This window comes from Engystomops pustulosus, chromosome 4, assembly GCF_040894005.1.
Source record: "Engystomops pustulosus chromosome 4, aEngPut4.maternal, whole genome shotgun sequence".
NCBI lineage: Eukaryota > Metazoa > Chordata > Amphibia > Anura > Leptodactylidae > Engystomops > Engystomops pustulosus.
In genome coordinates this window covers 62,230,444-62,291,391 of record NC_092414.1, presented here as the reverse complement: position 1 = coordinate 62,291,391, position 60,948 = coordinate 62,230,444, and the positions used below count along the sequence as shown (strand labels likewise).

Sequence of the window (60,948 nt, the reverse complement as noted above, 5' to 3'; positions counted from 1 at the left end):
CACTTCTTATGATGTAAAGTTACATCAGAGTGCAGCCCACCAAGTATTCTCATGGGCAGTGTAGGACTGATTTAATTGTGTTTCCGTGGAACGAGGGGTTCCCTACCCCTATTGGCTCTTCCCGATTTCGCCCATTGGCTCAAATCCTGATGTCGCTGTCCCTTGACTTAAGATGATGCGAAGACTTCAGCTCTCTGTATTATCACTGTTTACCTGCTGCAGTTGTATGCAGCAGAGACTGGCACAAGGTTATAATGCGCTACTGAGCCCCTGACTACATAACAGAAGCTGTGAATAAGTGGTTAGAACTAGTCAACCCATTAGGCAGAGAGGCCAATGTCTGGTTACAGCAATGTAACCATTTATAAAGAATTCATCCTGTTTTGTTACTTTTGTTATCTGCACTATTGATGTATGCAGTTTTTTTGAAAAGTTTATATATGTTGGCAAAAGTTTAAGGGACAAGTACCACCAAGATCAAGGATTGTAAAACCAAGCACACTGACATACAGGGGCTGACTGGGAATTTAAAGTGGCCCTAAAATTGTAAAAGTGTCTCCATTCTGATGGTGGGGTCAAAACAAGTAGGCGTGACCATGTGATGTGGGTGGGGTTCCTAAACTCCACACAAACTGTTGATAGATGGTCTAAATCAACATGTACAGCGCAGCAAAAGAGACTCATACTGCCTCCCTTGTAGATAAATAAACTTTCTTTAAAAGAAAACTTAATACTGACTTATATATACAAAATAACTCCTACCATTCCTTTAAGTAAAATATAATTCTTATATGTATAAGAATATAACTACTATAATACTGCCACCATATGTACAAGAATATAACTACTATAATACTGCCCCCATATGTAGAAGAATATAACTACTATAATACTGCCCCCTATGTACAAGAATATAACTACTATAATACTGCCCCCAATGTACAGGAATATAACTACTATAATACTGCCCCCTATGTACAAGAATATAACTACTATAATACTGTCCCCTGTGTACAAGAATATAACTACTATAATACTGCCACCATATGTACAAGAATATAACTACTATAATACTGCCCCCATATGTAGAAGAATATAACTACTATAATACTACCCCCTATGTACAAGAATATAACTAATGTAATACTGTCCCCCATGTACAAGAATATAACTGCTATAATACTGCCCCCTATGTAGAAGAATATAACTACTATAATACTGCCCCCTGTGTACAGGAATATAACTACTATAATACTGCCCCCTATGTACAAGAATATAACTACTATAATACTGCCCCCTATGTACAAGAATATAACTACTATAATACTGCCCCCATATGTACAAGAATATAACTACTGTAATACTGCCCCCTATGTACAAGAATATAACTAATGTAATACTGTCCCCCATGTACAAGAATATAACTGCTATAATACTGCCCCCTATGTACAAGAATATAACTACTATAATACTGCCCCCTATGTACAGGAATATAACTACTATAATACTGCCCCCTATGTACAAGAATATAACTACTATAATACTGCCCCCTATGTACAAGAATATAACTACTATAATACTGCCCCCTATGTACAAGAATATAACTACTATAATACTGCCCCCTATGTACAAGAATATAACTACTATAATACTGCCCCCTATGTACAAGAATATAACCACTATAATACTGCCCCATATGCACAAGAATATAACTACTATAATACTGCCTCCTTTGTAAAAGACTATTACGACTATAATACTGCCCCCTATGTACAAGAATACAAGTACTATAATACTTCACCCTTCGTACAGGAATATAACTACTATTACTACTACTACTACTATGCCATGTAACACCACCAGCCAGTCCCTTGTACATAGCCAGTCAGCCCCTGTATATAGACAGCCAGTCCCCCCTGCATAGTGTCACAGCTGCAGGGACAAGTGTATGGGAAAAGTCTCCTTGGAAAGAGTCTGTGGATGCTCTGGACCACCGCGGGAGGTGAAGGAGCTAGCCGCAACCCGGGACCGGAGTCTAAGTGGCACCTAGTCTTCGCCAGAGCCCGCCTCAAAGCGGGATGGTCTTGCTGCGGCAGGGTGCCACCAGGTTGTTCCACGGCTGCGACTAGGCCCGCGGTGGCAGCCAAGGAGGCAATGTAGGAACAATCCGAGCCTGGGGAAACAACAGGAATACAGCGCTGGAAGAAACCTTGGAACTTCGTAGCTGGGATATGGAACAGGAATGCAGGCACGGGCTGGAATACAGGCACGATGACCCACACACTGACAGGAACGCAGTAACGGACTACAGGAGCAGGACACAGGAACGTACCACAGGAGCTGGACACAGGAACTTACCACAGGAGCTGGACACAGGAACGGACCACAGGAGCTGGACCTCAGGATGGCAGCTCCACAGGGGCGACAGGGATGCCACAGGAACGCCACAGGGAACTCAGCAACACGGAGGAATGCTGGAAATGCTGGAGACATGGAGGAACCTTGGGAAGCCAGGAACACGGAGAAACACTGAAAATGTTGGAGACATGGAGGGACCTTGCGAAGCCAGGAACACGGAGGAACACTGGAAACACACAGGAGACACCAGGAGCATATGGAAACGCTGGGGACTACAGGAGGCTTTCACTTCAGGGGAAATGGTTTGAAGATCCGGCGAGGAATGCTGGGAACCGCCACATTGTAAGGTGGAGTCAGATTAGCCAGCGGCAATCAGGAGGACGCTGGCTCTTTAAATCTCTAAATCTCCATGCGCGCCCTGGTGAGCGGGGAGCCGCACAGTTTAGTCAGGCAGCAGGATCACGGCCTAAATGGGACCGGAGCAGAGCCAGAAGTCAGAAGAGGTAAGTCCAGGCTGGGGGTAACCGTGCCACAGGGAAGTGCACGTGTGTACCAGCGATCCGTACCAAGGATCGTGGGTATGGCCATGACACATAGACAGCCAGTCCCTTGTATATAGCCAGTCAGCCTCTGTATATAGCCAGCTATTCCCCCCAGTGCATAGCCAGCCAGTCCCTTGTATATAGCCAGTCAGACATGGGTAGTGGTACAAAAAAGTACTACCCTGTTTCTTTCCCCACGTCATGGTACCCTGCAATTGCACAGAGAACATCAGTTCCTTGTATCTCAATCTCCTTAGCTGAAGCATGGGCTCAACCATTTCTACCAGACAAGGGCTGATATATAATGAAGTCTGCAATATTGTGCGATTAAAACTGTTGGTTGATTGGAAAGTTACATGTAACATTAGCTGAATACAAAAATGGTATGTATAAAAAAAGTTTTTTTCAATAAAGTTTTTCTGAAAACCTTAGTTTATGACCCGCATCAAGTCCTACATTTAGCCAAAACTCTGAAGAACATAATGATTTAGATTTTCATTTTATTGATTAAAAATGTGGTAAAACTTTTAACTTTAAACTTTAACTCATTGGGAAATAACATAGACTTCCTGTCTTAATGTGGTTTTACAAGACCTATAGTATGCAGGTAATATTTACTTTGTCTCCATGAGTTGTGAATGAGCGTATTGTCTACTTCTTAGTAATTGTTATTGACACATCTTTTCAATAGTGATGTGTTCCTGGATATTGTATTCAAATGCTGGCAAAATTAAAAGTACATTATTGAGAATAATTATGTATATTTAGTCAAGGAAACAGACTTTATATAAGGAAATGTGTCTGGTTTCTAAAAAATATCTGTCTCATATCTAATATAATATAATTTTATCTGCCCGGGAATCAGAAATAACTCTGCATATTATTGTATCCTTGCCAGGTATTGAGAACTGTCCAGTGCTGAAGAGTACACAATTTAATAGAAAGTACAGGTTCTATACAGGTTGTTATCCCTGCACTGAATCAGTGGGGGGAATTCATAATTTCAATTTGTCTTTAATTTCACAAAAGTTTATTTGAACATTTTCAAACAAGAGTAACAATGTTCAGTGTTGGTTCACAACACCATAAGATTCATGATGTTTACTCATTTGTATCTTAGTATCCATTTCTTCTCCAGGTCTATCAAGTAATGTTTACAAGGTATTTACACTATTTGCGGGTGCATGTCATTATTGTTCACAGATACATATAACCTGTTGAGGTTTATTGCAACCCAGTGAGGTATGTAAGATAGGTTGGAAACCTCCAACACCACAACAAATATTTTGGCAACATAGAACACTTGTATCCACTCACACACTCAACGTATAGCCAAGGATGGATAACAGACACACTGGGGTAGACTGATCATGATCCATGTAAGTTTAGTCGTGACATAGGAAAAAGGGATAATATTCGCCTTTTAGGCTCTAGCGACACCTTGTGCAGTGTGAATAATGTATCTGTATTTTCCAGATGTTCCCTGCAACATTTTACTTATATATCACTATTATTTGCTGAGTTCTTGTTCCTTTTTGGGGTGCAAATCTGCACCTGGTCCAGAGCAGGTCCAAAGGAAGGATTTATTTTCATGGAGCCTGTTTTAACATGTAAATTGGAATTATTGCTGTCAACATGGCATTTACAAAACATGTGCATTAATGCAATGTTAAAACATACATTAACCCCTTAAGGACGCAGCCATTTTGTAGCTTAAGGCTCAGCCCGATTTTTTGGATTCTGACTTGCGTCGCTTTATATGGTTATAACTTTTGAACACTGTTACTTATCAAAACGATTCTGAGATTGTTTTTTCCCCACATGTTGTACTTCATTTTAGTGGTAAATTTTGGCTGATAAGTTTTGCGTTTACTTACAAAAAAAAAGAAAATATGATAAATTTTTTGAAAAATTTGCCATTTTCGAAATTCAAAATCATTGCGTTTTCAGGCAGATAGATTTACCACCTAAATAAGTTGCTGAATAACATTTCCCTTTTGTCTACTTTACATTTTCATAATTTCTGAAATGTTTGGATAATTTATTTTGATGTCACGCGGCTTACAAAAAGAATATCGCTTTTCCGGATTGTCAGAATTGACTATTTTGGGGATAAATACAGTTTTGAATGAAATTTTACATATTTAGCATCAAAACCCCCTATATAACCAACCCATTTTCAAATCTGCACCCCTCAAGCTATCAGAAACCGCTTTTACGAAGATTGTTAACCCCTTGAGATCTTCATAGTAATTGAATCAAAATGGAGGTGAAATTTAGAATGGTCAAATTGTTCCCTTATACGTTCATTTAGCACTAAAATTTACACATTTCCAAAATATAAAAAGAGAAAACCCACCATTCAATTTGTTCTGCAATTTCTCCTTAGTACAAAGACCCCCCACATGTGGCCATTACTTGTGTTATGGGTGCACAGCGAGACGCAGAAGGGAAGGAGAGCCCTGCAGCTGCCAGGATTTTAGTTTCCTCATTGGCCCCTTTTGAAGGCTATAAAATTTTCGCTTTTTCGTTATTTGGGCCATGTGATGCCATTTTTTTTGCGCGATGAGATGCTTTTTCCATTGTTACCATTTTGGGGTTAGTATCACCTATTGTTGAAAATTTAGGAACTTTTTTTGAGGGCAGGAGTTGAAAAGCATCAATTCTGTACTGGATTTTTTACTCTTTTTTTTTTTGGTGTTCACCGTATAGACTAATAATCCTGTTATCTTTATTCTATGGGTCGATACGATTATGGGGATACCAGACTTGAATATATTTTCTTACGTTTTACTAAATTTGTCAAATAAAACCCTAATGTGGGGAAAAATCTATCATTTATGTATTGCCGTCTTCCAAGTGGCATAACATTGTTACTTTTTTGGCTACGGAGCTGGTTGATGGCTTATTTTTTGCGGGACATGTTGTACTTTGCACCAGTATCATGTCGGAGTACACATGGTTTTTTGATCACATTTTATAGCATTTTTTGTGGGATTGAATAGCTAAAAATCATAATTTTTGGAAGATTTATAGCAGTTTTTTTTTACGGCGTTTATCGTGGGGGTTCAATAATGATTTACTTGTATTCTACGGGTTGTTACGGACGCGGTGATACTATATATGTGGGGTTTTTGTTATGATTTAGACTTTTTTGGGGTTATATGTCTCTTTATATGTTATGGGGCTTATGGGCATTTTTATTGATTTATTACTTTATTTTTTATTGAATAACATTTTTTTTTTTACTTTTTCACTTTTCCACCATGGGAAATGACCAAGCAATCATCTGATTGCTTGTTCATGATAATACTCTGCAATAATCATGTATTGCAGGGTATTATCAGTGTTAGCCTATGCACTTGCATAGGCTGGCACTATGCCAGTAAGATGACGTCACAGACGCCATCTTACTGGCAGTGCCTGCAGGCAGTGCTGGGGACCAGATCGGACCCCAGCACTTCCATAGCAGCGATCGGTGCCCCCCGAAAACGGTTCGGGGGGGCCGATCGTGGGGGAAAGACACCCCAGAGACATGTTAGATGCCGCGGTCGTGCTGACCGCGGCATTTAACAGGTTACACACCCGCGATCGGAGCCGACTCCGACCGCGGGTGTTACACTGGGGTGCCGGCTATTAGTTACAGCCGGCACCCCGTGTTTCCCGATGCCGGTTCGGCTCTGATCCAGAGCCGAGCCGGCATAAGCACCGTGGCGGATATATCCGCCACTGAGCGCTAAGTCACTGCGCTCCGTGGCAGATATATCCGCCACGGAGCGTGAAGGGGTTAACACACGCATCTTGTTAACAGATGCACTTTGCAAACACCATGTTGACAGCAATGTAATTAGGCAATTTCCTTTTCTCTGCTGTTATGCGGTGTTAACACATGCATTTTCAAATGACCGCAGCCTCATATGTTGTCATCTGCCTTAGGTTTGACTAGAATGCTTAAAAATGCAGGCCACAGCTTCAAATCCAAAATTTACAGTAGTGTCAATTCCTGTATATAACACTCCGCTTCACATGGCTTTTGTCCAGGTGGATTTGAGACATTTGCAACAAAAAGTCTCAAAAACAGACAAAAGTTGCACCAGTCAGGACAGGAAAAACTAAACATGTATTACAAGAAAAAAGACATAATAAGGGCAAAAAAGATCTGCCAAATGTCTCAATTATACACCACAGGAAAAAAACTGAGATACATGCCCCCCTATGTATGTTGTTATATATATATTTTTTTGGTTTGTTTCATATTGTTGTTTTTTATTGCGTTTGTCGCAAAATATTCTTTTTGTTTTGGTGCACATGTCCCTCTAGTCATGAATTCAGTTCAGTATTGTGAAAACTAGTCTATGCAAATAATGAATTTGGTGCATTTTAAAGTGACTTTGTGCAACCCTATGTTCATTTGGCACAATGGAAAGTCACAAAACAGCATTTGTACCACAACTGTGCAATCTAGCACATCACTTGTAGGGCACTTGGTGCTCTGTTTTTCCATAATTATGCACACCTCATGTGGTGGTTCTCCTTCTCTGGCAGCCAGTTGTGTGATGTTGCTATAGAATTTGCAGAGAGCCGCATGACTTCACCAAGTTCTTAGGAAGGCGAGGGAAGATAGAGCGCCTGGAGTGGACCCTGGTGTGAAGGCTCCATACAATAGCATCTAGTCCTACTAATATATAGAGAGAGATACATTCTGCCTGTAGAAATGTGGGCGCTTTACTTAAATTAACATATTTTTCATACCACTCTGCATTAGATAAAGGATAACATGGGCAGCTGACCATTTTTTACAGCAATGCATAAGAAGAACTGTTTGCAGTTCAGAAAAAAAGATATTGATTAGACACAGAAACCATATGGAACTGACATTTTAACATGAGAACATATTAAACAAATTAAACTTTTTGGCATAAAAGCTAAATGTTATGTATGTGCAGCATCCCTGCCAATGCATGGGCAGAGGAGTAGTTGCGAATAAGCCCCTTGTACCATCCAGTACATGTAGAGGTAATTGTGCAGCGGTAGATACTGCCTGGATAGGTAAGGGTTAATGTTATTTAATGTTATCATCCAATGATGTTCCACTATTATAACTGGAGTGTGATTGGAGAGTGAGATCACCTAACCAGGGATTAACAAAACCCTTAGCCAGGGGAGGGGTTAGAGCCCTTAGGCCCAGCTCTCACCACATGAGAAGCTCTCTTGGAATCCAGCTCTCTTACCAGAGAGACCACCTTAGAGCACCAGCTCTTGCTACAGGCCTTCTAGGACTCAGCAACTACACACTGAGTGACAAAGAACTACCAGGACAAAGCTGCAGCTTCCAGAATTGGACACAGCTACATCCCAGCCTGCCCCTGCATCCAGGCTGGTAACCCTGATCCTGAGGTTCCCTCTCCAAGATCACTCCAGTACTGCTTTTGTACAGAATCGTTTGGCCTGTTGCTAGTGTTGGTTCGAATAAAGAACTGTAAGTTACTTTTATGCACAACATTGCCTCCGTCTGGTCCTTGCTACGGCTCTACCACCATCAAGGGCGCCCCATCTATCATACAGGAACTCATACTACAGAATCTAAGGGTTGCCCCAGGGAGAACCAGTCCCACAGCCTCTCCCTCATCTAATTTCTTGCACTCACCACCCGCTGGAGAGACTTGCCAGGCTGTGGGACAGCCCTCCGGTCCCCATACCAAGCACCGCGACACAGAGTGCCTAGGCCGCAACCACCAGCCACTCCGGTATTCTGGTCCCCGGCTGCCTCCAGGCCCCAGGAAAAGGCTAGGCCCCGGTGGGGGAAGTTGCATATGGAAAAAAAAGTCTACACTGCCCATAATCCTGAACACATCATCCCCACCTTGAAGCATAGAGGTGGCAGCATCATGCTATGGAAAAGCCAAATTTCAGGGACTGAGCAGCTAGTCAAAGTTGATTGGAAGGTGGAAAGAGGTAAACACCGGGCAATTCTGGAGGACAATCTAGTAGAGGCTCAGAAAAGCCTGAGATTGGGATGTAGGTTACATTTCCAGCAGGTTTTCGAGCCTTATTGTATGTCCAAAGCTATAATGGAATAATTGAAATTGGAGCATATTCATATGTAAAAATAGCCCAGTCAAATTCCAGGCATAAATAACCTTGACATGAACACTACAATTCACCAATCTAACTGAGCTAGAGCTATTTTGCAAAGAAAAATGGTCAGAACTTCCAGCATCTAGAAGTGCAAAATTAGTAGAGACATAAAATTAGTAGAGACATACCCTGACTTAGGGTGAAGGCACACGTGGCATTTTGAGCGCGTTTTTGGGCCATTTTTAAAGTCTGTCAAAAAACGCACGAGTTAAAAAACGCATGCATTTTTTGAAAACGCATCCGTTTTTTACAGGTTTGACCAATTATCTTAATTCAAACCGGTCAAAAACGGATGCTTTTTCAAATAACGCATGCGTTTTTTGACGGACTGCTTAAAAAAGGGGCCAAAAAAAGTGTTCAAAACACCACGTGTGCCATCACATGTTAGGTGTGAGACCTAACAATGCAGTTATAGCTGTTACTACAAAGCATTAACTAACACCTTTCAGTTTAATGGGAGAAAATTAGCAAAAACATATTCTTCCAACCTCACACCAGTTCACAAAATACCTAGAATTGTTAATTATTCTTACCTTCACTCTGCAAGGGAGATGCGTGTTTCAACACACATGAGTTCTTCATTCTAGATGACTTCTTCTGGATGGGGGACTTGTTTCTTTTTTTCAGCAATTCTTTTTCCTTTTATTTTTGTGACTTTTGTCATTTCTGCATTTTTTTACTGCAACTTTTACTGTCGCCTAGTAGCTTTTATTTTACAGATGTTCCGTGTGACTTTTCACTTATGTATCACTTTTGTACCTACCTTTTGCACCTGTTCCAGGGCAGGTGCAGAGGAAGGATTTTTATTTTATTGCACCCGGTTTTACCATGTAAATTGCAATTATTTCATATGCTTTAAATGTTTAAAATTTTGCAATTAAACCTGTTGGATATTGAAAGTTTGAGCAGTTTTTTTTAATTTATAAAATTTAGCATTTATATTTTATTGAAAGTTATTGGTTACTTCTAAGAATATGGTCAAATACGTATTCAAACAGCTGAGAAGAGGAGATTTGCCTAATTACATTGCTTTCAACATGGCGTTTACAAAACACATGCATTAACACAAGCTTGTGGGTGGGGTTATAACAGACAAATTGTTGGTAGATGGCATTACTGGCAAAAGATGTTCTTGTTTTGCATTAAGTAAATTTAATGTGCAAAGAATGTGACCTGTCGATCAGTAAATGATGCAAACACACGACCCGGTAAGCCTTAAATACCTTTCCCCTGTGCCATACATGTACAATTCAGAGAAAGAATATATTGATACTGCCTCCTATGTACAGGAATAATGCTACAATAACACATTTAGAATAACACATTCAATCCTGCCTTTTATATACAAAATAAAACTACTACAATACATTCTCCCCTATACAAGCCAACTACTATAATACTGCCCCTATGTACAAGAATATAACTACTATAATACTGCCCCCTATGTACAAGAATATAACTACTATAATACTGCTCCCTATGTACAAGAATATAACTACTATAATACTGCTCCCTATGTACAAGAATATAACTACTATAATACTGCCCTCTATGTACAAGAATATAACTACTATAATACTGCCCCCTATGTACAAGAATATAACTACTATAATACTGGTCCCTATGTACAAGAATATAACTACTATAATACTGCTCCCTATGTACAAGAATATAACTACTATAATACTGCCCTCTATGTACAAGAATATAACTACTATAATACTGCCCCCTATGTACAAGAATATAACTACCATAATACTGCCCCGTATGTACAAGAATATAACTACTATAATACTGCCCCCTATGTACAAGAATAGAACTACTATAATAATGCCCCCTATGTACAAGAATAGAACTACTATAATACTGCCCTCTATGTACAAGAATATAACTACTATAATACTGCCCTCTATGTACAAGAATATAACTACTATAATACTGCCCCCTATGTACAAGAATATGACTACTATAATACTGCCCACTATGTACAAGAATATAACTATTATAATACTGCCCCCTATGTACAAGAATAGAACTACTATAATACTGCCCCCTATGTACAAGAATATAACTACTATTATACTGCCCCCTATGTACAAGAATATAACTACTATAATACTGCCCCTATGTACAAGAATATAACTACTATAATACTGCTCCCTATGTACAAGAATGTAACTACTATAATACTGCTACCTATGTACAAGAATGTAACTACTATAATACTGCCCCCTATGTACATGAATATAACTATTATAATACTGCCCCCTATGTACAAGAATAGAACTACTATAATACTGCCCCCTATGTACAAGAATATAACTACTATAATACTGCCCCCTATGTACAAGAATATAACTACTATAATACTGCCGCCTATGTACAAGAATATAACTACTATAATACTGCCCCCTATGTACAAGAATATAACTACTATAGTACTGCCCTCTATGTACAAGAATATAACTACTATAATACTGCCCCCTATGTACAAGAATATAACTACTATAATACTGCCCCCTATGTAGAAGAATATAACTACTATAATACTGCCCACTATGTACAAGAATATAACTATTATAATTCTGCCCTGTATGTACAAGAATAGAACTACTATAATACTGCCCCCTATGTACAAGAATATAACTACTATAATACTGCCCCCAATGCACTGGAATATAACTACTATAATACTGCCCCTATGTGCAAGAATATAACTACTATAATACTGCACCCTATGTACAAGAATATAACTACTATAATACTGCCCCATATGTACAAGAATATAACTACTATAATACTGCCCCCTATGTACAAGAATATAACTACTACAACTGCCCCCTATGTACAAGAATATAACTACTATAATACTACATATATACACAGAAGTGAACATGAAAAAAATCAGTATTTATCATATACAGCTACAGAAAACACATGAGATCCTCAACTATTGCATCCAGTGACATCAGGTGACGTGTCCTCGGATTGTACTCGTTCCTCATCTTCTCCATTAGTTCCACTATCACCTTGTCTCTTCCTCTTATGTTCTGTACTTTCCCATTGTCCCTTAACTGTCCCTTCTTCTGCAACCACCAATACTTTGCCCCAAATACTGGAATAGAGCCCCCTGAAATATTAGTACCACACAAATAGTGCCCCATAATGTAACATACTTTAATAGTATAGGATTTTATTTCTTCTTTCTCTCCTTTTAATGGCCCCAGCCTACCCCAGACATAGAATGATTTGCCCCAGCCTACCCCAGAAATAGAATTAATGGCCCCAGCCTGCCCCAGACATAGAATTAATGGCCCCAGCTTGCCCGAGAAATAGAATTAATGGCCCCAGTCAGCCCCAGACATATAATTAATGCCCCCTGCCTGCCCCAGAAATAGAATAATGTGCCCAGCCCGCCCCAGACATAATTAATGCCCCATGCTTGCCCCAGACATATAATTAATGCCCCCTGACAGCCCCAAATATAGAATAATGCCCCCCGCCCCAGACATATAATTAATGCCTCCTGACAGCCCCAGATATAGAATAATGCCCCAACCTACCCCAGACATATAATTAATGCCCCCTGACAGCCCCAGATATAGAATAATGCCCCCGACCTACCGCAGACATATAATTAATGCCCCCTGAAAGCCCCAGATATAGAATAATGCCCCCAACCTACCCCAGACATATAATTAATGCCCCCTGACAGCCCCAGATATAGAATAATGCGACCAGCCCAACCCAGACATATAATAAATGCCCCCTGCCAGCCCCAGACATATAATTAAATGCCCCCCCCGCGCCCCAGACATATAATTAATGCCCCCTGTCAGCCCCAGATATAGAATAATGCCCCCAGCCCACCCCCGCCATATAACTAATGCCCCCTGCCAGCCCCAGACATATAATTAATGCCCCCCGTGCCCCAGACATATAATCAATGCCCCTTGCATGCCCCAGATATAGAATAATGCCCCCCCGCCCCAGACATATAATGAATGCCCCCCCCACACCCCAGACATATAATTAATGCCCCCTGACAGCCCCAGATATAGAATAATGCCCCCAACCTACCCCAGACATATAATTAATGCCCCCTGACAGCCCCAGATATAGAATAATGCCCCCAGCCCGCCCCTTCTTATAATTAATGCCCCCTGCCAGCCCCAGACATAGAATAATGCCCCCAACCTACCCCAGACATATAATTAATGCCCCCTGCCAGCCCCAGATATAAAATAATGCCCCCAACCTACCCCAGACATATAATTAATGCCCCCTGACAGCCCCAGATATAGAATAATGACCCCAGCCTACCCCCGCCATATAATTAATGCCCCCTGCCAGCCCCAGACATAGAATAATGCCCCCAACCTAACCGAGACATATAATTAATGCCCCCTGACAGCCCCAGATATAGAATAATGCCCCCAACCTACCCGAGACATATAATTAATGCCCCCTGTCAGCCCCAGACATAGAATAATGCCCCCAACCTACCCCAGACATATAATTAATGCCCCCTGACAGCCCCAGATATAGAATAATGCCCCCAGCCCGCCCCTGCCATATAATCAATGCCCCCTGCCAGCCCCAGACATAGAATAATGCCCCCAACTTACCCCAGACATATAATTAATGCCCCCTGCCAGCCCCAGATATAGAATAATGCCCCCAACCTACCCCAGACATATAATTAATGCCCCCTGACAGCCCCAGATATAGAATAATGCATAATGCCCCCCCCATCTCAGACTTATAATTAATGCCCCCTGACAGCCCCAGTTATATAATTAATGCCCCCCCTCACGTCCCAGACATATAATTAATGCCCCCTGCCAGCACCAGATATAGAATAATGCCCCCAGCCCACCCCTGCCATATAATTAATGCCCCCTGCCAGCCCCAGACATATAATTAATGCCACCCCGTGCCCCAGACATATTATCAATGCCCCTTGCATGCCCCAGATATAGAATAATGCCCCCCTGCCCCAGACATATAATTAATGCCCCCCACCCCAGATATAGAATTAATGTCCCAATTATATAATTTAAACAAAAAAACATAATACTCACCTCTATGACGCAGGTTTCTGTCTCGTTCCCGGTCTTCAGTAGCTTGGTGTAGAGGCGCGGGATAGAGACGTCACTGCTCCGCGCCTCTACACCTAGCCGCGGAGCTACATGGAGACAGGCTGATATCTGGTAGGTGTCAGCGCTCCTCCACTGAGTGCATACACAGACGCAGAAGCAGCAGTGCTGCGCTACGTCTGTGTGCTAATTAATAGTACCTGCATCGTACAATGCAGGTACTATAAATTAGATGAAAAGTTGAAGCGAGGGAGTGCGGACCAGCCCTGGACCAGCTCCGGACCGGCCCCAGACCCGCCCAGAACCAACCGGCCCACCGGGAAAATTCCCGGTGGGTACAATGGCCAGTCCGCCCTTGTGTAGATTTAAAACATTTGCAACAAAAAGTCTTAAAAAGAAGCCAAAAGTTGCACCTGCAAGGACAAGAAAAACTAAACATGTACCACAAGAAAAAAGAAATGATCATACATAAGGTGCAAAAAAGTCTCAAAGAAAAAAAAGGGGCATGTCCCCCATTGACTTCAATAAGTACCAATTAATGCACCACTTTGAAGATTTGCTTGTATCTCTACATGTTTCAGTAAAATGGACATTGAATTGAGTAAAATGGTAAATATATTGCCTCTAATTTAACACCAGGGCTAGGAATTACTTGTATGTACACTAATTCTTAACTGGGTAAAGTTTAAAACAATTAAACTACTAATTATTCTATTCTATTCTATTATATTATATAATATAATATATATAATTTGACCAATAAGTTCCATAAATGGAGATATATAATATCAATGGTTGGGGGTTGTTCTGTCATATACTTTGATAACAAATTCTTATTATTAATAATTATGTTTTATTAGTTATTTTGATATGATTTATATCATTTTTAATACATAATCATTTTTCTCAGTCAGTGTGAACAATAAAACTTAATTTATTTAGAAAAGTCTTCACATATCATTTCAAGAAGTACAATGGGCCCATAAGTAAACATAATAAGGTTCTAATGAAGTATCTCTTTGATAAATATTGACAGGATCTACATACTCGTAAAAAAAATGGCAGGATGACAAATATATTATATTGTGCCAATGAACAAACAAGGAAAAATGACAAGAACACCCTCCAGCATTCTCCAGGATGTATATAAGAAGAGCAAAAAATCCTTACATTTCAAACCAGCTTAACCATCCTAAGAGCATCATGAAGATCGCCATCACCTTCCTTTGTCTGGTCATTGCCAGTTTCATTGGTAAGTTTTTATAATGAACACATTTTGATCTAAAATTGGATGACTTGTGATGTCCCCAGTTCTCTGTTTATATGAAAATCTGCACTTTAAGATATGGTTAATAATTTTATTTCACTTTCTCTGTTAAAAAAAAATATCTATGATACTCTTCCTTTTTATGTAGGTTGTAAAATATTATGTGACTAATTAATGAAATTTTATCTCTATAGAATAATTAATACATTTTAATTGCCATTGAACATAATATTTGAATCCATAAAAACTTTATTCCTTTTAACCCCCTCAGCATTTAGGTTGTTGAGACCATAATGGTGCTATAATTTTTTTAATTTTGCCATTTTAGCAACCGGAACTTTTCCTTTCATATGGCTGTGCAATGTCTTATTTTTTGCAGGACAAACTTTAGTTTTTATTCCCCATTTGTTTGTAAATACTGTATAAATTACAGCAGGAGTAACTTTAACAAATACTAACAAACTTTTTTGTATACTTATTCATTAAACTAAATTGTTTTATTTAAAGGAAATCTATTATCAAAGTCAAGCATGGTAAACTAGGGACACTACTCATATATCCAAGCACTGTTACTGTGTAAATTATCTTATTTTTGTTATCCATGGCTTCCTTCCTTCTAAAATAAAATTGTATAATTTTGCTAAAGAGCCTTAAAGAGCCATTACCAGAGCCGTTCATGTTCTGTCTTCACAGGCTGTTACAATCTCCCTTTTTCCCCTGTCCCCTCAGCAATTCCCCTCTCCCCCTGTTTAGTTTCAGCACACACAATGTAACAGCCTAGGAACATACAGAACATTTTGAAAGTTGATTTTAGAAGGAAGGATGCCATGGGTAACAATTCTCAGAAGATTAGCACAGTTACAGAGCCTGGATTTATGAGTAAGTGTCCCTGGTTTATCATGATGGATTTCGTTGGTAGATTTCCTTTATATGTAGCCAATATATTAAATAAAAAAAATTCTACCTCCTTACTCCTTAATCCTACATAGGTTCTCACCTGGCTCATGACAACTTAGCTAGCACTATAACATCCAGGACAGAGGAAACATTGTTTATGTAATGAGAGTGGATCCATCCCATTGCTTCTCTGCATTCTGCATGCATGCAAGCATTGAATAGTATGCAGCGACCTCCACATGTCATATCCCTATTAATCTGATATTAATGACAATATATAAATATATTTCTATCCAGTACAGGATATCAATATCCCAAAATATATACAGAGCACAAAGCACGTATGAACCTGAGAATGTTAGCATGTGTTTTCAATTTTTACAGACCCCAGCACACAAAATGGCTACCAAATCAAATTGCAAGATTTGCCGGTAAGAGCATGTGTTTTTTTTTTCTAGAACATTTTATATAATGTAGAGAATAATTGTTGTGTCACAAATAAATATTATATTAAAGAAATATTTAGAGAGATTATCTGATCTTTTTCATTGTGATAGCATGAAAACAAGGAAGGCTACAGGATCCAATTTATTTTCCTGAATGTTATAATAGTTGAGATACTGATTAAAGAAAGTAAGAATCGGGTAGTATGTATTACATGTCTACAGGTGTGTCTACACTTACCACAGCACAGTTTTCATCTTGTGAAATATATTAGCTACTCTTGTGATGCAAACAAAAGCCTTGAATTATTGTGTTTCACCATACAAAGAATGATTGGTCATAGATGACTTTCAATTACAAATCTTATATTGTATATCTTATTTGTGTCTAATTATTTAATGTCCAACAAAGAGGAAATTTAAGGGACTCTAAAAATGTGAGTTTAGAGAGAAGCTGCAGAACAGCATTTATGTAGTGAGGAGGTCAGTCATCCCTACACATGTTATCCGGATGGATGGTGATATGAATAGAGACCGCACTAAACCTCACAATGACCTAAAAGGGATCATGATAATGGACATTGTTAACCAACTTAAAAAAAATCCACTGAAAACCTCATTTACTAACCACAAAACAAATGTGCATTAGTTGTCACATTTACCTCCTACATAGAAATGCACAAAGATCCAGCTTCTTGTTCTTTTCCCACAAATCTCCTTCCCCAGTGATCATTAAAGAAAAGAGGATGAATTGCAAAGTGTTCACTCATATGAATGATCTTACTAAACTTTTTGCATTTAAATGTAACATAAAAATAACCAGTTTCCTAACTGCTAATTTTATTTCAGAAAGAGAAAGTTGACTTAGTTGTCCGTTACGCTCATGGAATGGCTTCAAAACTGGAGACTTTTAAGGTAACTTTTAACAGTAATGTTTTCATAATATTTATTAATTATCAAGTAAAGTTCTGCTGACAATATGAATATTTCTTACTACGCACAAGTCCTTAGTCTTCATTCAATTTATAAAGTGGATTCACTTTGTAAAGGCTGAACATGTTGGCTTTTACAGATATAACTAAGTTTATCTTGACATTAAATGAAATGAGAGGGTTGGCCAGAACTTTCACACTGACTGACTGTAGTATAAATCATAAAAATCTGATCAATGGATGCTGACTTCCAGCTCTTATGTTGTTCAGCTGTTTTGCTTTTGGTAGGCACGGGTCACAGAGCTGGAATCAGATGACTCTGTGACCTGCAGCCACTATGAACTCATTTCAGCTCCGGCTCCCCTTTACTTTCAATAATTGTTGTGTCTGTAGTCACTTCTGGATGCATTAAGGACATAAAGACAACTGCTTTCAGCTCCATGTTCTGTGATAACCACATGTTAAACACAGATAATTAGCAGATCAATGTAAAGGCCAGATTTCAGCCCCTAGGCTTACAGATTGATGGCCTATTCTGTGGTTAGACCGCAAATATAAATTCCTGGCCGTTCCTCTGTCAATAGTCAACAGTTGCAATTTTTAACTGGACTTTCATTTTCTATAGCTTTTTTCTGTGATATCATGCTACAATCTTTAAGTCTGCTACTTTTTTTACACCTTATTTACAGTTCATATTATAACTATTTTTCAATTGAATAAAAACTGAATAGCAGAATAACAACTAATAGGTTTTTCTCTCACTGGAACAAAGTTTTGGCATAGATAGTTTTCTCCACTGCACTGGAAGTTAATCTAGGGCTTTCAGTAATGGGGTAGTCCAGGTTTTTTTTTTGTCCCCATGCTTATTGCACAAAGGAGTTATGACCTTGAATGTTATGAAATTGTAGGATCTAATTCTGTGTTGAACAATCAGTATGAGCCGCAGGGTAATGGAAATTGTTTTACTTTTTTTCATTTTCACAGAAATGTCCTGAAAGTGAAAAGAAGGCAAGGACGAAATGTTTTCTTGAGGACTTGCTCTCTGGACTGGTAATTAAATATCACAATATGTAAAAATTTATTTTTTAAATGTTAGTGGTAAAGAAATATGCTTTTTAGGGGGAAAAAAAACTGCTCCAGTGTTACCTTGAAGGCATTTCCCTATACATCAATCCATAACATGTTGTGGGCAAAAATAACATCCTCACAGTGAATTGGTTTGGTTAGGTAAGAGGCAAGCCATGGGGGTCAAACAATAAAATAAACTTTAGCCTTTACAGAATACCTGAAAATAGGTTTTCCATGGTGGAATAAGGAAATCTATGCCTCTCTATATATGAATGGATGGCTTATAAGAAGCCTGGTGGTATTATTTTGGATGGTAGCCAAAGCAGTATGTTTTTTTTTCAAAGGGAATAGTCTCCCAAATGTATAGGAAAATCAGGCAACTGCCTGGAATAGTAGAGAAATGGTCAAAGGTATTGTCAAAGCCTATAAGTATATAGATCATATAAGATAATGTTGGAAAAGACACAAAACTATCAAGTCCAACCTATTCATGATAAACATCATATGTTTCTAGGAAATAAAGAAGTAATATGCAGTGGTATTGTACTTAAACTTAAATAAGTCATAGAGGTTGTAACATTGCAGTTATTTCAGTTCTCTGTCTTCCAAAATATCTCACATCTGCCAAGTTGCCCCAAATTTACAATTTCTGTGTGACGTTTCCAGTAAAAAGTCAAATATCCACTGCAGACATTTACACCTTATATAAATGTGCCTTATTAATCTATCATTTTATTAATCTAAGCCACTGTAATAAATCTGATGTTCAAAAGACATCCAAAGAGCTACTCAACAAAATTCTGCCAAATAAGAAATCTACCCCACACTGTGAATTATTGATGTTTTTTTGGACTATTGCAAAGGTTCACTCTTTAAATAAATATTTTCTTCTTTTCAGAGATACCTAGCCATCGATCTCGAATGTACAGTGAAGGATCTCTTAATACTTATAGTAAGGCCCTTTCTGTCAACTCAATAGTTTGTGCTCTAACTTACAGTATTTCATGTAATGTAAATTCTATAAATGTAAAGTTAGGGCTGGTGCTAGACAAAGTGGGGACACTAAACACTAAAAGTGGGGCCCCAAAATAAAATTATTTTATGACCAGTCAGTCAGCAAGAGGCTCCCTTTAGTATGGTAAAACAAACTGTAATATTGGAGAATGTTATAGGAGATAGGTGTTAGAGAGATTGATGGGCAGCACGGTGGCTCAGTGGTTAGCACTACAGCCTTACACCACTGGTCAACATCTGCAAAGAGTTTGTATGTTCTCTGTGTTTGTGTGGGTTTCCTCCTGGTCCTCTGGTTTCCTCCCACACTCCTAAAAATTACTGGTAGGTTGATTAGACTGTGAGGCCCATTGGGGACAGGGACCGATTTGGCAAGCTCTGTGCAGCGCTGCGTAATCTGTGTGCTCTATATAAATAAAGAAATTATTAATTATTACTATGATAGAAGATAAATATGAAAGATGATTTCTAGATGCAGAACTATAAAGTAGATTATAAAGTATAAGTATAAATAAAGTATAAAGTATAAATAAAGTAGATTATTTCTATATACAGTAGATAGATATGAGAGATAAATACAGTAGAAGAGAAATAGATTGATTAATTAATAGATAGAGAAAAAGCGAGTTATAAAAATGGTCAGATTATATGAGATAGATAACTACACAGATTGATATATAGACAGGAGATAAGCATCTTCACCTGGGAATACAACCAAGGGGTATAAACCGTTTCATCGCCGGGCATTTCTGTATATTTTGTTGCGTCATTGACCAGAGCAATTTTTACAATTTTGCAGTTTAAAAATAAAATCAAAATTACAGCAAAAAGAATCAAAGTAAACCCAACAAACCACATATTTTCTGAAAGCAGACACTTGCCCCATTTTCAAAATTGCATTAAAGAGTTTATAGACATAGGCGCCTTCATGCAATTTTGATTCAAACTGAAAAATTTTATAAAAAATACTTAAAATTTGACTTTGATGGCAAAAAATGTAATGAACAGAAAATATTTATCTTCACATCTCCTAAATGTAATAGATGGACATGTGTAGAGTTCACAAATGTCCCGTATTGATATGTTTACAAAAATAAATCCACATAATATCACAGAAACCTGTAATAACTAGGTACCTGCTTTTCAGCTAGAATTTTTTAAGACAGTCACAACCTGCAAAATATAGCAATAAAACAGAATAAAAAGTGAAGGCGCCGTAAAACCTATATAATTTTGAAAGCAGACAACCAGGCGGTGCATTTGGCTCCGTATAGAGCTATAGTGTGTGCAGTATACAACGTATAGGGCTATAGCGTGTGCAGTATATAACCTATAGAGCTATATAGTGTGTAAAATATAATGTATACAGCTAAAGTGTGTGCAGGATACAGCATATAGGGCTATAGTGTGTGCAGTATATAACCTATAGAGCTATAGTGTGTGCAGTATACAATGTATAGGGCTATAGCGTGTGCAGTATATAACATATAGAGCTATGGTGTGTGCAGTATATAACGTATACAGCTAAAGTGTGTGCAGGATACAGCATATAGGGCTATAGTGTGTGCAGTATATAACCTATAGAGCTATAGTGTGTGCAGTATACAATGTATAGGGCTATAGCATGTGCAGTATATAACGTATAGAGCTATGGTGTGTGCAGTATATAACGTATACAGCTATAGTATGTGCATGATACAGCATATAGGGCTATAGTGTGTGCAGTATATAACCTATAGAGCTATAGTGTGTGCAGTATACAATGTATACAGCTATAGTGTATGCAGTATATAACGTATAGAGCTATAGTGTGTGCAGGATATTAACATTCAAAATTTCTTCTAAAATATGTACAAATCCAGATACTTATATAAAGAAAATATACTTTTCTAAAACAGTAAGATGTGAGGGAATTATACAGACCCCACACCAATATATTCACCAAAATATGCAGCAAAGGGAACGTTACATCCACAAGGGACACCAAGCAACTTTTGCAGAAAATTGCACTGAGCGTCACCCAGATCTATCATTGTATGCTCCCGTACACAATGGTAACCCAGATAAATAACTATATATCCATAAACCAAGCTAATGAGATAATAAAAGTCACTTTTAGATGTGCGCCATTCTATTATCCGCACAATAACAGAACCCTCCGTGCTTCATAAGAATGAGAGTGAGAACGTCATAACATAGGTGTAAATAATGGAGGATGGTGTGAAATAAAAACTTTATTCCAGGACATGTGTGTGTTTTTGGTGTATCACAAAGCAAAAGGCAATAAGAGAGAACGTGTGTTCTTTGATAGTTCTGCATAGAGAAGGGTTAAAAACATAAATATTAAAGATATTATCACTTATCAAAATGTAGTAACATATAAAGTGAATATTTCCATTATCGATTAGGAGCAGCAGCTCCTGTGTGCAGCAAATTCTCCGTGTAGCCTGATGGCTAAGAATCTGGGGGCGGGGGGGGGGGGGGGGTAGACAAATAAGAGGGCTATATCTCTGGCTCTGTGACACATAGAACCTCACTTCTTTTTCCCTATGAAAGAAGAGAGTCTCCTCTTTTATATCATTTACATTTGTGTTTATAAGTGTCAGGAAAATGGAGATATTAACTGTTAAACTGCCATTGGGAGTGATTTTTATATATAAAAACGGCACCTGATATTCTCACTTTAAACCTGAATATCTTTGGATCCATGGCACCTAGAAACAAAATTCAAGATTTATTTGAAAGAAGAGATTCTCCCCTTCCAAGGGCCCCATGGCAATTGCCCACTTTGCCTACCCATAGCGCCGGCCCTGTGTAAAGTTCACTTCATCAGTCATCAAACTATGCATTAAAATCATAAAAATCTCTATAGGATGAAAACTCTTTGCTGTTCTACTTTCTTATGTTTCTGATTTTCAGTGAATAATGATAGACTTGTTTTGGGTTAAAAAAATCACACACAAAATAAACTGTTGCTACTTCCTAATTTACAAATAAAATCAAGGTGGGCAGCAATAATACAATGAAATATATCATTCAGCATTATTCTTTAGGTGACAGGTCCTATTTAAAGGTCTTTAAATAATTTATCTTAGGCTCAGATCTCAGCTTCGTTTGGGGTTTTTCAAAAAGTTTTTGTTCACCTTGTGTTCTCCATTGACTTCGGTCAAATGCCAAATGCAGGTGTGAACTGAACCATAGTCTGATCAGTAGAGCCACTTACCTTCAGCATCTTGCACTGATAATACTTATAATGAAAAACATTTTAGAAATAAACATGAAAAATATATTTGACTTCTTTTTAAATTGAAAAAAGAAAACAGCACGTTAGTAGTTAGACAAAATGCAACATCTGAAGCAAAATATAAACTAAATATATAAGAAAACACTGTATAAATAAGATTATTATGTGATTTACATTTATTTTTTAGAATTGTCCTCTTGACCTTATTGAAAAACTCTTGGTAAGTAACAATCTATATAAGTATAAGCATCTTTTATCAGGTCTCTCCCTATTATTGGGCTGACAATGAAACCTGTCAGTGGCAGGAGGGTGGGGACAGGAGTGAACCTGTGTGTCATCTCATATCACTTTATCATTAAGCTTAATGTTTTTCCTAAATGTAATCATCTTAAAGGTTTTTTCTGTTTTCACAGTACCATTTGTGGTGCATATAGTAAATTGTAAAATTTAATCTACTATCTACTATCTTTTTTTGTAGGGTTTAATATTGCTACAATAATATTGTAAGAAAATAAAAGGTTAAATTGATTTGATGCATCAGTAATCACTGATACAAATTGTATTTTATCACAGTCTATATTGAAAACAAGGGGAAATCAGTCAAACACAATGACAGTGTGGTTGTGCAGCATTAAAAAATGTATTTATTTTTTAAATATTTTGAAATAGCAGTACATTATTTTTACTATTAAACATAGTTTAATAGTTCTTTAGGCCTTTTCAAATTTGTTGTTTTTCTTATTTTGCCTTAAGTGTTTGAAAAGTGTCTCAAGTAATTGTAGAGCAAACAATTATGTTAATGTGGATACCAGGTTTACAGATTTATCGATTATTTTTTAAAGTAATTTTGAATGAGGTCCATACATGACCACAATAAAAAGTCATGTTGGTGTTAATCAAGTGGACACATATGACCTACAGCTCTACTACTTGTATTGACAGAGAAAATAATAACCAAATATTTTATTAAATGACTTCCTTTTCCCTGCCATGGTCTCATACTTGGCTGATGCTCAGCTTCCTTCCATTAGAGAAGAGCTGGTATCTACTGTACACCGCCTACAGGGAGGCTGAGACACCCTTCCTTATGCTGTATTCCATCTGCAGCTCTGTCTTTCCAGATTGGCTGCTGTTATGTATTACTATATATTATGTGCTCTCCTAGGAGGCCTCTAGAGTTGTTTAATAGGTCAATGTATCTTTATACCTGGTGACAGGTTCCCTTTAAAACTGACTGCAAGTTAGGAAATAACAAATAAACCTTTACATTTCAGCTTAACGATCTGGACGACATTCTTGATGCTTTAAATATTGAAGCCCTCCTGAAAAGTGTTCTGGGCATGCTGGTAAGCTACTTATGTATAGTTCATTCCAAGACATACAAGGATCTAAGAATGAGAACATTGAATAAAAAAATGGAATAACTGTAGTCGAGGCAGTCACATTAGCAGGGGCATAACTAAGAGATACAGCGCCCCATAGCAAATTTCTAAATGGAGCCCCCTTCCTGCTTAAAAATTTACATATTACACTTACATATACACACTCAATGTTAAGGGCCATGCTCGCCATCACTGCAGATAAGCCACTGCATCATATTTCTCAATAACTTTAGACTATTTAAGTGTGGTGTTGCCAAAACTGCACCTAAATCAGTTTTGCCTATAAAAAACCTTTAAAACCATTGGCATAAAGGAATATCATGATATGCTCATAACTTATAGGAAGATTAATACATACACTCACTATTTGCATTTTTCATTATATGCAGGAAGGAGTTTTGGCCAAACTTCAAATTCTACTGAAAACTGAAGTGTTGAACCTAGATAAACTTTTGGTAAGTGCTGTAGTTTTATAAAAATGTATATTATCTGTTTGCTTGGTATAAGTCGATGGAAACAGTCTATACAGTGCACAATTCTACATTTAATGGGATATGAGGAGGTCAATCCCACCCAGCAGAAAGTAGAAATCCTGAAAGCTAAGACCCTAATGCTTTTTAATTTATCTCATCGTCAAGTTATGACGACAAAACAAACCACATAAACCCTGGCTTCTATTTCTCAGAGGAAACAAAGGAAAGCATTTTACTCACTGGATGAAAAATGAAATATCGTGAAAATTGTACTATACGTAGCGTTTCTATGTTTTTATGACAGCATAAACTTAGTCGCATTACAAAATTCTGGCTGCTTGCAGGCAACGTGAGGCAGAGTTCAAGGGTTTAGATTATATGATTTCAACATTTAAGTTTCTCCTACATTTTCCTAAGTGAAACTCAAATGAGTGTGATCAATTGTATAAAAACATTTATTTGAACAAACTTATTATTTTAAGCATTTTTCTCATTAATTGGTTGTTGACTTTGCTGCTGCAACTCACCCACTGACCCCTCCCCATGATGTAGTCTAGTAACAAATATGAGTGAATTTTAGAGTCCTATAGTGGCAGAAAAAGTAAAATATACTTTGCTAGAGAGAAAATTGTTACATTTGCATATTCATCAGTAATCATCTGCACAAGACTTATTGCATCTTTCATCACAAATCTTTTCTGCTCAACTATATAAATCTATATTTTCCCCAGGGCTCAGTATTTGGAGTGCTTTCCATTGTGTCCGGCCTTCATGATACTCTTGGAGCTGTTATTAATGGCTTGACTGGTACACTTCTTGCCTCTGTGCTTGGCTTAGTCCCTGCTGTTCTAGGCCTCGTAGGTAGTATTCTCGGAGGCTTAGGCTAAACAAAGGTAATAAAACTTAAGATATTATCATAATTACAGTTTATGCAAAGGAATACATATTACAGATTATATGATTATTTAACATGTTAACTGTAGTATGCACAATCTTCTATTTTAATTTGCAGCTTTAACCATTGTTCTCTTCCAAGTTAGTTGGAACTTCACAAGCTACATCATCTAGTTCCCATTTTAGAAAATGACTGTCCCCAGAAAACTATACAATTCATTCTTGGTTTGTCAGGATATTAAAGACTCAGGGTCATCAAGTTTTTCCTTCTTCAGATCAATTACCGTATATACTCGCATATAAGCAAAGTTTTCCAGAACAAAAAATGTGCTGAAAAACCCTAACATGGCTTATACTCGAGTGAAGGAATAAAAATGTACTCAGATTCCGAGGCCCTGAGTAGAGGAGTGCATACATGAGAATTATTCAGGTTGAGCTGCTTTCACCTGGTGGAGAATGGACAGATCCTCTTGTATTGATCAATGCTTTAGCATCAGGTCCATGTCCCCGTGCGGTCCGTCGCAGGCATCAGGAGGTCAGCCTAATGCTGACATTCTAGTGTGTGCACCGGCATTGGCACACACTATGATGTCAGCGAGAGGCTGACGTCATGGTGCCTACGATGGACAGCGCGGGGACATTGAGCTGATGCCGGAGCATTGTTCGATAGAAGAGGACCTGCCCGGAGGCCGTCAGAAATTGAGTACACCTTTTGTTTTTTGCCTTCAGGCATTATATTGGGGGCAGTGGCTGCAGGCTATATATACGGGGGGGAGCAGGAGCTGAAGGCTATATACTGGGGGGGCAAGGGCTGCAGCCTATATACTGGGGGGGCAGGGGCTGCAGCCTATATACTGGGGGGGGCAGGGGCTGCAGGCTATATAATGGGGGGGCAGGGGCTGAAGGCTATATACTGGGGGGGCAGGGGCTGCAGGCTATATACTGGGGGGTCAGGGGCTGCAGGCTATATACTGGGGGGGACAGGGGCTGGCATGCTATATACTACAGGAGCTGGCAAGCTTTATACTGGGGGGGGGGGGGCTGGGACCAATGCATTTCCCACCCTTGGCTTATACTTGAGTCAATATGCCTTCCCAGTTTTTTTGTGCTAAAATTAGTTTTCTTGGCTTATACTCAGTCGGCTTATACTTGAGTATATACGGTATACTTTTCTTCATATTTTTTTTCTAAACGTCAATTACTTATAGTATTGTAGTATGGCAACTTATTTCCAAAAGAAAATGATAAAAAAGAAAAATCAAATAGTTTGGCTAAGAGTATAATAGAAAAGTAGGTGCAAAAAACACAGTATATTCTCTGGCGTGCAGTGAGACTCACACCCCATATTCCACCAGCGATCGGCCTCTCTCCTGCCTCACTACAGTGCCGCAGCCCCTCTAACCGGCGCGCCCACTACTTAAGGCATTTTTTCCAAGACCACAGGACTAGGTCTATTAGATCCCACCCCAGCCGAGCATATGTGAGTCTCTACATTGCATCCAGTGTATGTCGCCTTTTGGACCTGAGGAAGGGGACAATTCGTCCTCGAAACGCGTCGTCCATAAAAATAAAGCCTTTAACACACATCTTGGACTTCACTGTTACATTTTAGCTCTAGGGGCAGCGCGCACCTATATACCTGTGATTTTTGCACCTACTTTTCTAATGTTCCTTACACCGCCAGTGTCCCACTGTGGGTCACGGGAGACGCTGCAGCCCGCCAGATTTACTACTAACCTATTCCACCAGTTCATCTGAACACCATCAATCTTCCCACCATCTCTAGCATCAGGCGCCACGTCTTCATTCCTTTAAACTGGCTAAGAGTATAACAGATAAAATCATGTCCAGAACAAAAACATTGTGAAATATGAAATTCCCGGTTGTCAGTCAGTTGCTGTTGGTGAAATTGAAGGCAAAACATACCCAAACCTTATCTCCAATTTATATCTCAAATTTCAATTCCATCAATGAATTATAACTAGAATATGTCATAATTATGGTAATTGTGTAGCTATGTAAATGTGTGGTGGTGGCTAGTTTTCAAACTGTACTTGTAACAATAATACTGCATCTAGCCTAATGCTCCTGCTTAACATTAAAGCAGTTTTATGTAAAAACAAATGTAAACTTATCTGCCTCTTATTGGCTGAGGCAGTAACCTACCTGAAAAGACAAATAATCTGACAGTACTCAAAGTACTCAAGTACATGAACTGATATGGGCCACTAGCACTAGGACATAGGGGTCGGTGCATTCATTTTAATTATTTTAAAAGTTGCACTAAAAGTAGCTTTGATTTCTGGAATACCCCATTAAGCGCTGTTTATCGTAAAAGTATCCATTATCATTTTAATAAGTTCTCTCCTTGACAATGAGAACATATCTCTACTATTGAAGAATTTTTTTCGGATGAGCCGTTCAAATGAAACCAAAATGCAGAAGGCAATAAAATTCATTATTACACAGAAAATGCATCTTGTAGAACTTCTTTGTATTTTACAAAGTTTCCTTGGAGTAAATAGTTTCAACATTCTTAGATTTTGCATTTTTTAAAAACTCACTGAATATCAAATTTTATTGAGATGCCAAGAGTAATAGTGCAGAAAGATGTATAGAAACTGAAGTACTTTGATCACACTTCTGTAACGTGGTGTATTGTATCATACTTGCTGCTTACTATTTTCATCCTTCAACTCTAATAATATATCATTAGCTTCTTTTGGATATGTAGTATGTAGTTGTATATAGTTTATTAGGGTCCTTTCGCATTATCTTCAAAAAGAACTCGGATAATAGCTCCATTATTAGGTGCAGATTGTAAAATAAAAATGCCCTGAAAATAGCTGCAATACGTCATGTATCTCTGAATAAGTCATTAAACTCTATATGGCAATCAGGAAGCTGGGCAGAGCTGACATGAAATAAATCGGGATGGCACTTATCATGTTCCTAACCATATGCCACCAATGTCTATCGTGATAAAACAAGAATAAGCTGTCTCTGTCTGAGCAACAAAAAGTTTGACAGCTAAGGAGGCTCTCATTGTGAAAGCCTTGTCATGAAGATTAAAAGCACCTGACTGCTTCTTTGTTAGATCTCTTTACTGAAAGCATGTTATTGGAGTAACCTAGAAGGAATAAATATATACACATAGATAGATGTAATATCTTGCATAATTCACCCACTTACCTTGGCTTCTCATTTGTTTTACAGGTACTTAACAGTGATATGACATATAACGCATGTCATAAGCATAAGAATTTTTCCCGAGAGCTTTTCAGTCTTTGATTTTACATGAATCTCTTATCAGATGAAAAATGTTATCTGAAAAAAATGAATTGTGATTGTGACTGCTTCTTTTGCAATAAACTGCTTTCTGAACATTAAAAATGTTGTTTATTTATTGGACACAATTGGATGAGATGAACTTAGGGTCAACATATACATCAACACAAATTACAAAACACAAATATACAGAACAGACCAAAATTTTGGACACACCTTCTCTTTCAAAGAGTTTTCTGTATTTTCATAACTATAAAAATGTAGATCAACACGGAAGGCATCAAAACTATGAGTTAACACATGTGGAATTATATACTTAACAAAAAAATACGAAATATAAGGTCTTATATTCTAGGTTCTTCAAAGTAGCCGCCTTTTGCTTTGATTACTGCTTTGTACACTCTTGGCATTCTCTTGATGAGCTTCAAGAGGTAGTCACCTGAAAAGGTTTTCACATCACAGGTGCGCCCTGTCAGGTTTAATAAGTGGGATTTCTTACCTTATTTTTATTTTTTTTTAATTTGTTTTATTGGTAGCAAGAGTACAAACAAGAACAGGAACACAGTCCTTATAACATTACAAACAATAAGCCAAGTGTAAGCCATAATTGGTAATAAGATTTACAGTTGAGAAACCTTTGGTATATTTCTTTATGTACACACTCCTGACCCCTTCGCACCCTCACCATTTTATGGGGTTAAGAAATGAAACTACTAAGTGCCCATAAGGAGCTCTCTAAAGAAACCTAAAATAGAAAGCACGAAAAGGTAACAGAGTGAGAAGGAGGGAGGCCGTAGGATAAAACAAGAGGGTAGGCAAGCGGGTGGGAGCGTCCAGGACAGGAGGCACAGGGGGCGACCAAAACAGGCTAGAGAGAATTCTGCTCTAGATCTTCATATAGATTGTCTGTACTCAGCAGATTGTTGGAAGAGGATCCACGGTTGCCAGGTTTTGCTAAATTTCGCGTAAGTGCCATGCAAGGAGAATGTAAGGTCCTACATACGCATGATATCATTTACTTTGGTGATCCACAAATTCATTGTTGGAGGGGTGGTTTGTTTCCATAGTATTGGAATACAAGAACAGGCCGCTATGATTAATAAGCGCAGCAGAGATCTTTTGCATGTTTGTGTTGAAACATCACAATGGTGAAGGATGAGGAGGGGAGGATCCAATCTCACAGAGTCTCCGCAGACCAAGGAGATAAGGCGTTGCAGATTCTGCCAGAATGGGGCAAGAATGCGACATGACCAGAACATATAGAAGAAAGATCCCTCCTTCTCTCCGCATCTCCAGCACGTAGGAGGGACCAGCGGAAAGATGGTGTGTAGTCGCGAAGGGACCCTATACCACCAGGCCATGAGTTTATATCCTGCCTCTTGGTATCTCGAGCTAATTGAGGTGCAATGGCAAAGCTCAAAAATGCGTTCTTTCTGTTCAGGTGTAAGTGTGATATTTAGGCAGGGCCGGTTCTAGACAAAGTGGGGACCTGGGCAAAACTAAAAGTGGGGCCCCAAAATAAAACTATTGTATGACCAGTCACAGTCAGTAAGAAGCTCCCTTGGGAGAATTTGATAGGAGATAGATAGATGATAGGGAGATTGATGGGCAGCATGGTGGCTCAGTGGTTAGCACTACAGCCTTGCAGCACTGGTCAACATCTGCAAAGAGTTTGTATGTTCTCTCTGTGTTTGCGTGGGTTTCCCCCGGGTCCTCCAGTTTTCTCCCACACTCCAAAGAATAACTGTTAGGTTAATTATATTGTGAGCCCCATTGGGGACAGGGACTGATCTGGCAAGCTTTGTGCAGTGCTGCGTAATCTTTGTGTGCTATATAAATAAAGGAATTATTAATTATTATTATTATTATTATGATAGAAGATAAATATGAAAGATAATAGAGATTTCTAGATGCAGAACTATAAAGTAGATGATGTATACCGGAGATGGATATATGGGAGATAAATATAGTAGAAGAGAAATAGAAGATTGATTAAAAGATAGAGAAAAAGTGAGATATATAAATGGTCAGATTATAGGAGACAGATAACTAGACTGATAGATGATAAGCATCTTCACCCGTATTAACCCTTTCACTGTCAGAAATTTCTGGATATTTTGTTGCGTTATTGGCCGGAGCAATTCTTACAATTTTGACTGTAAAAAATAAAATTGAAATTAATGCAAAAATAATTACAGTAAACCCAACAAACCACATATTTTGTCAAAACATTTTCAAACTTGCATTACAGAGTGTGTAGACATAGGCACCTTCATGCAGTTTTGATTCAAACTGAAACATTTTATAAAACATACTTAAAATTTGACTTTGATGGCAAAAATGTGCTCCAAACAGAAAATATTTACCTTCATATCTCCTAAATGTGATAGATGGACATGTGTAGAGTTCACAAATGTCCCATATTGATATGTTCACATAAATAAATCCACATAATATCACTAAAACTGTAATAACTAGATATCTGCTTTTCAGCTACAAATTTTAAGACAGTCACAACCTGCAAAATATAGCAATAAAACTGAATAAAAAGTAAATGTGCCATAAAACCTATAGAATTTTGAAAGCAGACAACCAGGCGATGCATTTGGCAATTAACATTCAAAATTTCCTCTTAAATATGTACAAATCCAGACACTTATATAAAGAACTATACTTTCCTAAAACAGTAAGATGTGAGGAGATCACACAGACCCCACATGTGTATATTCATCAAAATATGCAGCAAAGGGAACGTTAAATCCACAGGGGACACCAAACATAGATCTATCAATGTTTGCTCCTTACTCAATGGTAACACAAATAAATAACTATACATCCATAAACCAAGCTAATGAGATAATAAAAGTCACGTTTAGATGTGCGCCATTGTATTAGCCGCACAATAACAGAACCCTCCGCGCTTCATAAGAATTTGAGTGAGAATGTCATAACATAGGTGTAAATAATGGAGGATGGTGGGAAATAAAAACTTTATTCCAGAACATGTGTGTGTTTTGGTGTTACATATGGCTTTATGGACATGTTCTGAGTGGTGTTAATATATAATAGCGACATTAGGTGAAGAGGATCGAATGTTCATTGTATCAGTCAATTTTCGCCCCCCCCAAAAAAAATAACAAAATAAAAGACAATAGGAGAGAAAGTGTGTTCTTAGATAGTTCTTGATGGACACGGTTTAAAACATGAATATTAGTAGATATTATCCCTTTTTAAAATGCAGTAACATATAAAGTGAATATTTCCATTATCTGTGAGGTGCAGCAGCTCCTGTGTGCAGCAAATTCTCCCTGTAGCCTGATGGCAAAGAATCTGGAGGGGGGTGGTACATTTCAGAGAGCTGTATCTCTGGCTCTGTGACACATAGAACCTCACTTCTTTTTTCCTATAAAATATGAGAGTCTCCTCTTTTATATGAATCTAAATATGTGTTTCTAATTGTCAGGGAAACTGAGATATTAACTGTTAAACTGCCGTCGGGGGTGATTTTTATATATAAAAATGGCACCTGATATTCTTACTTTAAACCTGAATATCTTTGGATCCATGGCACCTAGAAACAAAATTCAAGATTCATTTGAAAGAAGAGATTCTGCCCTTTCTGGGGCCCTGGGCAATTGCCCACTTTGCCTACCCATAGCGCCGGCCCTGTATTTAGGTCTGTTTCCCATTGCGTCAAATACTGGGGTTCAGGGTTGTCAGGAACCATTAGGAGACATGAATAGGAGGAGGAGTGTATGTCGTATGGTCCTCGTATTGGAGCAGAGGCATTCAAACGAGGTTGGTTTTTGGAGAACTGAGAGCAGGGAGGGAGGGAAGTCATATAATGTCGTAATTGCTGAGCTCTCCAAGCTCCTAATGGGCATGGGTCTGTGATTTCCATAAGCTGTTGCGCCGTTAACCAAGCCGAGTCTCAGATGAGGTGTTTAGCCCTAAACTTGCCCGCTCGTCTCCACTGATTAAATACAGGGTCTTCACAACCTGGGCTAAAGTCAGGATGTCCCAGTACTGGCGTCAATGGGGAGTGTTTGGGCAGTAGTCTTTCCCTAGTCTTTCTAATTGGCAGTGGGAGACAGTTGGGCCAATCGGAGGATGTGGTTTCAGGGCTATGCATCTCTCTGCAGACAGCCATGGTAGTACCTGCAGCGGGATTGTCGTGAAGGACTGCTCCAGTCGTACCCAAGGCTTCAGGTCAAAATTACAACACCAATCTAGGGCTCTGACCAGATGGGCAGCTGCGTGATAGCCCTTGAGGTCCGGCAACCCAATACCCCCCGAAAATTTGGGGCGGTATAGGGTAGTGTGTTGAATCCTAGCGGGTTTACCAGCCCAAATGAATTTATGCCGTTCAGAGAGCGAAAGTATGCCTTAGGTAATTTGATAGGTAGTGCTTGGAAAAGATAGAGAAAACGCGGGAGAATGTTCATTTTGAATATGGCGCATCTACTAAACCATGAAAAAATGGCCTTCGCCCATCTGGAGCAGTCCTCTTGTATTCTCTTAAGTATAGGTAAGAAATTAAGCGTGTAGAGCCTGGATAAATCAGCTGGCAACTGGGTCCCCAAGTATGTGATGCTCTGTGTCGCCCATTTAAAATTAAAGGATCCTCAAAGTGTTTCTACAAGAGTCTCTGGGAGAAACACATTGATGGCCTCAGATTTGGACCAATTAACGCGGAAGTGCGATAACTGAGCAAACACTTGTATTTCCTTCATTAGATTGGGAAGTGAGATCTGAGGATTGGTCAAGAAAAAAAGAAGGTCTTCGACAAAGGCCGCTATTTTGTATGTGACTCCCTGAACCTCTATCCCAGCAATGTCGTGATTGGCTCTTATACGTCGGAGAAAGGGTTCCAGGGAGAGAACAAAAAGTAGAGGAGATAATGGATATCCCTGTCTGGTACCATTTCGTATTTCAAAGCTATCTGAAAGAGAGCCATTCACCCGGACAGAGGCTGAGGGGCTGGAGTAGAGGGACATTATAAAACTAAACATTTTGGTTCAAATACCAAATGCTCATAGGACTTCGGACATGTAGGACCAGCTGACTCTATCGAAGGCCTTTTCCGCGTCCGTAGACAGGAGCATGAGTGGTATATGTTCCATTTGGGCCTTATATATCAAGTTGATCTTTTTTGTGGTGTTGTCTCTAGCTTCTCTTCCCAACAGGAAGCCAGCCTGGTCCAAGTGAATGGCACGCAGAAGGAGGGGAGCAAATCTCATTGCTATGACCTTCGCAAACAGTTTAAGATCTTGATTCAGTGGCGAAATTGGGTGATAATTTGACAGCTATGGTCGCTCTCAGTGCGTCCCTAGGAAGAGAAGCACCCAAAGCTATCCCATTGAAAGCCTTTGTCCAGTGTGACTCAAGAAGGCCTGAAAACTTTATAGTATGGTAAAGAGAAGCCATCAGGTCCAGTCTCCTTGAGGGCCAATTGAAATTCTAAATCGGTAATGGGGGCTTCTAAAGCTTCCGCCTCGTCCTCAGAGAGTGATGGGTAGGGAGGAGTCCGAGAGGTAACTTTGGGTCCTACTATGTAGCGCGCTCCGTGCTGAGGCTGTGGGGGGCTGGTCAAGGTTATATAGGGATTGGTTGAAGTCACGAAATGTTGCCGCAATGTCTGAGTTTAAGTGTTTAGAAAGTCCCTAGGATGACATGATTTTAGGAATGTATGTATGCGAGCGTTGATGACGTAGTGACCTAGCTAGTGATCTGCCGCATTTGTCACTATACTCATAGAAGTGCCGACGACATTTCGCTAGAACTCCCTTTGCTTTGCCAATTAATAGCATTTTAAGGGAGTCTCGTGCTTCAAACAGTGAGATGCGCAGATCATCAGTAGGTGTACGCTTGTGTGACGTCTCTAGTTCCCTAATTTTCTCCAGTAAGAGAGTTATCTCTTTAGCCTTTTCCCTTTTTTTATGGGTGCCATTTGTAATTAGTATACTGCGGATGTTATGCTTATGGCCCTCCTAAGCAATACATGGGTCGATCCCTTCCTCTATAGTCCTGGTGAAATGTGTTTGTAGGGATTCTGGAATTTCGTCTGCGATCACAGTATCGTCTAAGAGAGAAGTGTTCAATTTCCATTGCCATTGAAAGTCAGACACGTCAGGGAGATTAATTACCAAGGAGATTAAGGCATGGTCTGAGAAGGTGATATTATCATTTGCCGCAGTCTGCATGGTACCCAAGTCTCTATGGCGAATGAGGAAATAATCTAGACGGGAGTACATATTGTGTGCAGAGGTGTAGAACGTGTAGTCCTTATCCCGTGGGTCCATTAGTCTCCAGGTGTCTGTCAATTGATGGTCATATAATAGTCCTCTCAGTCTGCATAGACTACGCTGCGACATGGAGGAGGAGCCCGAGGAAGTGTCAATACTGGGGTCTAGAGCAACATTAAAATCTCCACCCACAATTAGATGTCCCTCAACGAAGTCTTCTACAAGGTCTAAGAAAGAAGACAGGGCTTGGGTTTGCCCTGTATTAGGCATATACAGGGAGGCAAATGTGTACATATTGTCTGCTATTTTGCCCTTAACCATGATCATCCTCCCCTCCGAGTCATGGCATGAGTCCACGAATGACCAATGCACTGAGGCCGCTATAAGGATCGAGGTGCCTTTGGTCATTGGTATAGCTGTGGTAGGCATTTGGGTATCTCATAGAAAATAAGTTCTGACCGGAGCTCCCGATTCCCTTGCTTCCGTGTGTCCTTCTCTTCCAATATGTCACTCACAAAATAGAGCAGTTCACACTCCTCCAGCACAAATTACTGAATCCTCCGATAAGAATATACCGCTATTCAGACCAACACTCCTGAGTTTTTCTTGTGACCTCCTCCGTATGCAACATATGTTGCGGTAGATCGCTGGAAGAAATTCACCCGCAGATAGCGTAGTACAGTTTACACTCAGGATTTATTTAGGTTTGTACGTTAATCTTTATAAAACCAATTCCTCAACCATACGTTGTTTATCCACTCTATTCATTTTATTCATAGACCACAATGCACCATTTTCCATACTAGCCAATCCTAATCTACGGTGGGGAATTCACCGTGGGTATCTCCTATCTGTGAAGTTGTATGGCCTAGTCTCACTGAGGTGAGTTTCCTGTATGAAGGCAGTTTGGATTTTCCTTCCCTTAAGCATATTAAATAGGAGGGACCTCTTCTCGGGGCTGTGGAGTCCATTCACATTGAGAGAGCCAAGTATTAGTTTGTCCTGGTTACCCCCTGACCTAGACGCCGCCATAGTGGGAAGGGGAATAAGATCGATCTAGGATAGGGGAGGGGGTAGGGTAAGAGAGGGTGGGGAAAGAAGTACAGCCGGGGCGGGGGAGAGCTGGGTAAACGGGAATGACCTGAGGTCCCTACACCCAAAAGTACGGGGAAAAAGATATGAAGGAGAAACAAAATAGAAAAAGGGTCAAACCCTAAATCCCTGGAGGGTAAGACCAGGGAAACAACTCCCCTTGTCCAGAGGAGAAAGAGTGGGAAACATGGAAAGCAATAGCGCAGTGCTCCAGTGCAAACAGGCATATAAAAACATTTCTAACTTAGAGCGATCGACTTCTCTCACCCGCCTTTAGGTGTAGTAGTAAGACCAAAGGCTGGTGGGAGCAACTAAGGTAGTTCCTCCGACGTCCACCAGGTGGCGCTGCTGCGCTGAAGTTCCCGAGGCCCACCGGAATGCACTCAAGTTCACCGGCCTATTCCTGGTGAAGGTAAGTGCAAGTCCAGCAACACTTTTTTTTAAAAAAATGCGGTGGTTTTTCCGAATCCGTCAGGTTTTCGTTCGGCCACGCCCCCCGATTTCCGTCGCGTGCATGCCAGCAACGATGCGCCATAATCCAATCGCGTGCGCCAAAATCCAGGGGCAATACAGGGAAAATCGGCGCAAATCAGAAATATTCGGGTAACACGTCGGGAAAACGTGAATCGGGCCCTTAGTAAATGACCCCCACTATGTCTGTAAAAGTAGTTATAGGTATTGGTCACTAGATGGCAGTATCACTCAGTTTTGCTGAAATCTTGCAATTGCATGAAAGAGTAAGGCCCCTTCCACACTTGCGTTGCAGATCACGTCAGAGTTTGATCAGGGTGCGATCAGGATTTGGTCAGTGAAAAACTGACGTTTTGCATCAGAGTTCAATCAGTTTTCAGTCAGAGTTTCTTGAGTGTCAATGCAATTTCAATGCAATTTCAATGAGTTTTTCACGCACAGGTAATGCGCGTGAAAGGACTCAGGGCTGAGGTTTATCTTTTCTATGGCAATTGATGCGTGAAAAACGCATTGCACTTGCAAGTGTCTCAGAGTGCAATGCGTTTTAGATGCATCTCCATAGACTTGTATGGTGCGTTTTTCACGCGCGTGACTTGCAAAAATAGAGCATGTCGAGATTTAAACGCGCGTTAAAAAAACCGCGCGTGTGTGTGTGTGAAAAAAAATGCAAGTCTGAAAAGTCTTGATTACAATGGGTCAGAGTGCAATGCAAGTTCTGAGCGTCAAAAGCACACGCAGAAAACGCGCGTGAAAAACGCAAGTGTGGAAGGGGCCTAATACGCCATTAAAGTGCCCCAATAGCAATGTCATAACAACTGATTCCCAAACCGTATAAAAAAAAAAAAAAAAAAAAACCACTTAAGTATAAGTGCAACCCAGATGGGGAGAGAAAAAGAACTGGACCGCACATCCACACAATGATCTACTGCCGCTAGGCTAATTAAATAATGAACTCGAGGTTCTTAGTTACATTTTGATCAAATTGTGTAAGCCCACCAACACCTTCAAGGTGACCTCTTTTTGGTGGGTCCCTACGCTATATTGTGCAGCACCACATGGCGTCCACCACCGCTGCAGCACAGCGCCGGCAGGGACCAAGACCCGGTTGCCCCCAAGCAGGCATAGCCCCCATGGCTCCAGGCCCGGGTCCCCACCAGCACCGCACAACAGAAGCAGCAGACACCATGCAATAACGCACCATGTGAACAGGAAAAAAAGGCTCACCATGTGTGAACAGGTGTTGAATACTCACTGTTCCATGTAGTCTCAGGCACTAGCTGAGAAGAAGTAGGCGGCCCCTATATGCAGTCTCCTGCTAATTTAAAAGCACCTGGGTCGAATGGGGTGGAGTGCTGGTACCAGGCAAAAAACTAAATAAATGAAGGGATAGAATATGCTAAACCAACATGGGGAGAGAAAAAGAACTGGACCGCACATCCACACATCACACAATGATCTACTGTGCAACCCAGATATCTCTTAGGTTACGTCTTCAGTGTCATAGACATAAGAATAACAAATTGTATTCAAATAAGCAAGTAGTCATAAGTCCAATATGTGGCACTAGGTGCCGATACCTGACCACCATGTCCCGTCCAGTAGTACTTCGTCGGCGGGATTGTAGCGGGGGCACTCTGGGTAGATACGTTGCAAGCCAATTAGGAACAGAAATTGGAGGTATGTTCAAGAAGTGAAAAAGATCGGTAAGGTCTTCAGGGCTCCTCAGAAAGAACGGAGATCCGTTATGTCGAACAATAAGGTGGAAAGGGTGGCCCCATCTGTATGAAGCGCCGGTTTCTTTTATGTGATGAAGAAGAGGTTGCAGCAAACGCCTCATGCTCAGGGTGCGGGCAGAAACATCTGGGTAAATACGTATATCCGAACCATCTGCTTGCAAAGCTTCTCGGCCCCAGACTGCGCACATTGGGGGTCATTTACTAAGGGCCCGATTTGCGTTTTCCCGACGTGTTACCCGAAAATTTCCGATTTGCACCGATTTTCTCTTAATTGCCCTGGGTTTTTGGCGCACGCGATAGGATTGTGGCGCATCGGCGCCGGCATGCACGCGACGGAAATTGGGGACCGTGGCCAAACAAAAACCCTACGGATTCGGAGAAACCGCTGCATTAAAAAAAAAAAATGTCGCGGGACACGCACTTACCTTCACCAAGTATAGGATCGTGAACTCCGGCGGGCCTCGGCAGACTTCAGCGCAGCAGCGACATCTGGTGGACGTTGGAAGAACTGCCTTAGTGAATCGCCGGAAGACCAGAATCCACCGCAGAGAACGTGACGTTGGATCGCGAATGGGTCGGGTAAGTAAATCTGCCCCATTATTTTCTCCTTATCTGTGAAGTAGTGCAAATGGCATAAGACATCTCTGGGAGTCCCAAACTCCGCGGCGGACATTCTGTAAACTCTGTGAATCCTGTCGAACAGAAGTTCTGAGTCCGCTGAATGTAGCAAGATGTCATTAAAGATATGCGTTACTCTCTCAGATAGGTTGTCGTCTGTTTGACATTCAGGCAGGCCCTTAATGCGTATGTTGTTTCGCCTGCCGCGATTTTCTTGATCATCTAATAAAAGGGTCAAATGCTGGATATGTGCTCTGGACTGTTGCATCTCTATCTCCATAGCAGTGACACGGGCATCTAGTGCTACAGACGCATTTTCAACATTCAGAGTGCGAGCAGAGACCTCCTCAAGTTCCTCTTTGACCTCTTCTAAGGTCTGGTGTTGTGAAAGCTCAAGCCTTTGAGCAACAGAGTCCAGGTCTTGCCTAGTAGGGAGGGCTTGGATCAGTTCTTTTAATAGCTGAAATTCGGCTTGTAAGGGATTAACCCATATATTCATAGGTGCCTGGGTCAAATCTCCCCCTGGTGCTGCGGTCTGGGCCTGCTGTATTGTGCCCATAGAGGCCTCAGGGTGTAGTGGTGTCTGGCCCAGGGGTTCTCCTGAGGAGAGCATTGGCAGGGGCTGCTGGGTGTCTCCTAGCTGTGGCTGCAGGGAGTCCCAGCCTTGCTCCCCGGTCGGCACGGCCTGTGGTAGTGTTGGAGCCGGCCGTGCGTCAGCGGAGCGGGGGCTGTGTCCGGGCGCCATATTGGGCGCACGTAGTGCCGATGCTGGAGAGGAGGCCGCACTTTGCCGCTGGAGATAACGCTCCAGGCACGGGCCGGCAGCCGCTGAACGAGAGGCAACGGGTGTCGCCAGCCTTCCTGTGTCCCTCCCCCTCCTTGAGGACATGATCGGCAGCGGGGACTGTAGGGACTTGTAAACTGAACCCAAAATATTCAGGCTCTTGACCCGGAAATTTTAAATCCTCCAAAATTAAACCAGCCATCAATGGACACCACACCGTGTTCCTTGTTGTGGGTATGTGGGGGGGCCACAGCATTTATTTTTAGAGAAACAATTAATTAATTAAATAACCAATAGAAAAAATGCAAAATAGTTGGAACAAAATTCATGCCCATTCCGGGCCCTTTGCTTCTTCTTGAGCAAAAACCTTTCACCCGCATGGCGTCAGACATCATGTGGGCACCTTCATCTCACCTTCGGGCATGTGAAAATCCGCCAATGCTGTGACATCTGAAAGGAAGACAGAAAGAACAGCCAGAAACCGGAAAACCACCTGTAAACGAAAATTAACCTGAGGGCAAGGGTGGGTGGGCGACTTCACAACACTCGGTCCTGAGGGCAGAAGGAAAGAGGCCCCGCCACGTGCCCCCAATGCTTTTAAACCACAGGGAGGGGCCCCAATAAGCCCGCCCAATCCAGCCCCTTTTTGGGACCACCTAAAGAAGGGGCCAATCGCCTTTTAAGCCGCCTTCTGCACCATCACCAGAAATCCCCTACAGTCCCCAGCCCCTTCTCTATGCGATTTGGGGCTAATGAGACTGTAGGGACTTGTGGGGGGGCCACAGCATTTATTTTTAGAGAAACAATTAATTAATTAAATAACCAATAGAAAAAATGCAAAATAGTTGGAACAAAATTCATGCCCATCCGGGCCCTTCGCTTCTTCTTGAGCAAAAACCTTTCACCCGAATGGCGTCAGACGTCATGTGGGCACCTTCATCTCGCCTTCGGGCATGTGAAAATCCGCCACGGAGCAGCCCCTTAAAATTAACACCGGCTGCGACCCCCCACACAGCCCAAGGCGATGCCTTCCTCAGCCACATTCCAGAAAACCGAGCAAAATGATGTCTGAGCCAATCGTGTCCATATTAACTCCATCCACCATTAAGGGATAACAGTTGTCCCTTTCTCTGCCTATAGAAGCCACATGTGTAGAGATTCTTATATAAAGAATGTTACGTGCATTATGATCTCTGACTCCTCACCAAAACTGCAGACCATGTGACATGTCCTTGGAGGAGTTCCCCTTATTTGGCCGACTGGGGTTGTTACCCCCAGCAAAATTATCCCAACCGAGTGTTCTTGCCCGATTTGACTGATCTGCACTATTTCTGCTAGGACCTGGTACCATCTTATTATGTGTATACCGCGCCAGTGCACCCGTGTGTATTGACAGTTATAAGTTCAGTCCGTATGGCCGTACAAACATTTACCGCAACGCCCAGTGTAACAAGAAAAACCCAACTAACCAAACATGCTGAAAATTAGAAAGTAAAACTATGGGAAAGGAGGGGAAGCTAAATTAAATTATGGGGTTAAGGTCTGGCCTAATGGAAGATTAAAACAATCGGACTTCCATTTGAACAGGAGATTTTATACCTCAAGAGTGGGCGGTGGTCACTGCACCGATGCGGAAGGATTGGGTTACAATTCCTGTGGATTATAACCTAATAAGGTAGGGGTCTTAATTGAACTGGAAATGCATAAGAGGGACGACTGACTCATGCATGAAGAAATTATTTCCCCTGGGAGAAGCCGCGCGCCATAACCGACATGGGACACTGGACCTGGAATACTGGGCTGGGTTAAAAAACGTTGGCAGGACATACCGACATGTGACCTTCCCAAAACATCGGGTCTGAAGTATCTGATATGGACTTTACCGAGGATTGGATGATATCCGTGCAAAAATCTGCCCAAAGTTAACCTGCTAAAGGGACTAATCCGACAATGCGGAGAGACCGAAAAAGGCTATGGAAAAACCGCTTTAAATGGGGATGACAAACACAAAACCAATGGTCTACGGGAATCTGGAGTGTGGTGCAAGACTTCCCAACCCTCTTACCATTTGATTTAAAGGCTAATCCTGCTACGCTAGCTTTTTGCCCAGTGATAAGAAAAAGCCTTGCCTTTTATTAGAGAATAGCCCATATAGGGTGTAAATAAAGATAGAAGACATCTCCACGGGTTTGGTACTGCCAGAGAAAATTAACCATTAGCTCCAGGCTGCTGCGTATTTCCACCACCTTGACTCCGATAATGAATTATTCATCAGGTGCTCTAGATATTCCCAACCAGATTCCATAACTAGGGCATTCCCGACCAGATTCCATAACTAGGGCATTCCCGACCAGATTCCATAAGCACGTGGATCTCTAGAATATCTGGAACTGGGAACGAGACAGGGCATTGGCCATGTCATTCACAGTGTCAGAAACATGTCTTGCTATCTGCCAAATGTTGGATTGCGGGTAGCACAGCACCAAGTGTAGAATCAGCAGTAACACTGAGATATTGTCTGACCAGAAACGGATCTTACAAGTAGCATAGGAGGGGTCCCCAAAGTCCAAGAGCTATCACTAGTGGGAATAGTAGTCACAGGGTTAGATTCAGAGTGGCCTTTTGTAAATCAGTGTGAGAAGGCGCGGTGCATAGAGCTGACTTTACAAGCAAAGTTAAACAATCCCAGGAGGACCTGGAACTGACGCAGAGTGACTTTCTTTTTACTTGCCCTCAAAGCAGCATCCTAACCCCCAGATACAAGTGGGCTGTGCTGGAAGCAACCTACTCTAATCGGATTTTACCCGTAAAGCTCCGGGACCAAAATATCTGACTGCTTTTACTATTAACAGCGCCACCCTTATTCTTCGACTGTGACTGGTATTGCAGCTTGACTTTAATAAAGTGAATTAGATTCAACTGGAATCCCCAACACCGTCTCTAAGCGCCTGTCTCCCCAACACCGTCTCTAAGCGCCTGTCTCCCCAACACCGTCTCTAAGCGCCTGTCTAGCAAAATTAAACCGCCCTTACAAAGGAAATATGAGAAACAGTTACATCTTCCTTTGATATCGCGTCGTTACTGAGGATCATTTAGGTGCGAGAGGTGATGGATCAGACTAAATTACCAGGCACTTTATAAGGGATTAGGAGAAAGGGGGGGGGGGCATTCTATCCAAGAACAAACTCCTCGAAGGGTCTTGGGAGGAAATTAATTCTACGTTGTATCGCGTTTTAGTGGACAAACAACCCCCCCCCCCCAAAGCTTAAAGCACTGATGATCGTGTCTAATTAGGCAAATAGGTTGGAGACTTTGGGATTGTGCTGTAACCTAGAGCCGCAAACGCCTGCAGCAGATTGTTGAGTGTTTAGAAAGTTGAGCTCCTATTTCGGAAGGAGCGTTCCTTGTCAACTGCCTTGGTCCACGTATAAAAGACCCTGGGGCTCATTTACTAAAGGTCCGAATACCGTACTTTTGTACGCGTTTCCAAATATTTCCGTTTTGCGCCGAATTGCCCCGGGTTTCTGGCGCACGTGATAGGATTGTGGCCGGCTTTCACGTGACGGAAATCGGACAGACACAACAAGGGAGCAGCACAATAACCCTCTATTTTCCATCCTGCTCCCACACAGAGAGCGGCAGGAATTGATGGCGCTACATAAATAATGATTATTATTATAAGGGGAAAATGCACAGAACATTGCGTCCCTGAAGGACTTATAGACCCTGGAATTACCCTAGGACCTGACCCTAAGTCCCGCTCCTCCCCCTGGGGTCCTGCTCATCTAAATGCGCTGAAGGGGGATTATTAGAGAGGTGATCCTGTCTGTAGTGTAGAGGTTCTGTATGTGTGTAGAGGAAATGGCCGACCAAGAAAGAAGCCACTGGACTCACCAGACGCTGCCGTCTGTGATGATGGGTTGCTCTGCGCTTCTGGTCGCTGGTCGGCTGCTGCTGATGATCCCTGGTGGTTGTCGCTGATGATGATCCCTGATGGTTGTCGCTGATGATGATGATGATCCCTGGTGGTCGTCACTGCTGCTGTTGATGATGATCCCTGGTGGTCGTCGCTGCTGCTGCTGATGATGATCCCTGGTGGTCGTCGCTGCTGATGCTGATGATGATCCCTGGTGGTCGTCGCTGATGATGACGCTGATCCTGATTCCTGGTGGTCGTCGCTGATGATGATGATCCCTGCTGATAAGGGGGGAGGAGAGGGACAGGGAAGGGGGGAGGAGAGGGACAGGGAAGGGGGGAGGAGAGGGACAGGGAGGGGGGGGGAGAGGGACAGGGAGGGGAGAGAGGGACAGGGAGGGGGGAGAGGGACAGGGAGGGGGGGAGAGGGACAGGGAGGGGGGGGAGAGGGACAGGGAGGGGAGAGAGGGACAGGGAGGGGGGAGAGGGACAAGGGGGGGGGAGAGGGACAGGGAGGGGGGAGAGGGACAGGGAGGGGGGAGAGGGACAGGGAGGGGGGGGAGAGGGACAGGGGGGGGGAGGGACAGGGGGGGGCAGGGCCTGCTTCAGTGCTGCTCCTGTAGTCTGGCCTGTCACACTGCAGCCAGCTGCTCCTCTGCTGTAGGTGGCTGCCAGCAGTGCTGCAGGGGCTCTTCTACTGCTTCTGGAGCTGAGGTGAGGAACACTGGCTGCTGGGGATGCAGGGGGAGTGGAGGGGTCTGAGGCCTAATCGAGGCCTGAAGCCTGCCATGGGCCCAAGGCCTGCTTGGATTATACAGGGGTGATCGGGCACATGGAGATGAAGAGGGGGGGGGGCGCCGAGTATGGAGTGAGGGGAGAGGGGTGTGGGGCCTAATCAAGGCCCGAGGCCTGTCATGAGCCTGAGGCCTGTTTGGGATCACCAGAAGCCGGCTGCTGGGGATGCAGGGGGTGCAGGATGGGGTGGAGGGGTCTGAGGCCTAATCGAGGCCTGCTGGAGGCCTGAGGCCTAAACTAGGCCTGAGGCCTGCTTGAATTATACTGGCGTGATCGGGCACATGGCGATGGGGGAGGGGGCCCCGGGGGAGGGAGTGAGAGGTAGAGGGGTCTAGGGCCTAATCGAGGCCCGAGGACTGCTGGAGGCCTGAGGCCTGCCATAGGCCCGAGGCCTGTTGGGGATCATTAGAGGGTAAGTTCATGCATTGCTGGGGACATAAGGGGGGGAGAGGGCATGTGGCGCATCGCTGTGTCGCTTACCCTGGGAAGCGTCGGGTCCTGTCCCACGCTGTTCCGCTCTGTTCTTCTTCCTCTGCGATGGGCCGCCTGCTGATGAGGTGAGGAGCACTGGGTGGGCTGGAGGGACCGGGTACTGAGCCGGCTGCTGCTGCTGATGATGATGACGGCCGGCACTTCAGATGTGGGGGCCTCTGGGGCGCGCTGCAGGAGGGGCTCTGGAGCAGGTCATTGAGTCATGCAGACCCCTCAGCTGCCACTCTTTCCAGCACCTGGGCCTTCAGGGATTCCATAGTGAGGGTAAGCAAAAAGAGGGCACAGAGGGGGAGATCACGACTTCACACCGCTCGGTCCTGAGGGCAGAAGGAAAGAGGCCCCGCCACGTGCCCCCAATGCTTTTAAACCACAGGGCGGGCCCCAATAAGCCCGCCCAATCCAGCCAATTTTTTTGGACCGCCTAAAGAAGGGGCCAATCGCCTTTTAAGCCGCCTTCTGCACCCTCACCAGAAATCCCCTACAGTCCCCAGCCCCTTCTCTTTGCGATTTGGGGCTAATGATGAGTAGCTGGATCGCGGGTAATGGCGCCTGTGGGACGGGAGCTCATGCATGATGCGTCCTCACTCCGCCATTGCCAAGCCACGCCCCCCATTTCTTACCTTATAAATGGGGGTTAGGACCATCAGTTGTGTTGTGCAGAAGACAGGTGGATACACAGCTGATAGTCCTACTAAATTTACTGTTAGAATTTGTAGTATGGCTTGAAAAAAGCAGCTAAGTAAAGAAATGCAGCTAAAGGTCAGTCAGTCAGAAAAATTGGGAAAACTTTGAAAGTGTCCCCAAGTGCAGTTGTAAAAACCATCAAGCGCTATGAAGAAACTGGCTTACATAAGGACTGCCCCAAGAAAGAAAGACCAAGAGTCACCTCTGCTGCAGAGGATAAGTTTCTCCGAGTCACCAGCCTCGGAAATCGCAGGTTAACAGGAGCTCAGATTAGAGACAGGTCAATACCACACAGAGTTCTAGCAGCAGACACATCTCTACAACAACTGGTAAGAGAAGAGGTGTGCAGCAGCCTTCATGGTAAAATAGCTGCTAGGAAACCAATGCTAAGGACAGGCAACAAGCACAAGAGACTTGTTTGGGCTAAAGAACACAAGGAATGGGCAATAGACCAGTTGAAATCTGTGCTTTTTGATGAGTCCAAATTTGAGACCTTTGGTTCCCACCAGGTTCCAAGTATAGCTGGTTAAGATTATGCAGGGTGGTATTTTTTCCACTAGAGTGCATAACATATGTCATTTACATCCTGTGCCACCTGTCCATAAAGATTGGCCAAAGACTATTTTCACTATTGCTATGCCTGTCCACACCATCTTTTCAGCTTTCAATCCTACAAATAATGGATAGAAATAGGAAGTTTGGGCAAACGCACTTACAAGGTCTGGTCCCAAATAAGAACTTTTCCCAATTGCTGTGCTTTAAAATGCTTCTATCTAGGATGGTGGAGACGGACTGATTTAAAGATCTGATGGCGGTGGCCATCTACAGTTTTTCACACTACTTTTCCTGGCAGGCCATCCCCACCCTGCACCAACTGGTTGTGGACAAAATCAGGTATGTGCTGTTCAATGCCATTAGTCCAGAGGTAAAACAACTGACACATGGCCGTGTAAGAAAGAGCAGGTATGCTACATCTTCTTAACTGCCAACTGGGTAAATCTCATCTGATCCTGTGACAAGAACTTTTACTTACATTCTACACCGACCAAGGATTGCTGGACATCACACCTTGCTTCCAGTTGCATCCTCCTCCTATGCTGCTTCCTCCTCTCCTGCTTCTTCATCCAGTGCAGAAGCTGCACCACCAGTTTTAGCGAATTCATACTGCACCATGGTGGTAAAACTCATTTGTCTGGGCGAAAGAACACCAGCTGGGAACTGTGGACTGAGATCCAGCAGCAGACACATACAAATATATGGTTATTGCCATTGAACCGCAAGCCCAGGAAAGAGGCGTGTGACAATGGCTTGAACCTTGTAGCAGCTTTGGACTGAACCAGGTTGATGCACCTCCTTTGCCTTGTGTATTTGCTGATCCTGGTGGAGAAAAGTTTCATGCCCAAATACACTGAAGCATGTTTGTGGTTGCTGCTTGCTCATATATTTGCACTGAAATATGCCCAACCACTGCCTCACATGTGATGTACTAACTAGGTGGAATTCTACATTGCATATGCTGGAAATGGTGTGTGCCCAGCGGCAAGCAATTTGTAATGCCAGGTGAGTTGAAGTATTTAGCAGCAACACTTCACCACCAAAGACCGGGCTGCCTTGGGGACATTTGTTCAGTTCTGCACTGCTTCCACTATGCCACCAATATGGTCAGTGCTGATCATCAGTGCTATTACCCCAATCATTCAGCTGCCTGAGGGTGATGGAACACGTTCAGTTTTTCAGATGTAGTTTCTGAAGTCAAAAGCAGGTGTGGATCATAATGGGTGAGACAAATAATTGAAAGGTGCTGCTCGTCCTCTTACTTTTACTCCATTCCTGGTTTGGGCATCAAAAACTGCATCTGAAAAACTGAACATGTGACATTACCCTAAAAAAGGTCTTCTGGTCAGGACAGAGTGGTTTCAGGTGGAAGAAGAGAAGGAACAGGTGTCATTGACTTTTAGCAGCCTGGCCCATGTGAGCCATTATATTCTTCAGTGCCTGCGTGACACCCGAGTTGGCCAGATAATAACCAGCACAACACAGACAGGGTGACCCGAGCATGGCCACAATGTGAAATGCTATGTTCAATTCTCCACAACTTTCACCACCATCAGATATAGCATCTAGTACCGGGAGGCAGATGATGACTTGCATGTTGGAAGATTATCTATCCACAAGTCTCATGATCTAGAAGAATTGTTCCTCACTATTCAATTTATGGTTAAGAAAATTGGACACTTGGCCAGAGCTCGCCCTCTATGACTTGCAGGATCTGCCTAACCACAGCCAATGTGGACATCCTCACATTCAAACAGACGAACGAGGCATGGATCACATGCAACTTGGTTATGGCAGTAACTGAATAAGTTGGTAGAGAGTGCACTTCCCATATTAGATGATATGACTTCAGGACCTAACCTATAATTATGACAGTTAAAAAAAAGTAATGAATAAAGAACTGTCTTTACTAGAGATGAGCGAGCACTAAAATGCTTGTATGCTCGTTATTCGAGTCGAACTTTTTACGATGCTCGAGTGCTCGTTTCGAATAACGAACCCCATTGAAGTCAATGGGAGACTCGAGCATTTTTCAAGGGGACCAAGGCTCTGCACAGGGAAGCTTGGCCAAAAACCTGGAAACCTCAGAAAATGATGGAAACACCACGGAAATTGAGAGGAAACAGCAGGGGCAGCATGCATGGATGCCTCTAAGGCTGCCTAATCGCACCATTATGCCAAAATTATGGGCAACAGCATGGTGAACGACAGAGTGACCGAGTGAGGCTACAATTAAATTTGGATAGTGCCTGTATCTGGCAGTTCAAAAAAGTTTTCAAAACAGAGGAGCGGGTAGGTGGCCCGCCAGAAAAATTTAATAGATAGAGTACCTGTATGTGGCACTCGTGGCACTCCCAAAAATTTTTCAAAACAGAGGACAGGGTAGGTGGCCCTCCAGAAAAATTAAATAGATAGAGTAACTGTATGTGGCACTCCCAAACATTTTTTAAAAAAGAGGACCGGGTAGGTGGCCCTCCAGAAATATTAAATAGATAGAGTACCTGTATGTGGCACTCCCAAAATTTTTTTAAAACAGTGGACCGGGTAGGTGGCCCTCCAGAAAAATTAAATACATAGGGTACTATAGCTAGAGCCAGTGGGCCCTGGCAAAAAATAGCCAGTTGCCTCTGCTTTAGTGTACAAAGAGGAGGAGAAGGAGGAAAATGAGGAGGAGGAGTGCATACATTATTCAGGTTGAGCTGCTTTCACCTGGTGGAGAATGGAAATCATGAGAAATCCAGGCTTGCTTCAACTTGATAAGCATCAGCCTGTCATCGGTGATGATGCCACCAGCTGCACTGAAAACCCGCTCTGACAACACGCTAGCGGCAAGGCAGGCAAGAACCTCCAAGGCGTACAGCGCCAGTTCGTGCCACATGTCCAGCTTTGAAACCCAGTAGTTGTAGGGAGCTGTGTGATCATTTAGGACGATGGTATGGTCAGCTACGTACTCCCTCACCATCTTTCTGTAAAGATCAGCCCTACTCTGCCGAGACTGGGGACAGGTGACAGTGTCTTGCTGGGGTGACATTAAACTGGCAAAGGTCTTGTAAAGCGTACCCCTGCCAGTGCTGGACAAGCTGCCTGCTCGCCTACTCTCCCTCGCTACTTGTCCCGCAGAAGTACGCCCTCTGCCGCTAGCGCTGTCAGAAGGGAAATACTGTTTCAGCTTGTGCACCAGGGCCTGCTGGTATTCATGCATTCTCACACTCCTTTCCTCTCCAGGGATGAGAGTGGAAAGATTTTGCTTGTACCGTGGGTCCAGGAGAGTGAATACCCAGTAATCGGTGCTGGAAAAAATTCTTTGAAAGCGAGGGTCACGGGATGGGCAGCTTAGCATAAAATCTGCCATATGCGCCAGAGTCCCAACGCGCAAGAATTTACTCCCCTCACTAGCCTGACTCTACATTTCCTCCTCCTCCTCCAACTCCTCTTCTTCTGCCCATACACGCTAAACAGTTAATAAGGACTGAGCAATGCTCCCCTCTTCTGTCTCACCAACATTCTCCTCCTCTTCCTCCTCATCCTCCTCCACCTCAGATTCGCGCTGAGAAACAGACCGGAGGGTGCTCTGGCTATCAACAAGGGAATCTTCTTCCCCCGTCTCTTGTGACGAGCGCAAAGCTTCCGACTTCATGCTGACCAGAGAGTTTTTCAACAGGCCAAGCAGCGGGATGGTGAGGCTGATGATGGCGGCATCGCCACTGACCATCTGTGTTGACTCCTCAAAGTTACTCAGCACCTGACAGATATCAGACATCCACGTCCACTCCTCATTGTAGACTTGAGGAAGCTGACTGACCTGACTACCACTTCTGGTGGAAGTTGACATCTGGCAGTCTACAATCTGGTAAACTCTGGATAACATGGTTAATGTGGAATTCCAACGCCGGATGATGTTGTCTGACACGTGCTGGTGCAGGGCTGGGACGGCACATCAGGAAAAGTAGTGGCTGCTGGGGACCGAATACCGAGGGGCGGTCGCCACCATGAGGTTGCGAAAGTTTCTACCAGCCTATAGGGCAGCAAAGGGTTGGACTGGGGAGCCTAGGACCCACTCCTTGGTGAGTTTGTATTGGGATGCTTTGCAGTAGCTGAGGTGTGTATTATGATGTCCTGCAGCAGCTGAGTTGTGTATTATGAGGTTCTGCAGCAACTGAGGTGTTTATTATGAGGTTCTGCAGCAACTGAGGTGTTTATTATGAGGTTCTGCAGCAACTGAGGTGTGTAGTAAGAGGTTCTGTCGAGGACAAGATGTTTATTATGATGTCCTACTGCAGGTTATTTAGAATTTCAATATAGTAAGAATTATCTATTTGGAGGGGGTGCTTTTCTAAAACCCACTCTGTTAATCAAGTATCCTAGAAACTGCCCTAACTATAAATAATGTTTCTATGCAACTAATTTATATGTATTTGCAACATCCCCCACCGGGGCCTAGCCCTTGCGGTGAGGCCTGGAGTCAGCCGGGGCCCGCGGTACCGGAGTGGCTGGCGGTTGCGGCCTAAGCACGCTATTGTCACGGTGCTTGGTACGGGGGAACCGGAGGGCTGTCCTACAGCCTGGCAGGTCTCCAGCAGGGTGGTGTTGGCAAGAAATGATGAGGGAGAGGCTGCTATAGCGGATCTCCCTGGGGCAACCCCTTAATGTCCCGAGTGTGAGTCTCTGGGTGATGGACAGGGTGCCGGTGATGAAGGCAGCCGTATTAGCAGGGACCAGACAGAGACAGAAGTTGAAGAAAACAACTTACAGTTCTTTATTTGAACCGCCGGAACCGCAGAAAACGTGCCTTTAACAGGTAGGTAGGGTGCTGAGATGTGAGTTGGAGGGAGCCTCAGGTGATAGTTCACCAGCCTGGATGTAGAGGGCAGGCTGGGAGGCAGCTGTGTCCTGGTAGGAAGCTTCAGCTTGTCCTGTAGGGCTTCAGGTATCACCTTTAAAGGTAAGATGATACCCCTTTTCCTCACTACACTAACTCTAGTCTGATGCTCCACTCTTCAGAGGCAGGGGCTAGGCTCTTCCTGCTCTGGTATGGGACAGACAGAGATTACTCACTCACTCTAGGATTCTCCTACACTTGAATCTCTCTGAAAAGATCTCTGGAAAGACCAACTCCAGAACATTCCTGGCCAGAGGTTTTATTACCTCCCTTTGGTCAGGTGGTGGCTGCTCCTCCAATCACATCTCAGCTCACAAAGCACAGGATGTAACACATATCATTGGACAACAGCATCTTGCATTATACAAAATACTTAACCTCTGCCTTGCCAGGCAGGATTCACCACTGCAATACCTCTATGTCCTATCAGGACCATGTAGTTTGATGTGATTACATGCAGGTGGGACGTATTCGCAAACACTACCTCGCCATTGCATCGGCGAGGGTGTTGCATACCCCGGGGGCAATTGAAAGAGCCGCCCTCGGCTCGACTACAGATGTTTTGGGGCACAGAGGGGGCTAAGGGCACTTCTAGGAAGTGTAGGCTATGTGAGGTGTAGGGACAAACCGCCCATGGTCCTGGAGACAGGCACCTGGGTTGGTGTCGGACTAAGACAAAAATATGTAAGAGCTGTATGACAGTTGGTCGCTGACGCCATTAAACCGAACTGTACAGTAGGAAAGGTGTGGTGTCATGTCCTGTAATCCACTCCTTGCACCAAGGCCTGTATATTTTTTGTATCAACGCTTCTTCCCTGGCGGCAATTATATAAGGTGTCCATCTGCATAGCGCTAGCATATGCGACACGAGTACCTCCTGACTGGTATCCTTACCCATGTATGAGTGGCATCCAGGTGCTAACTCTGTAAAACCCCCGGCCCCCTTAGGACCCGCAGTTTACGGACTACCCCCATGTGCAAACCTCGGTTTGAGGGATCAGGTAGCGGTCAGTGTTTTACACAAATAGACGGTCCGACACAGCCACACTACAACCTGAAAAGCCTATGAAAGGGTTAATGCAAACTACTGGCATATCTTCTGACAGTGTGCAAAGATCACATTGGCTTAGGAGCCCAATGGGTACACATCTTAAACGTTACAAACGTTACAGAGGTAGGCTACTCAGGGTAGCAGGATAAAATGTCTCTTTACCTGAAAAGGAAAGGCATAAAAAAGTGCAAACACAATGTCCGTACCTAGGAAGGAAGGCATTAAGTGCAAAATAATAATAAATAAAGTGGCAACTTTTCCTTGGAGTTGGCAAAAGTCTCACAGAAGGTCTCTAATGACAAAGTCCATCTTCTGGGTAAAGCCCTTGATGTGGGGAAAAGTGCACTAAGAAGCAAAGGGTCTCCTCTAGTGTAGAGGGACAGAGTCCTTTGAAGAAATTCTCTGCTGTGGCAGAGGAAGGGGTGCTATCATAGCACAGGACAATAATCAGTTCAAGGTATGTCTCTTGACTGAGATAAATAGGGATGAGAGTCCCAGGAAAGTCTCTGGCTCCTTAGGGATAAGAGGAAATAAATACACATATGTACACAGTGCAGTAGCTGAAGTGGGCTACAGCCCTTCAGGGGTTACTCTGCATCTTCGCTGGGTTCAGCAGGGACAGGATCCAAAGTCAGCAGGGAATCCTGTGCGTCCTCAGCGGGAGTAGGTGCCGGCTGGGGACACCCGGTGGCAGTAGTGGGTACTGCAGGTGCAGCAACATCCGCCGGACCTTCAGGGGGAGGAGCGCTATCGCCCGGGGTGTCGGCTGTTCCAGCCGGGGGCTCCACTGAGCCAGGGACCACGGAGGGGTCCAGGAAGAAATAAACAGGGGCCTGTGGCAGCGCCGCAGCTCCTTCCAGCTCCGGTTCTTCCGGGGCCGGGTCATCACCCCATTGGTAACCGGCAAGGGGAGATGTGGGCCTAGACGGAACCTCCGGACAAGGTCCGCTAGCCGGGATGTCTTCTCCCACAGAAGAGCCACGGGACCTTGCAACGCTCCCGGCAGGGGAGACGGTGGGGGTGGCGCCCTGGATCATGCCCGGCCCATGGATGGCAATGGGACCCGTACTCACGATTACCGTGGATGGGGCATTCACGTGGGTCACCGCCCGGGGACTCGCAGCCGAGGAAGAAGAGGTTTTCGGGGATTCCGGCCACTCATCGTCCTCATACCAGTCGTCGTGCGGGAAGTAGCGGTCCTCATCGGAGTCGGGGATCCGGATCACACCAGCCGCCCAAGGTCCTCGGGGCCCCTCTTGCAGGGAGAATTCAATGCACTCGCCTGGCTTCAGGTTGTGCTGACTCTCCGGCAGATCAGGCCTCTTGACGGACCGGCGGGGTATAAATACTTCCCGTCCGGTGTAGTCCTGGGTGGCGAAGCCATAGCCACGCTGCTTATCGAAGAACCGGACCATGCCGGTGGTGCGGTTCTTCTCCACCCAGGCTCCAGCTGTAGACCGGCCGGCCATGTAGCGTTGGGCCTCCTTCTCGCGGCGTCGCTGCTCCGAGACAGCGTCCCGGAGTCGCTGGCGGGCGGCCTCACCTCGGCCTCGAGGCTGCGGAGGTGCTGGTGCCGGGGCTCGTGGCTCCGGTGCAGGCTCGGATCTCCTTGGGCGACAGGTAGGTGCCGGAACAGGAGCAGGAGCAGCCGGAGGATCAGGAACCGTCACAGCAGGGCTAGCAGGCCGAACAGCAGGGACAGTAGGCCTCGGAGCAGGTGGCACAGCAGCAGTAGGCCCAGGCGCTGGCTCAACAGGAGTCGGGGCTTCTCCACGTGGCGCCTCCACGTGGGCCTGCGGTACCGGGATGGTAACCGGGATAGGTACGAGGAACCGCCCGGGTGGAACTTGGTACTCCGTCACCGTCTGGACATACCGCCGGGTGACGAATGCTCGGGTCAGTCCTCGATGCAGCCGGTGCCCAGCAAAGGGCCTCCGGACCGGCTGCGCAGAGACCACCCCCATGGTCTCCAGCACTTCATAGAACTCAGGACGCTCCACAGGAGGGAAGGGCGGAGGACCCCACATGATGCTGTCCTCACTGTCCAAAATCCACTCGAGTTCTGGCGTTTCTCTGAGGCGGGGCAGGAAGTCCGCCTCGAGCCAGTGGGAGGAGTCCAAGTCCTTCCCGCCAAGAGCTGTGGCGGGCTCTAATTTTTCCTGCGCCACAGGAGGCGGGGTTCGCGCCATTCGCGCGTGGGCGGAGCTTGATGCGTCATCTGGGTTTCCCGCCAGTGAAGGTTTTGGCGGGCTTGAATTGTTTGCTGCGCCACAGTTTCTGAGGTAAAAATCTTCAGGCGCGGCAGCGCCGGATGAAGCAGAGCTGGTACAGTTCTTGCAGGGATTAACCTCTGGAGTGCTGGAGCGGCGCTCGACAGCACGTGGCAGCATTAACACAGTTCAATCCAGAAACACACAATTGCTTGGGCCTAAACCCGGATGGCAGCAGGGTTAGGCAGCACAGTCTTTTAATAAAGGAAAGTCTTTAATGCCGTAATAAGGCACAGAAGTATCAATCCTGTTCGTGACGCCACTTGCAACATCCCCCACCGGGGCCTAGCCCTTGCGGTGAGGCCTGGAGTCAGCCGGGGCCCGCGGTACCGGAGTGGCTGGCGGTTGCGGCCTAAGCACGCTATTGTCACGGTGCTTGGTACGGGGGAACCGGAGGGCTGTCCTACAGCCTGGCAGGTCTCCAGCAGGGTGGTGTTGGCAAGAAATGATGAGGGAGAGGCTGCTATAGCGGATCTCCCTGGGGCAACCCCTTAATGTCCCGAGTGTGAGTCTCTGGGTGATGGACAGGGTGCCGGTGATGAAGGCAGCCGTATTAGCAGGGACCAGACGGAGACAGAAGTTGAAGAAAACAACTTACAGTTCTTTATTTGAACCGCCGGAACCGCAGAAAACGTGCCTTTAACAGGTAGGTAGGGTGCTGAGATGTGAGTTGGAGGGAGCCTCAGGAGATAGTTCACCAGCCTGGATGTAGAGGGCAGGCTGGGAGGCAGCTGTGTCCTGGTAGGAAGCTTCAGCTTGTCCTGTAGGGCTTCAGGTATCACCTTTAAAGGTAAGATGATACCCCTTTTCCTCACTACACTAACTCTAGTCTGATGCTCCACTCTTCAGAGGCAGGGGCTAGGCTCTTCCTGCTCTGGTATGGGCCAGACAGAGATTACTCACTCACTCTAGGATTCTCCTACACTTGAATCTCTCTGAAAAGATCTCTGGAAAGACCAACTCCAGAACATTCCTGGCCAGAGGTTTTATTACCTCCCTTTGGTCAGGTGGTGGCTGCTCCTCCAATCACATCTCAGCTCACAAAGCACAGGATGTAACACATATCATTGGACAACAGCATCTTGCATTATACAAAATACTTAACCTCTGCCTTGCCAGGCAGGATTCACCACTGCAATACCTCTATGTCCTATCAGGACCATGTAGTTTGATGTGATTACATGCAGGTGGGACGTATTCGCAAACACTACCTCGCCATTGCATCGGCGAGGGTGTTGCATATTTGTATATTATGTATTTTTCCTACAAAAACAATACTTTAACATTAGCTATAGTGGTTAATATTTACCTCTAACAGAAGACAAATAATGAACCGAAGTTTTGCTGAGAAGACTATGGGGAATACTTACTAAGAGTGGTGCAAACCGCAGTAAAAGTGGGTTTGCCGGTGTATAATCCAGGGTACGCCAGAAATCATGAATCTGTCGCTTCCCTGCACTGGCCCGACACAGTTCACTAACTTTTTTGTGGTGAACCTTTAACACAGGGCGTGCAACACACTTTTTTCTGACTTTGCATGATAAATCTAGCGCATGATCAGACTGAGCTCCTGAACGCCCCCTAATTTGTCTTGCATGATGCCTAGAGCAGCTGCGCCACAAAAGGGTTGCGTGCGACACAAAAATGTCCAAGACTCTTCTTAAATACCAGTTTGCACTAGAAGGAATGTGCAAAGTCTGACAGAAAACCAGTGCAAGGGCCTTACTAAATGTGCCCGTATGTTATCTATCAACGGTATTCAACGGGGATCAATGGGGCGGTGAGACTGTGTAACAGCCAATGAAGACTGGCTTAGGTGAAGCACTGAGAGGCTCAGGTAGAGCCCTTCTGTCTGATTAGCATAATTGTAAAGTTTGATTTTAGAAGGAAAGAGACCATGCCACAGTCACGGTGCCTGGATCTATGAGTAAGTGTCCCCAGTGTAGCATTCTAGATTTTGACAGTAGATTTCCATTAAAAAAAATCAAAATGTGATATAAAAGTGCATTTACCAGTTTAGGAGGCAAATGGGTCAGTACACCAAGGAAATTTATACCATCATCATGCTGCAGAAAAAGAAAGCAACAAAAGATTAGATTTTTAGTTCTTTACTTATTTAACTTATTCACCAAACTTTTTATATGTGGTAACATTGTATATTCTTACATGTATATAAATAATATCTAGAGATGAGCGAGCACTAAAATGCTCGGGTACTCGTTATTCGAGACGAACTTTTCCCGTTTCGAGTAACGAGCCCCATTGAAGTCAATGGGAGACTCGAGCATTTTTCAAGGGGACCAAGGCTCTGCACAGGGAAGCTTGGCCAAACACCTGGGAACCTCAGAAAAGGATGGAAACACCACGGAAATGGACAGGAAACAGCAGGGGCAGCATGCATGGATGCCTCTGAGGCTGCTTAATCGCACCATTATGCCAAAATTATGGGCAACAGCATGGCCATGACAGAGTGACCGAATGAGGCTAGATAGCATCTAAAACATCCAATAATTGACCCTGACACTATAGGGGACGGCATGCAGAGGCAGCGGCAGCAGCGGCAGGCTAGAGAGTGGCATGGCAACATACCCTAAATGGACTCAGGCTTCAAACCAATGGGTGGCAGAGAGGAACCAAAGGAGGTGAGCAAGAAGCGCTCAAATAATATCGGTACATGATAAAAGTTTGCCAGTATATTTTGTGGATTACACAGCAGGGTGGCGACAAAGTTAACATGGAAGCCATGAAAACAATCCAAAATTCTGCCTGACACAGCTCGTTTGATAAGGGGACCATGTATGGAGGCAGTGAACTAGTAGTAGATTAAAGGTGCTGCAGTTAAAACTATGTTAGTTGGATCTTGGCATGGAGCTGGCGCTCCGCTGCCAGGCGAGCTTTTGCCAATCCAAGCCCCTGTCTCTAGGCTACTTCCCAAACAGCACTTCTAAGAACCTTTTGTATAAGATCAAGTGTAGTAGCGTTCTTATAAGTTTGGGATATGGCGGGTGAGGGGAATGTAAACATCTGCGCAAGAAGCACTGAAATAATATCCGTAAATGAAAAAAGTTTTCCAGTATATTTTGTGGCTTACACAGCACGGTGGCGACAAAGTTAACAAGTTTGATGTGGAATGCCCTGTAATAGCTCTTGGGCGGTGTGCCTTTTATCACCTAGGCTCAGCAGTTTGAGCACCGCCTGCTGTCGCTTAGCGACGGCACTGCTGCTGTGCCTAGAGCTACCGACTGATGGCGCCATGCCCACGGATGGTAATTCGGAGGAGGAGGAGGAGGTGGAGGAGGGGTGGGAGGAGGAGGAGGCATAGTAGGCCTGAAACACCTGGACCGAGGTAGGCCCCGCAATCCTCTGCGTCGGCAGTATATGACCAGCCCCAGGGTCAGACTCGGTCCCAGCCTGCACCAAGTTAAGTGTAGTAGCGTTCTTATAAGTTTGGAATATGGCGGGTGAGGGGAATGTAAACAGATGCGCAAGAAGCGCTGAAATAATATCCGTAAATGGTAAAAGTTTGCCAGTATATTTTGAGGATTACACAGCAGGGTGGTGACAAAGTTAACAAGTTTGTTGTGGAAGCCATGAAAACAACCCAAAATTCTGCCTGACACAGCACGTTTGATAAGGCGGCCATGTCTGGAGGCAGTGAACTAGTAGTAGATTAAAGGTGCTGCAGTTAAAACTATGTTAGTTGGTTCTTGGCATGGAGCTGGCGCTCCGCTGCCAGGCGAGCTTTCGCCAATCCAAGCCCCTGTCTCTAGGCTACTCCCCAAACAGCACTTCTAAGAACCTTTTGTATAAGATCAAGTGTAGTAGCGTTCTTATAAGTTTAGGATATGGCGGGTGAGGGGAATGTAAACAGATGCGCAAGAAGCGCTGAAATAATATCCGTAAATGGTAAAAGTTTGCCAGTGTATTTTGTGGATAACACAGCAGGGTGGCGACAAAGTTAACAACTTTGATGTGGAATCCATGAAAACAACCCAAATTTCGGCCTGACACACCTCGTTTGAAAAAGGGACGATGTATGGAGGCAGCTATATGGACGACTTTTGGAGGTAGCAATGGAGACAACGTGTGGAGGCTGCTATGGAGACAATTCAATTTGGATAGTGCCTGTATGTGGCAGTCCAAAAAAGTTTTCAAACCAGAGGAGCAGGTAGGTGGCCCTCCATAAAAATGGAATAGATTGAGTGCCTGTATGTGGCAGTCCAAAAAAGTTTTCAAACCAGAGGAGCAGGTAGGTGGCCCTCCATAAAAATGGAATAGATTGAGTGTCTGTATGTGGCAGTCCAAAAAAGTTTTCAAACCAGAGGAGCAGGTAGGTGGCCCTCCAGAAAAATTGAATAGATTGAGTGCCTGTATGTGGCACTCCCAAAAATTGTTTAAAACAGAGGACCGGGTCGGTGGCCCTCCAGAAAAATTAAATGCATAAAGTACTATAGCTAGAGCCAGTGGGCCCTGTAAAAAAATAGCCAGTTTCCTCTGCTTTACTGTACAAAGAGGAGGAGAAGGAGGAAAATGAGGAGGAGGAGGAGTGGATAAATTATTCAGGTTGAGCTTCCTTCACCTGGTGGAGATTGGAAATTAGGAGAAATCCAGGCTTTATTCATCTTGATAAGGGTCAGCCTGTCAGCGCTGTCAGTCGACAGGCGTGTACGCTTATCGGTGATGATGCCACCAGCTGCACTGAAAACCCGCTCGGACAAAACGCTAGCGGCAGGGCAGGCAAGAACCTCCAAGGCGTACAGCGCCAGTTCGTGCCACATGTCCAGCTTTGAAACCCAGTAGTTGTAGGGAGCTGTGTGATCATTTAGGACGATGGTATGGTCAGCTACGTACTCCCTCACCATCTTTCTGTAAAGATCAGCCCTACTCTGCCGAGACTGGGGACAGGTGACAGTGTCTTGCTGGGGTGACATAAAGCTGGCAAAAGCCTTGTAAAGCGTACCCTTGCCAGTGCTGGACAAGCTGCCTGCTCGCCTACTCTCCCTCGCTACTTGTCCCGCAGAACTACGCACTCTGCCGCTAGCGCTGTCAGAAGGGAAATACTGTTTCAGCTTGTGCACCAGGGCCTGCTGGTATTCATGCATTCTCACACTCCTTTCCTCTCCAGGGATGAGAGTGGAAAGATTTTGCTTGTACCGTGGGTCCAGGAGAGTGAACACCCAGTAATCGGTGCTGGAATAAATTCTTTGAACGCGAGGGTCACGGGATAGGCAGCCTAGCATGAAATCTGCCATATGCGCCAGAGTACCAACGCGTAAGAATTCACTCCCCTCACTGGCCTGACTGTCCATTTCCTCCTCCTCCAACTCCTCCAACTCCTCTTCTTCTGCCCATACACGCTCAACAGTGAAGGACTCAACAATGGTCCCCTCTTGTGTCTCGCCAACATTCTCCTCCTCTTCCTCCTCATCCTCCTCCACCTCCTCCGATATGCGCTGAGAAACAGACCTGAGGGTGCTTTGGCTATCAACAAGGGAATCTTCTTCCCCCGTCTCTTGTGAGGAGCGCAAAGCTTCCGACTTCATGCTGACCAGAGAGTTTTTCAACAGGCCAAGCAGCGGAATGGTGAGGCTGATGATGGCGGCATCGCCACTGACCATCTGTGTTGACTCCTCAAAGTTACTCAGCACCTGACAGATATCAGACATCCACGTCCACTCCTCATTGTAGACTTGAGGAAGCTGACTGACCTGACTACCAGTTCTGGTGGAAGTTGACATCTGGCAGTCTACAATCGCTCGGCGCTGCTGGTAAACTCTGGATAACATGGTCAGTGTTGAATTCCACCTCGTGGGCACGTCGCACAACAGTCGGTGAGCGGGCAGTTGGAGGCGGCGCTGCGCTGCCCTGAGAGTGGCAGCATCTGTGCTGGACTTCCTGAAATGCGCACAGATGCGGCGCACCTTCGTGAGCAAATCAGACAGATTGGGGTATGTCTTGAGGAAACGCTGAACTATCAGATTTAACACATGGGCCAGGCATGGCACATGTGTCAGTCTGCCGAGTTGCAGAGCCGCCACCAGGTTACGGCCGTTGTCACACACAACCATGTCTGGCTTCAGGTTCAGCGGTGCCAGCCACAGATCAGTCTGCGCCGTGATGCCCTGTAATAGTTCTTGGGCGGTGTGCCTTTTATCGCCTAGGCTCAGCAGTTTGAGCACCGCCTGCTGTCGCTTAGCGACTGCACTGCTGCTGTGCCTAGAGCTACCGACTGATGGCGCCATGCCCACGGATGGTCGTTCGGAGGAGGAGGTGGAGGAGGGGTGGGAGGAGGAGGAGGCATAGTAGGCCTGAAAAACCTGGACCG

General features: G+C 43.6%; 1 protein-coding gene across 1 annotated transcript; it reads left to right on the top strand.

Annotated features, from left to right (window-relative positions):
* Positions 1-15,282: 15,282 nt before the first annotated feature.
* LOC140126519 (uncharacterized) lies at positions 15,283-29,141 on the top strand. Its single transcript, XM_072146058.1, has 10 exons — positions 15,283-15,389; positions 16,686-16,732; positions 17,594-17,659; positions 18,661-18,726; positions 19,643-19,696; positions 23,187-23,219; positions 24,274-24,345; positions 24,771-24,836; positions 25,586-25,747; positions 28,965-29,141. The coding sequence occupies exons 1-9, from the start codon at positions 15,341-15,343 to the stop codon at positions 25,739-25,741; spliced, it is 609 nt and encodes a 202-aa protein (XP_072002159.1). The 5' UTR covers positions 15,283-15,340; the 3' UTR covers positions 25,742-25,747; positions 28,965-29,141.
* Positions 29,142-60,948: the final 31,807 nt, after the last annotated feature.

Excerpts from the sequence above, each read along its gene's own strand:
- LOC140126519 (XM_072146058.1), top strand. The coding sequence starts at position 15,341 with ATGAAGATCGCCATCACCTTCCTTTGTCTGGTCATTGCCAGTTTCATT. Across the intron at positions 17,660-18,660 it reads CAAAACTGGAGACTTTTAAG|AAATGTCCTGAAAGTGAAAA; the intron begins GTAACTTTTAAC and ends TCATTTTCACAG. Across the intron at positions 19,697-23,186 it reads AGGATCTCTTAATACTTATA|AATTGTCCTCTTGACCTTAT; the intron begins GTAAGGCCCTTT and ends TTTATTTTTTAG.